Source organism: Rutidosis leptorrhynchoides, chromosome 4 (assembly GCF_046630445.1).
Source record: "Rutidosis leptorrhynchoides isolate AG116_Rl617_1_P2 chromosome 4, CSIRO_AGI_Rlap_v1, whole genome shotgun sequence".
Taxonomy (NCBI): domain Eukaryota; kingdom Viridiplantae; phylum Streptophyta; class Magnoliopsida; order Asterales; family Asteraceae; genus Rutidosis; species Rutidosis leptorrhynchoides.
This window is the reverse complement of record NC_092336.1, coordinates 525336215-525408303: the sequence shown is the minus strand read 5'-3', so window position 1 is coordinate 525408303 and position 72089 is coordinate 525336215. Positions and strand designations below refer to the sequence as shown.

Here is a 72089-nt window from a genome sequence, read left to right as displayed (position 1 = left end):
GAAGAACTCTCGGCTGTTACTATGAATGCTAATTGTTCAGCAGTGCTACTGAATAAGATACCAGAAAAATTATCTGATCCAGGAAGTTTCACAATTCCATGTTTTCTGGGTAGTCTTAGTTCAATAGAAGCATTGGCAGACTTAGGTGCTAGTATAAATCTAATGCCGTATTCACTATACGCTAAACTAGACCTTGGAGAATTAAAAACAACAAGAATAAGCATACAACTAGCCGATAGATCAATAAAATATCCTAGAGGGATAATGGAGAACATGCTAGTTAAAGTTGGTACTTTAGTATTTCCAGTAGATTTTGTTGTTCTTGACATGGAAGAAGATTCTCAAGTTCCTCTCATATTAGGAAGACCATTCTTAAACACGGCTAAAGCAATGATAGACGTGTTCGGTAAGAAACTGACCCTAAGTATAGAGGATGAGAGTGTTACCTTTTCAGTTGATAGAGCAATGCAACAACCACAATCTGCAGATGATACATGTTATTATATTCAAACTATAGATGCACATGCAGAATTATTAGAAGAATTTCCAGAATTACAAGGAACGGGAGAATGTTCTTTAGGAGAAGGTAATGAACCAATTGATGAAGCTGAAATGTTAGCTACACTTATAGCTAATGGATATGAACCAACAACAGAAGAAATTCAAATGCTAAAAGAAGAAGACAGATATCGATATAAATCATCGATAGAAGAACCTCCGAAATTAGAATTAAAGCCACTTCCAAACCATTTGGAATACGCTTATTTACATGGTGAATCTGAATTACCTGTAATAATATCGTCTTCTCTTACTAAAAATGAGAAATCACAACTCATTTCTGTATTGAAAGCTCATAAACCAGCCATTGCATGGAAGATTCATGATATTAAAGGAATAAGTCCTTCGTATTGCACACATAAAATCCTTATGGAAGAAGGTCATAAAACGTATGTGCAACGCCAACGAAGACTAAATCCTAATATGCAAGATGTAGTTAAAAAAGAGATTATTAAGCTGCTAGATGCAGGTTTGATATATCCAATTTCTGATAGTCCATGGGTAAGCCCAGTTCAATGCGTACCTAAGAAGGGTGGTATGACTGTCATTATAAATGAGAAAAATGAGCTTATTCCTACTAGGACTGTAACAGGATGGCGTGTATGTATTGATTATAGAAAATTAAATGACGCCACCAGAAAAGATCACTTTCCCTTACCTTTCATAGATCAAATGTTGGAAAGATTAGCCGGAAATAGTTACTATTGTTTTCTAGATGGATTTTCCGGATATTTTCAAATTCCAATAGCACCCGAAGATCAAGAGAAAACCACATTCACGTGCCCTTATGGTACTTTTGCTTACAAACGCATGCCATTTGGACTTTGTAACGCCCCTGCAACCTTTCAAAGGTGTATGATGGCGATTTTTCACGACATGATAGAAGAATGCATGGAAGTTTTCATGGATGACTTTTCAGTCTTCGGTGATACATTTAAATCATGTCTAGTTAATCTGGAACGAATGCTAATTAGATGCGAAAAATCAAATCTAGTACTTAATTGGGAGAAATGCCATTTCATGGTTAAAGAAGGCATCGTTCTTGGACATAAAATTTCAAAAGAAGGAATTGAAGTGGATAGAGCTAAAGTAGATGTAATTGCTAAACTTCCACATCCCACCAATGTTAGAGGAGTTAGGAGTTTTCTAGGGCATGCCGGTTTTTACCGACGTTTCATAAAAGATTTTTCTAAAATTGCCACTCCTATGAATAAACTCCTAGAAAAGGATGCGCCATTTATCTTTTCAGATGAATGTATCAAATCTTTTAATATTCTTAAAGAGAAACTCACTAATGCACCGATCATGATAACACCAAATTGGAATCTACCATTTGAACTAATGTGCGATGCAAGTGATTTTGCAATGGGAGCCGTTTTAGGACAAAGGATTGAAAAACGATTTCAACCTATATATTATGCTAGTAAGACATTACAAGGAGCACAAACGAACTATACAACTACTGAAAAAGAACTCCTTGCTATTGTCTTTGCTTTTGACAAATTTCGATCATATCTCGTTCTAGCAAAAACGGTGGTCTATACCGACCATTCTGCTCTTAGATACCTATTTTCAAAACAAGATGCTAAACCAAGATTAATCCGTTGGATCTTACTCTTACAAGAGTTTGATATTGAAATCCGAGATAAAAGAGGAGCAGAAAATCTCGCCGCTGATCATCTTTCTCGTCTTGAAAATCCCGAATTAGAAGTTCTAAATGAATCGGCCATACAAGACAACTTTCCTGATGAATATCTATTGAAGATAGATTATAAAGAAATCCCATGGTTTGCAGACTATGCAAACTACTTAGTTTGTGGATTCCTTGAAAAAGGATTATCGTACCAAAGACGAAAGAAATTCTTCAGTGATATAAAACACTATTTCTGGGAAGATCCACATCTGTTTAAAAGTTGTCCCGATGGAATAATACGCCGATGTGTATTTGGAGATGAAGCTAGTAAAATTTTAAACCATTGTCACACAGGACCAACAGGAGGGCATTATGGGCCTCAACTAACAGCAAGAAAAGTTTATGAAGCTGGATTCTATTGGCCTACAATTTACAAAGACGCACACCTTCTTTGCAAATCCTGTGATGCATGTCAAAGGGCCGGAAAAATAAGTCAACGTGATGAAATGCCACAAAATGTCATCCAAGTATGTGAAGTATTTGACATTTGGGGTATTGACTTTATGGGTCCATTTCCAAAATCTCATAATAATCTATATATACTCGTAGCCATTGATTATGTATCTAAATGGGCGGAAGCACAAGCTCTCCCAACTAACGATGCACGAGTTGTAGTCAACTTTTTAAAACGTCTTTTTGCAAGGTTTGGAACACCGAAAGCTTTAATAAGTGATCGGGGTACTCATTTCTGTAATAATCAACTTGAGAAAGTTCTTAAAAGATATGGAGTAACTCATAAAATCTCCACCGCATATCATCCACAAACAAGTGGACAAGTTGAAAATACCAACCGAGCTTTAAAACGTATTCTAGAGAAAACCGTAGGATCAAATTCGAAGGAATGGTCCATTAAATTGGAGGATGCACTCTGGGCTTTTAGAACAGCCTACAAAACTCCAATTGGAACCACACCTTTTAGACTTGTTTATGGAAAAGCATGTCATCTTCCAGTAGAAATTGAACACAAAGCATTTTGGGCTTTGAAGACATGTAATCTTGATTTACATGAAGCCGGACGTCTACGATTAAGTCAACTAAATGAATTAGAAGAATTAAGACATGAAGCATACGAAAATTCGTTAATCTATAAAGAAAGAACGAAGAAATGGCATGATAAAAGAATCAGAAGTTCAAAAGAATTTAAAGAAGGAGACAGAGTTCTTCTTTTCAATTCACGATTCAAGCTATTTCCTGGAAAATTGAAATCAAGATGGTCTGGACCATTCATAGTCAAAAGAGTTTTCCCATACGGAACGATAGAATTAATAAATTCAAATGGGATAGAATTTAAAGTTAATGGTCACAGAGTTAAACATTACATACATGGTCCGATGGAAGTCGACAACGAAGTTAATCACAATTTCGACACCACAGCTAACTAAGTGTGGGGAGAATCAAGTCTTTAAAGGATAATATATATTTCTGTTAGAATTAGATTGTCTGTTTTCGTGTAGTTCTCGAAAATGGAACACGTATGGTCTTTCCCTAGCAGACCCTAAAGAACTAGTCTTCTCCCCCCATTCTGAATTTTTATTTTTTTAGGTTTTTACAAAATGAAGACTGCCTGTGAACTAAACCATGGTCTAATGCTACACGCTTTGATCACTAAACGTAATAATGACATACTACCGAGTGAATTAGTATCAGTAATCAGAGAAAGAATGGATGGAGTTAGAAAAGAATCCAGATGCGAAGATAATAAGTTACAATTTGGTAAAGAAAAATCAAAATCCGCAGCGAAAAGAAGAGCACGACACCTAGAAAGATGTCACAAATGCGGAAAATGGTCACATGGAGGTAAATGTTCAAATAATCAAACCTATTCAAATACCGAATTTGTTACTTTATGCAGAGACGGACCGTTCATATGTTTAGAAGAAAAGACACTGAATGCTCGAGGTTACGCCTATGTAGCCATGGAAAATCAATTAAACCGACTATCTTATGAATGGAATAGATCATATAACTAAGAAATCTATTTCACAGGTATGTCTGTACAGTTTTTATTTTTATTTTTAACCTTTTGATAATAAACGCTAATTTGTTCGCTAAAAAGTATTAAATTGGTATTGAATAAAATTAGGTTTGGCGACCGAAATTATTGATATCATTCAAAAATTTATTACATCACTGCGAAATTTAACGTTTATTCTTAAGGTATAAATATCTTTAATCAATCAACCCAAAATATTTCAAAAATTCGTCATGAGTTAAATTAGGTCTTGGAACCGAAATTACTTTACCGAAAAGAGGGGCGCATATTTTTGATAATATTTGATTGATTAAAGTGGGATAAAAAGACAAAAAGATTTTTAATTTTATTTTTACCATGTTTTTAAAATTAATATTTAAATCTTAAATTAATATTGTAAACTTTGTAAAAACAATATATTTAAAATTTTAAATATTTGAAAAATTAATATAAGTTTGGTATGAATTTATAATATGAATTTTAAAATTAAGTTTGGTGTGAATTTTTAATTTTTAAAATATGAAATTTTAATTTTATGCATTTCAAATTTTAAGTTTGGTGTGAATTTTTAATTATTAATTTTTAATTTTGAATTTTATATTTAAGTTGTGTGAATTTAAAAACAAAAATTTACTTTATCTCATTAAGTTAAGAATATGATTTTTAAAATTCGTCGTAAGTTGAAGACTAGGTCTTTGAACCGAAATTGCTTTACCCGAGGGAGGGACGAGAACTTTTATTATCATTATTTTTAATCTTATTGATTTAAAGTATGCCAAAAACATTGAAAAAACCCAAAAATCTTAGCTTTTAAAACAATCGCTACAAAAAGACAAATTTTAAAATTTTGTCGAAGGACGGACTAGGACATCGATCCGAAACGACCTCGTCCTAAATAACAAGGGAAACAAAATTTTAAAATTAATTACTAAATTGTTTTAATAAGTTAAAGATTATATAAAATAAAAAAAAAAAAAAAAAAATACCAAACTCCGCGAGTCGCGGAGTTTGGAGGGTAAATCCCCGCGACTCGCGGAGGGACCAAAACCCAGAAAAAAAAATAAAAGAGCTGCACGAACTGATCAGCTCCCACACACAAAAACAACTCGAAAACACTGCGAAAAACCCACGAAAAACCACCCAAAAATCCCAATTTTTAACCGTTAATCACCAAATTTTTTGCAAAAATCATGTTGAGAAGGATGCTATCTAAGAATTACTCAAGAAAAACGGTAAATTTCTACACCTAAACACCATTAATTCGAAATTAGGTGTTCTTGAGCTATTTTTTCCCCAATTTGATTTTGATGCTTTTTAGTGTAATTAGACTTAAATTGTTTATGTATTATGCTTGTATAACCTAGATTGATGCTGTTTAACATGATTAGAAGCCTTAAACTTCAAATTTTGAATAATCTAGGGTTTGTGTTCTTGAGCAAATTTGGGGCTTTTTGATATAAACAGGTTATGGCCGATTTTTGTCATGAATTGTTGCTAAATTAAGTAGTGTAACATGTCTAGGTAGTTAAATGATCCAAACTTTGAGCCTAAACATGATTTTGAGAATTAAAGTGGACTTTTTCAAGTCTAAAAATTCATGAACTTGATTTTTGAAAGATAATGCCATTTGAGACTTGTTTGATTGCTAGTAATGATTATTTTGACATGTTAATTGAGTTGAATGCTTATGAACTTGGCGAAAATTTTCGTATATGCTTATTTGAAAAAGTGTAGATTTGATAAAAATGTGAAAATAAGCTTAAGTTTGATATAAATTGATAATGTCATTGTAATTATTTTGATTGATGATTTTGCTGACACTAATGCATATTTGGATGCACAAAATTTGTGTTTGATGTGTTTTGCAGAATGAAAGGGGTGAATCTTCATCCCAAGCCCGTAATGCTCCTGCTGAGAATTTGGAACAACAGGAGGTAGATAACTACTACAAGCAGGATGTACCTCATCCAGTCATGACCTTTTCCGATATGCATTTGGAAGAGTTGCACCCGAACCTGAGATTTGACAGACTTTGGATAGATTATCCAAAATATCAACGGGGTTTGCATACTCTTCATTCCAAGGTTGTTGAGATACCGAGGGTCATAGAATGGGGACCCTTAGAAGCTGTAGAATTGGCCGGGCCAATTAGGGAATTACTTGTACAGAGGTATGGTAATTCTTCTTTTAATGACTGGATATGTTTATTCACCATACGCAGACCTGTATATAAAGTATGGTGTGAAGAGTTGTTATGTAGTATAGAGTTGAATGATCGGGTAGCTAGTTTAACCGATCGTTCTTTTATTAGATTTTTGTTAGGCGGTTCGATGCGCCACATGTCTTTACTGGACATGGCTCAGGCTTTACGTATATATACGCCTGAGGAGTTAGCGTCTGCCGATTGTAGAGGATTGATACTAAACGGTAGAAAGATAGATGAGAATTTTGATACACACGGTGTGTGGAGTCAAATGACAAGCCATCACCGTTTCAAAGGGGGAAACTACTCTTATTTGGATATAGATAGAGCCGAATTAAGAGTAATACATAGGTTTTTAGCTAATTCGATTACACAAAGGGGTAAAAACAAATAAAAGGTAAATGAACAAGATTTGTTTTACCATATGTGTATTCGAGACCCACAGAGCGCTGTAAGTATACCATATTGTGTGGGTTATTATTTATCAGCTATGGTTCGGGGGATGCGCCAACATAGCATAATAGGAGGTGGTATTTTTATTACTTTGATTGGTGAATATCTCGGTGTGGATATAAGTCGGGGGGGATTATTACTAGAAGAGCCGGAACCCCGCGACACTATAGGTTTAAATGTATACCATGGTGCGAAAGTTTTGAAGCGGCGAAATAACGCCGCAGTACGATACCATGGTAGACATCCACAGGTGGAGAGAAACCAGGAACAAGGTAATGTAGGAGGGGGGAATGAGATGCAAGAAATGCATAGGTTTATAGCTTCTCAGGAATACGAAAATGCTAGACAGAGAGCATTTGAAGATTGGCAAGTTCATCAGAACCAGATCATAGCGCATTGCCAACATATAGGTAGAAACTATATTCCTACACCGAAACCCGTCTTCCCTCCTTGGTCGATAGAGATGCAGCCACCATATCCTACGTATGACCCTGCCGAAGCATTCTATAGCACTTATGGTTATGCCTGGAACCCCTATTGGTACCAATATCATCCTTAGTTTACTTATTATTTTTTTTATTATTTTGTAATTTGTAATTATTGATACATTTAATATTTTTGTTAATGTTGTAATCATTTTTATAATTATCTAACTTTTATTCTTAGATTTTAATAATTTTTGAATGTGGGGTAATAAACCAAACTTCAAAAATATGTATATATGTTTGCAGTTTATCTTATGTACACAACAGGGTAAAACAACGCATTTTCAAAGACTGGCATTAAGTTCAGCAAAAGCAACTAATTTTGACGACAAGATGCAAAATATATGTGAAATAACAACAAGACGGAATGAACAAATGATGTGCACCATTTATCATTCAGCAAACAAACGCCAATATATTTGGAAACTTTGGTAAAAATTTAATCATTTTCACACAAATCACCCTCAATAATTTAAATTGTTACTGATTTCTTGCAAATGAGGGCATTGCAAGATCTTAAGTGTGGGAAAGGGTTAAATTCTTTCGGATTTTAAAATTTTTATATTAAACACTTGGTTACCATTAAAAATACTAGTAAAGCAGTAGTTGTATTAGAATCTAGTGCTCTCTGATAAAAAAGAACAGCCCTAGTCTTATATACTGACTACCCAATTCTAGTAAAATTTTTCAATTAAATGAATTTAAAATCATGTTTATACATATTTATGAACGATAAAACTAGGTTTTAACACCGAAATTATTGTTACCTCGGAAAGGACATAAATTGAGAAACAAACTAAAATGTTAAAATTCATTTAAAATGGAATAGAGGACGATAAAAAGAAAAATAAAAAGCCAAGTGTGGGAAAATTTACCAAATTATTTTAAACATATGTCACATATATCTATAACAAATAACTGAAAATACTTTTGCTTTGGACTAAACTAAACTGTTTTACCCGATGAAAGAAAAGAAGAGATGGATCTACACGATGAATCAATTCCATCATTAAAAGGAAGTAAAGTCTTCCGAAAAAGAAACGCGTTTCTTGATTTAGGTCATGAAGTTGTCGTTCAGACCAGCTGTAGGTTGACGAAAAATCTAGAAAAGTCATCTCTAAAATCAGCAGGAAATCCACGGACCTCAGCATTAAACAGGGTCGCCAAGTGGTCAGATTTATCCTAACCATGAGAAGGATTTATCTCGTACAATGGGGGGGCACCATGCAAATTAGCTGGATAAGACTAATGAATCAGATCCCCAGAAAGGATAATCTCCTTAAAGATTAAAAATCAGCTTTTAAGACTGATATTATTCAATCCTAGAGATTGACCTTAAAGATTGAGAATTCAAACTCATGGAATTCAATGATATCTAAACTCGAGCTTAAACGAGAAAATATTTTGATCAAAATTATAAACCGATTTGTTTTCTGAAAACCCTATTTTCAATGCGTTCATTACCATTGAATGTAAAATCCTAGGAATTCACCTGGAATTCATTAGGTCACCTGAACTAAATCGGGTGTCAACTGTAAGAACGGTGGTTGCATAGTGGTCAAAGACAGGACCTTGTGCCAGACCGAAAAAAATTATAAGGGTGAGCTTTACTATTGCTCCTACCAAGGATAGTAATTGCGTCCGACACGTTATAGACCATAATCAAAAGCATGTCACGGGACATTGCCTTAAACAGTTGCTTGTTCAACGCTTTCCTTTACAACCGGACGGTAGTTTGCCGAAAGGTAATATACGAGACAAGTAAACTGGACGTGTTGCTTTCCAAATACAAGGTTAGCAAGTGGGTGACACAAAACCGCAAGTTTGAACTAAAATTTTCAAATCTGAAACCCACCAAACCCACAAAAATACTTTGCAAACACCGGTAAAGGGTTATCCCAGAAAACTTATCTAGGAAAAAAACTAGATTTCAAAAGATCAAATGTTTTCATAAAGATCCAATTTCCTTAATGGATCTAAATTTTTATAGTCATGTGGGACTGTAAACCATATCGTTACTACCATTGTTTATACCGCCGTATAGAAATCACTGATGTACAAAGTGTGAAGAATAAAGAAGTGATTCTAGTATTTCAAGACAATATTGCTTGAGGACAAGCAACGCTCAAGTGTGGGAATATTTGATAATGCTAAAAACGAACATATATTTCATAGCATTATTCCTCAAGAAAGACAAGCTTTTAGTTGCAATTGTTCTATTTACAAGAGATATTCGTTTAAATAATAAAAGGTGAAGACAAAAGACAGATTCGACGAATTGAAGACGCAAACGACCAAAAAGCTCAAAAGAACAAAAGACAATCAAAAAGGTTCCAATTATTGATAAGAAACGTCTCGAAATTACAAGAGTACAAGATTCAAAACGCAAAGTACAAAATATAAAATTGTACGCGAGGACGTTCGAAAATCCGGAACCGGGACCAGAGTCAACTCTTAACGCTCGACGCAACGGACTAAAAATTACAAGTTAACTATGTATATAAATATAATATAATATATAATTAATTATATTAATTATATATATATTATATATATATATATTAAAAACCGTCGGCAGAGAAAACTCCAAGGACTGAGCTGTAATTTCTATCTCCGCGACTCGCGGAGTTTGGAGAGGCTTTTGCCGCGAGTCGCGGAGCCCCAAATTTCACTTCTGGCTATAAAGCAAACCGAATTCTGATCAAATTTCATAATCTTTTTCAATCTCTCTCTCAATATATACGTAATATATATATATAATTTATATTTTAATTTTAATTTTAATTTTAAATCCTAATAATAAGGGTATGTTAGCGAATGTTGTAAGGGTGTAAGTCGAAATTCTGTCCGTGTAACGCTACGCTATTTTTAATCATTGTAAGTTATGTTCAACCTTTTTACATTAATGTCTCGTAGCTAAGTTATTATTATGCTTATTTAAAACGAAGTAATCATGATGTTGGGCTAATTACTTAAATTGGGTAATTGGGCTTTGTACCATAATTGGGGTTTGGACAAAAGAACGACACTTGTGGAAATTAGACTATGGGCTATTAATGGGCTTTATATTTGTTTAATTAAATGAAAGTTTGTTAATGTTAATATAAAGATTTACAATTGAGCGTCCCTATAAATTACCGTATACACTCGATCGGACACGATGGGCGGGGTATTTATATGTACGAATAATCGTTCATTTAACCGGACACAGGAATGAATTAATAGCCACTAGAATAATTAAAACAGGGGTGAAATTACATTCAAGGGTAATTGGTGTAATTGTTAACAAAGTAGTAAAACCTTGGTTTACACGCAGTCGATAACCTGGTGTATTCATTAAACAAAGTATTAAAACCTTGTTACAATTCGAATCCCCAATTAGTTGGAATATTTAACTTCGGGTATAAGGATAATTTGACGAGGACACTCGCACTTTATATTTATGACTGATGGACTGTTATGGACAAAAACCAGACGGACATATTAAATAATCCAGGACAAAGGACAATTAACCCATGGGCATAAAACTAAAATCAACACGTCAAACATCATGATTACGGAAGTTTAAATAAGCATAATTCTTTTATTTCATATTTAATTTCCTTTATTTTATATTTAATTGCACTTCTAATTATCGCACTTTTATTTATTGTTATTTAATCGCACTTTTAATTATCGTACTTTTTAATTATCGCAATTTTATTTTATCGCATTTTATTGGCAATTTCATTATCGTTATTTACTTTACGCTTTAATTTAAGTCTTGTATTTATTTAATATTTTACATTAGGTTTTAACTGCGACTAAAGTTTTAAAATCGACAAACCGGTCATTAAACGGTAAAAACCCCCCTTTATAATAATAATATTACTTATATATATATTTGTATTTTTATAAAAGTAAACTAATATAGCGTTGAGCTTTGTTTAAAGATTTCCCTGTGGAACGAACCGGACTTACTAAAAACTACACTACTGTACGATTAGGTACACTGCCTATAAGTGTTGTAGCAAGGTTTAAGTATATCCATTCTATAAATAAATAAATATCTTGTGTAAAATTGTATCGTATTTAATAGTATTTTCTGCTAAAATTTAATAGTATTTTATACCCCTTAGCTTTAACATCAAATTTCCCGATGTATTTCCGAAAGAATTACCGGGATTACCCCCACATCGATCCGTTGAATTTCAAATAGATCTTGTACCAAGAGCTGCACCAATAGCTCGTGCTCCTTACAGACTCGCACCCAGCGAGATGAAAGAACTGCAAAGCCAATTACAAGAACTTTTAGAGCGTGGTTTCATTCGACCAAGCACATCACCGTGGGGAGCTCCTGTTTTGTTTGTCAAGAAGAAAGATGGTACATTCAGGTTGTGTATCGACTACCGAGAGTTGAACAAACTTACCATCAAGAACCGCTACCCACTACCGAGAATCGACGACTTATTTGATCAACTACAAGGCTCGTCTGTTTATTCAAAGATTGACTTACGTTCCGGGTATCATCAAATGCGGGTGAAAGAAGATGATATTCCAAAGACTGCTTTCAGAACACGTTACGGTCATTACGAGTTTATGGTCATGCCGTTTGGTTTAACTAATGCACCAGCTGTGTTCATGGACCTTATGAACCGAGTGTGTGGACCATACCTTGACAAGTTTGTCATTGTTTTCATTGATGACATACTTATTTACTCAAAGAATGACCAAGAACACGGTGAACATTTGAGAAAGGTGTTAGAAGTATTGAGAAAGGAAAAACTGTACGCTAAGTTTTCAAAGTGTGCATTTTGGTTAGAAGAAGTTCAATTCCTCGGTCACATAGTGAACAAAGAAGGTATTAAGGTGGATCCGGCAAAGATAGAAACTGTTGAAAAGTGGGAAATCCCGAAAACTCCGAAACACATACGCCAGTTTTTAGGACTAGCTGGTTACTACAGAAGGTTCATCCAAGACTTTTCCAGAATAGCAAAACCCTTGACTGCATTAACGCATAAAGGGAAGAAATTTGAATGGAATGATGAACAAGAGAAAGCGTTTCAGTTATTGAAGAAAAAGCTAACTACGGCACCTATATTGTCATTGCCTGAAGGGAATGATGATTTTGTGATTTATTGTGACGCATCAAAGCAAGGTCTCGGTTGTGTATTAATGCAACGAACGAAGGTGATTGCTTATGCGTCTAGACAATTGAAGATTCACGAACAAAATTATACGACGCATGATTTGGAATTAGGCGCGGTTGTGTTTGCATTAAAGACTTGGAGGCACTACTTATATGGGGTCAAAAGTATTATATATACCGACCACAAAAGTCTTCAACACATATTTAATCAGAAACAACTGAATATGAGGCAGCGTAGGTGGATTGAATTATTGAATGATTACGACTTTGAGATTCGTTACCACCCGGGGAAGGCAAATGTGGTAGCCGATGCCTTGAGCAGGAAGGACAGAGAACCCATTCGAGTAAAATCTATGAATATAATGATTCATAATAACCTTACTACTCAAATAAAGGAGGCGCAACAAGGAGTTTTAAAAGAGGGAAATTTAAAGGATGAAATACCTAAAGGATCGGAGAAGCATCTTAATATTCGGGAAGACGGAACCCGGTATAGGGCTGAAAGGATTTGGGTACCAAAATTTGGAGATATGAGAGAAATGGTACTTAGAGAAGCTCATAAAACCAGATACTCAATACATCCTGGAACGAGGAAGATGTACAAGGATCTCAAGAAACATTTTTGGTGGCCGGGTATGAAAGCCGATGTTTCTAAATACGTAGGAGAATGTTTGACGTGTTCTAAGGTCAAAGCTGAGCATCAGAAACCATCAGGTCTACTTCAACAACCCAAAATCCCGGAATGGAAATGGAAAAACATTACCATGGATTTCATCACTAAATTGCCAAGGACTGCAAGTGGTTTTGATACTATTTGGGTAATAGTTGATCGTCTCACCAAGTCAGCACACTTCCTGCCAATAAGAGAAGATGACAAGATGGAGAAGTTAGCACGACTGTATTTGAAGGAAGTCGTCTCCAGACATGGAATACCAATCTCTATTATCTCTGATAGGGATGGCAGATTTATTTCAAGATTCTGGCAGACATTACAGCAAGCATTAGGAACTCGTCTAGACATGAGTACTGCCTATCATCCACAAACTGATGGGCAGAGCGAAAGGACGATACAAACGCTTGAAGACATGCTACGAGCATGTGTTATTGATTTCGGAAACAGTTGGGATCGACATCTACCGTTAGCAGAATTTTCCTACAACAACAGCTACCATTCAAGCATTGAGATGGCGCCGTTTAAAGCACTTTATGGTAGAAAGTGCAGGTCTCCGATTTGTTGGAGTGAAGTGGGGGATAGACAGATTACGGGTCCGGAGATTATACAAGAAGCTACCGAGAAGATCATCCAAATTCAACAACGGTTGAAAACCGCCCAAAGTCGACAAAAGAGCTACGCTGACATTAAAAGAAAAGATATAGAATTTGAAATTGGAGAGATGGTCATGCTTAAAGTTGCACCTTGGAAAGGCGTTGTTCGATTTAGTAAACGAGGGAAATTAAATCCAAGGTGTATTGGACCATTCAAGATTATTGATCGTGTCGGACCAGTAGCTTACCGACTTGAGTTACCTCAACAACTCGCGGCTGTACATAACACTTTCCACGTCTCGAATTTGAAGAAATGTTTTGCTAAAGAAGATCTCACTATTCCGTTAGATGAAATCCAAATCAACGAAAAACTCCAATTCATCGAAGAACCCGTCGAAATAATGGATCGTGAGGTTAAAAGACTTAAGCAAAACAAGATACCAATTGTTAAGGTTCGATGGAATGCTCGTAGAGGACCCGAGTTCACCTGGGAGCGTGAAGATCAGATGAAGAAGAAATACCCGCATCTATTTCCAGAAGATTCGTCAACACCTTCAACAGCTTAAAATTTCGGGACGAAATTTATTTAACGGGTAGGTACTGTAGTGACCCGAACTTTTCCATGTTTATATATATTAATTGAGATTAATATTTACATGATTAAATGTTTCCAACATGTTAAGCAATTAAACTTGTTAAGACTTGATTAATTGAAATATGTTTCATATAGACAATTGACCACCCAAGTTGACCGGCGATTCACGAACGTTAAAACTTGTAAAAACGACATGACGATATATATATGGATATACATATGGTTAACATGAGATTATGATAAGTAAGTATCTCCATAAGTATATTAACAATGAGTTACATACATATAAATAAGACTACTAACTTAAGGATTTCGAAACGAGACATATATTTAACGATTATCATTGTAACGACATTTAAATGAATATATATCATATTAAGATATATTAATATATCATAATATCATGATAATATAATAATTTAAAATCTCATTTGATATTATAAACATTGGGTTAACAACATTTAACAAGATCGTTAACCTAAAGGTTTCAAAACAACACTTACATGTAACGACTAACGATGACTTAACGACTCAGTTAAAATGTATATACATGTAGTGTTTTAATATGTATTTATACACTTTTGAAAGACTTCAATACACTTATTAAAATACTTCTAATTAACAAAAATGCTTACAATTACATCCTCGTTCAGTTTCATCAACAATTCTACTCGTATGCACCCGTATTCGTACTCGTACAATACACAGCTTTTAGATGTATGTACTATTGGTATATACACTCCAATGATCAGATCTTAGTAGCCCATGTGAGTCACCTAACACATGTGGGAACCATCATTTGGTAACTAGCATGAAATATCTCATAAAATTACAAAAATATGAGTAATCATTCATGACTTATTTACATGAAAACAAAATTACATATCCTTTATATCTAATCCATACACCAACGACCAAAAACACCTACAAACACTTTCATTCTTCAATTTTCTTCATCTAATTAATCTCTCTCAAGTTCTATCTTCAAGTTCTAAGTGTTCTTCATATATTCTACAAGTTCTAGTTACATAAAATCAAGAATACTTTCAAGTTTGCTAGCTCACTTCCAATCTTGTAAGGTGATCATCCAACCTCAAGAAATCTTTATTTCTTATAGTAGGTTATCATTCTAATACAAGGTAATAATCATATTCAAACTTTGGTTCAATTTCTATAACTATAACAATCTTATTTCAAGTGATGATCTTACTTGAACTTGTTTTCGTGTCATGATTCTGCTTCAAGAACTTCGAGCCATCCAAGGATCCGTTGAAGCTAGATCCATTTTTATATTTTCCAATAGGTTTATCCAAGGAACTTAAGGTAGTAATGATGTTCATAACATCATTCGATTCATATATATAAAGCTATCTTATTCGAAGGTTTAAACTTGTAATCACTAGAACATAGTTTAGTTAATTCTAAACTTGTTCGCAAACAAAGGTTAATCCTTCTAACTTGACTTTTAAAATCAACTAAACACATGTTCTATATCTATATGATATGCTAACTTAATGATTTAAAACCTGGAAACACGAAAAACACCGTAAAACCGGATTTACGCCGTCGTAGTAACATCGCGGGCTGTTTTGGGTTAGTTAATTAAAAACTATGATAAACTTTGATTTAAAAGTTGTTATTCTGAGAAAATGATTTTTATTATGAACATGAAACTATATCCAAAAATTATGGTTAAACTCAAAGTGGAAGTATGTTTTCTAAAATGGTCATCTAGACGTCGTTCTTTCGACTGAAATGACTACCTTTACAAAAACGACTTGTAACTTATTTTTCCGACTATAAACCTATACATTTTCTGTTTAGATTCATAAAATAGAGTTCAATATGAAACCATATCAATTTGATTCACTCAAAACGGATTTAAAATGAAGAAGTTATGGGTAAAACAAGATTGGATAATTTTTCTCATTTTAGCTACGTGAAAATTGGTAACAAATCTATTCCAACCATAACTTAATCAACTTGTATTGTATATTATGTAATCTTGAGATACCATAGACACGTATACAATGTTTGGACCTATCATGTCGACACATCTATATATATTTCGGAACAACCATAGACACTCTATATGTGAATGTTGGAGTTAGCTATACAGGGTTGAGGTTGATTCCAAAATATATATAGTTTGAGTTGTGATCAATACTGAGATACGTATACACTGGGTCGTGGATTGATTCAAGATAATATTTATCGATTTATTTCTGTACATCTAACTGTGGACAACTAGTTGTAGGTTATTAACGAGGACAGCTGACTTAATAAACTTAAAACATCAAAATATATTAAAAGTGTTGTAAATATATTTTGAACATACTTTGATATATATATGTATATATTGTTATAGGTTCGTGAATCAACCAGTGGCCAAGTCTTACTTCCCGACGAAGTAAAAATCTGTGAAAGTGAGTTATAGTCCCACTTTTAAAATCTAATATTTTTGGGATGAGAATACATGCAGGTTTTATAAATGATTTACAAAATAGACACAAGTACGTGAAACTGCATTCTATGGTTGAATTATCGAAATCGAATATGCCCCTTTTTATTAAGTCTGGTAATCTAAGAATTAGGGAACAGACACCCTAATTGACGCGAATCCTAAAGATAGATCTATTGGGCCTAACAAACCCCATCCAAAGTACTGGATGCTTTAGTACTTCGAAATTTATATCATATCCGAAGGGTGTCCCGGAATGATGGGGATATTCTTATATATGCATCTTGTTAATGTCGGTTACCAGGTGTTCACCATATGAATGATTTTTATCTCTATGTATGGGATGTGTATTGAAATATGAAATCTTGTGGTCTATTGTTACGATTTGATATATATAGGTTAAACCTATAACTCACCAACATTTTTGTTGACGTTTAAAGCATGTTTATTCTCAGGTGAATATTAAGAGCTTCCGCTATTGCATACTAAAATAAGGACAAGATTTGGAGTCCATGTTTGTATGATATTGTGTAAAAACTGCATTCAAGAAACTGATTTCGATGTAACATATTTGTATTGTAAACCATTATGTAATGGTCGTGTGTAAACAGGATATTTTAGATTATCATTATTTGATAATCTACGTAAAGCTTTTTAAACCTTTATTTATGAAATAAAGGTTATGGTTTGTTTTAAAAATGAATGCAGTCTTTGAAAAACGTCTCATATAGAGGTCAAAACCTCGCAACGAAATCAATTAATATGGAACGTTTTTAATCAATAAGAACGGGACATTTCACTGGACATCTACGATTAAGTCAATTAAACGAATTAGAAGAATTAAGACATGAGGAATATGAAAATTCGTTAATCTATAAGGAAAGAACGAAGAAATGGCATGATAAAAGAATATGAAGTTCAAAAGAAATCAAGGAAGGAGACAGAGTTCTTCTTTTCAATTCACGATTCAAGCTATTTCTTGGAAAATTGAAATCAAGATGGTCTGGACCATTCATAGTCAAAAGAGTTTTCCCGTACGGAACGGTAGAGTTAATAAATTCAAATGGGATTGAATTTAAGGTTAATGATCACAGAGTTAAACATTACATAGATAATCCAATGGAAGTTGAAGATGAAGTTAATCACAATTTCGACACCACAGCTAACAAAGTGTGGGAAGATTCGAATCTTTTAAGGGTAATATGAATTTCTGTTAGAGTTAGATGTTCTGTTTTCGTGTAGTTCTCGATTATGGAATCCGATTGGTCTTTCCCTAGCAGACCCTAAAGAACTAGTCTTCTCCCTCCATTCTAAATTTTTGTGTTTTTAGGTTTTACGAGATGAAGAATTCCTTTGATCTGAACCATGGTCTACTACTACACGCTATGATTACTAAACGTAATAATAACATCTTCCCGAGTTAACTGGAATCATTCATAAGAGGCAAAATGGACGAAGTGAGGAAAGAACTCAGGAAAGATCATCATAAGACACATTTTGGTAAAGGAAAATCAAAATCTGCAACAAAAAAGAAGAGCACGACACCTTGAAACATGTCATAAATGCGGAAAATGGTCACACGAAGGGAAATGTTCAAAAAATCAAACACATCCCAATACTGAGTTCGTTACTTTATGCAGAGAATGACCGTTCATATGTTTAGAAGAAAAGTTATTGAAGAATCGAGGTTACGCTTATGCAGTAATGGAGAACCAAATCGAACAACTCTCCTATGAGTCGGCTAAAGCAGGTCTCTGAGAATTCTATCTCACAGGTAAGTATGTACAGTTTTTATTTATTGCTTTTAACCTTTTGATAATAAACATTGAATCGTTCGCTATAAAGTATTAAATTAATATTCAATAAAATTAGGTATGCGAAACCGAAATTATTGATATCATACAAAAATTTAATGCATCACTGCGAAATTTACCGTTTATTCAAAAGGTATAAATATCTTTAATCAATCAATCCAAAATATTTCAGAAATTCGTCAGGAGTAAAACTAGGTAAATAGCCGAAATTACTTTACCCAAAAGAGGGACGTATATTTTTGTTAATATTTGATTGATTAAAGTGGGATAAAAGACCAAAAAGATTTTTATTTTATTTTTGTTTCCTTGATTTTAAAAATTAATATAAAACTATATTATTTTAAATGTAAAATTGTAAAAGTAATGTATATATTAATAATATTTATGAAATTTTATGAAATTTAAACTTAAGTTTAGTGTAAATTTAAAAACAAAAATTTACTTTATTTCATTAAGTTAAAAAAAATTGATTTCTAAAATTCATCGTGAGTTGAAAACTAGGTCGTTGAACCGAAATTACTTTACCCGAGGGCGGGACGAGAAATTTTGTTATCATTATTTTTAATCTTATTGATTTAAAGTATGCCAAAACATTGAAAAAACTCAAAAATCTTTGCTTTTAAAACAATCGCTTTAAAATGACAAATTTTAAAATTTTATCGAGGGACGAACTAGGTAAACATACCGAAACGCCCTCAATCTAAGGAAACAAAATTTTAAAAATTAATTAATTAATTGTTTTAATAGTTAAAAGATTTAATAAAAAAAATTTTACTTATACACTTGGTTTAATAGCCACCGTTAAACTTGACTAGTAACGCAGTAGTTGTATTAGATTCTGGTGCTCTCTGATAATAAAGAACAGATTTAGTCTTATATACTGACTACCCACTTCTAGTAAAAAAAAATTAAAAAAAAAAATTCAACTAAATGAACTCAAAATCATGTTTATATATATTTATGAACGATAAAACTAGGTGTTAACACCGAAATTATTGTTACCTCGGAAAGGACATAAATTGAGAAACAACCCAAAACGCTTGAATTCATTTAAAATGGAATAGAAGAGAATAAAAAGGCAAAGAAAGAAAAATAAAATCCAAGTGTGGGAAAAATTTACTAAGTTATTTAAAACATATATCACATATTTTTATACAAATAATTGAAGATACTTTTGTTTTGGACGATATTAATCAGTTTTACCCAGCTTATTGTAATATAAATGGAATTTTAAAGGAAGTAAAGTCTTCCGAGAAAAAGACACGCGCTTCTTGATTTAGATCAGGAAGTTGTCGTCCAGACCAGTTGTAGAGTCTACGAAAAACCTTGAAAAGTTTTCTCGAAAATCAGCTGGAAATCCACAGACCTCAGCATCAAACAGGGTCGCCATGTGGTCAGACTTATCATATTCATGAGAGGATCTGTCTCGTACAATGGAGGGCACCGTGCAAATTAGCTTATAAGACTAATGAATCAGATTCCCAGAAAGGATAATCTCCTTAAAGATCAAAAATCAGCTTTTAAGCCTGATATTACTCAATCCTTAAGATTGACCTTAAAGATTGAGAATTACAAACTCATGGAATTCAATGATATCTAAACTCGAGCTTGAATGAGAAAATATTTTGAACAAATTACAAACCGATTTGTTTTCTGAAAATCCATTTTTAATGCGTTCATTACCATTGAACGTAAAATCCTAGGAATTCACCTGGAATTCATTAGGTCACATGAACCAAATCAGGTGTCAACCGTAAGAACGGTGGTTGCATAGCATGGTCGAAGACAGGACCTTGTGCCAGACCGAAAAATTATAGGGTGATCTTTACTATTGCTCCTATAAAGGATAGTAATTGCATCCGACATGTTGTGGACCATAATCAAAAGCATGTCATTAGACATTGCCTTAACAGTTGCTTGTTCAACGCTTTCCTTTACAACCGGACGATAGTTTACCTAAAGGTAATATACGGAGCAAGTATACTGGATGTGTTGCTTTCCTAATACAAGGTTAGTAAGTGGTGATGGAATTTAACAAGTTTCTTAACAACATGTTCATGTAGTTTACATAATCATAAAACCAATTTTAAGATAGTTAATCCAAGCGGAAGCATTATTAGAACAAGTATATTTGTAAGGCCAATTCGTCAAATTCCATATACATATCAAGTCATGAATCATGCTTACATATAAAATAAGTGAAGAAGGAAGAAAATAATACCTCCTCAACTTAATTGAGGGTGAGTTTGAAGAGGAAGAAGATGATGAAACAATAGAGCTTCAAATGGATGAAACCTCAAGTGATTATACCCCAAACTTGTCACCAACACTTTGCACTTTGGTTAGGATTTGATTACACTTGAAAATGAGCTTTCAAACAAACTCGAAACACTCTCTTGACCTTCAAAGAATTCGGCCAGAATTGAAAGGAGGAAGAAAGAGAGCTTATTTTCTTATTACTTGATGTTTTTAAATGCATGTATGTCTTTCTTTTGGTCAAGCAACAAATACATAAGGTGTTGTGCATTTTTGGAACTCACAAAACAAGCATGGGAGGACTTCTTGAAGCTAACAAAACCGTCCCCCATGGGGATTTTTTATATAAAATGGAGCCTTTTAATTTTATTAAACTTGTTCCATTTTAATTTCCATGTATTTGTTACTTGTTCCATTTTAATTATCATTTTATAAAACCTTTTATAAAATGCATCACAAGACAACTATTTAATCTTATAAATAATTAATTCCATGTCATATAAATTATCCAAATAATTTATCTCAAGTAATAATATTTTAGAAAACCGATTTTCTAAAGTCCAAGTGTCGCGTATTTATTTAACGACCCAATCGTTAAGATTAAATACATATAAGGTGTTGGTAAGTTTGTTATTGGGTATGACCCGACTTGGATCATAACATAGTGGCCACGTTAATTTAATATGTCTCTCGGGCATACGAAATACCTTCAATCTCCCACTTGCACGAGAAACATAAGGAATTAATGCAAGTGATGGATACCACCTAACGACCGTCCATCACCCCCAATATGTTATGACTTTGTGCCATTCAATAACATCATCCCTTTCGAGTTCCCATCTCGAATATGAATAGGTGAATCTTTTCATTATATCCTTTCGTCCTAGATGTCATGTTAAATCCAAGAGATATAGAGTGATCACTCTCTTTCTAGACTTAACTTTATCAGGCCTTAGACATCTGACTCTCAACGAATAAGAGGGACAAATTCCATCTTGACTACATACGTCCTAAATATGTACCTTGTATTGTACCTGAGCTCTTCCTTGTGAACTACCATATTTTAGAATAGCGAAGGAAAAAATCAAGGCACAATACTTGGTAAATATCTGAACCCAATATGTATCTCAGGTCAGAGGATACAATGATATTCGCCTTTACTCAAGATTACATGTGATCAACCACAAAGGCTCCATTTAGCAAATCTTGAGGGCGGGTCTTCCAATATTTGCATCCCACAAATATCTATGAACCTTGGTAGCAACCTTGCCCCACATTCAGTCCGTGAATGTATACCAATCCAAGTTCATAATAGTCTAAACCTCACACTTGTTCCCACGAATGTGATCGACTACAGAATTTAGAATAATTACTTATTCATGGATAAAATATGCAAAATAGGAACATGACTCTAAATAAATTAATACCATAATTATATTAATGAGTTTGAATAATTTCGTTCCGTTACAATACTTAAAACAGATCATGACCAATCACTAGAATATCGAAGTCCTAATGCACTAACATGCCCTTGATGTTTTGCACCATGTAAGAGCTTCGTGAGTGGATCCGCTATATTTAGATCTGTGTGAACTTTGCGAATACATATCTTTCCTTTTTCAACTTCATCCCTTATGTAGTTGAATCTCCGCTCAATGTGACGGGTCTTTTGGTGAGCACGAGGTTCCTTGATTTGAGCAATCGCACCTTCGTTGTCACAAAAGATCTCAAGAGGGTCTTGAATGGTAGGGACCACTCCTAAGTCATCGATGAATTTCTTCATCCATGCAGCTTCCTGAGCTGCCAATGAGGCGGCAATGTACTCTGACTCTGTAGTGGATAATGCAACAACATCCTGTTTTGAACTCTTCCAAGAGACCGCACCTCCATTTAATGTGAAGACATAACCGGATTGTGATCGAGAATCATCTCGATCAGTCTGGAAACTCGCGTCTACGTAACCCTTTACAGCGAGTTCCTCCTCACCAGACCCATATATCAGAAACATATCCTTAGTCCTCCTAAGGTATTTCAATATACTTTTAACAGCAATCCAATGACTGTTTCCTGGGTTATTCTGGTATCTACTTGTCAGGCTAAGAGTGCATGACACATCCGGTCTAGTGCATATCATTGCATACATGATTGACCCAATGGCAGAAGCATATGGGACTTTCTTCATTCTCTCCTGTTCATCTTTTGTGGTGGGGCACTGAGATGAACTGAGAAGTGTTCCCTTTTGAATAGGTACCAAACCTTTCTTAGAGTTCTCCATCTTGAACCTTTTCAAGATCTTTTCAATGTATACACTTTGATTTAAACCTATTAGTTTCTTGGATCTATCCCTGTAGATCCCAATCCCCAAAACGTATTGTGCTTCTCCAAGATCCTTAATGGAGAAGCATTTGCTTAACCAAGTTTTAACACCTTGCATTGCCGGAATATCATTTCCAAATAACAAAATATCATCCACATATAGTACAAGGAACATGATAGTGCTCCCACTAGTTTTCTTGTATACACAAGCTTCATCACCATTTTTAATGAAGCCAAATTTCTTGGCCTCCTCATTAAAACGATGATTCCACATTCTAGATGCTTGTTTCAATCCGTAGATTGACTTCTTTAACTTGCATACCTTTTTAGGATATTTCGGATCAACAAAACCCTCAGGCTGAACCATATAGACATCTTCCTCAAGATGTCCGTTTAGGAAAGCGGTCTTGACATCCATCTGCCATATTTCATAATCATAATGAGCAGCAATGGCAAGTAATACCCTAATAGACTTTAGCATCGCCACAGGCGAAAAAGTTTCATCATAGTCAACCCCTTGAGTTTGAGTGAAACCTTTTGCTACAAGTCTAGCTTTATATGTATCCAAGTTTCCATGTATGTCGGTTTTCATTTTGAACAGCCATTTACAATCAACTAGCCTAGAGCCAGGAGGTTGCGCAACAAGTTCCCAAACTTGGTTGTCATACATGGATTGCATCTCAGCGTTCATGGCTTCCTGCCATTTATCTTTATCAATCCTTGATAAAGCATCTTGGTAGTTTATTGGTTCATCCAAATCAACCACATAGCAACCATCCATGAGAAACCCATATCTCTCAGGAGGATTACTAATCCTACCAGATCTGCGAACGTCTTGTGTATTTTGATCATCCATCTGATCACTCTCAACATTTTCATGTTGAGTGCTAGTGTCAGCCAATTGTGTATCATCTACTTGATCTTGAGCCTCTTCAAGATCTATCTTCCTTTCACTTTTGCCTTCCATTAGGAACTTAGTTTCAAGGAATTCAGCCTTCCGAGCAACAAATACATTCTGCTCGGAAGGATCATAGAAATAGTATCCCATATCATCCTTGGGATATCCTATGAAGATACACTTCGTGGATCGAGCATTCAACTTATTAGGGACGTAACGCTTAGGGCAAGCTTCACATCCCCATACCTTTAAGTATGATAGAGATGGAGGTTTTCCAAACCACATCTCATGAGGTGTTCGTTCCACTTTCTTGGTTGGGGCCATATTTAAAATACGAGCCGCTGAGCATAGACAATAACCCCAGAATGATAGAGGTAACGAGCTTCTAGCCATCATAGATCGAACCATATCCATTAGGGTTCGGTTCCTCCTTTCGGACACACCATTAAGCTGTGGTATCCCGGGTGGAGTAAGTTGCGAGATAATCCCACAACTTCTAAGATGATCTTGGAAGGCATCGCTTAGGTATTCACCTCCTCTATCGGTTCGAAGTACCTTAATTGTCTTATTGAGTTGATTTTGTACTTCGTTTTGATACTCTTTGAATGCTTCAAAAGTTTCGTCTTTATGTCTTAACAAGTAGACATATCCGAAACAACTGAAGTCATCAATGAAAGTAACGAAGTATCTTTCACCATTCCTAGCTATGGGCTTAAAGGGTCCACATACATCCGAATGTATTAATCCCAATAAGTCCTTAGCCCTTTCGTAGGTCCCTTTGAAAGGTGCTTTAGTCATTTTGCCTTGTAAACAAGATTCACATACATCAAACGAGTCTAGTTCATTTGATTTCAAAAGGCCATTCTTTTGGAGTGTATGCATTCGATTCTTGTTTATGTGACCAAGGCGACAATGCCATAAGTAGGAATCACTCAAATCCCTTTTGAGTTTCTTGGTGCTAGTATGGTATATTGAGCTACTAGATGATGTGTCATCATGAACCAATTCATAAATTCCATTTGAAGGCGAAGCCTTAAAATAAAATACATTATCTAAATAAACGTGGATATCATCATTAACAAAATTAAGATAAAAACCACATTGTTTTAAACGGGAAACTGAAATAATGTTTCGACATAAATCCGGTGCATACAAAACATTGTTCAAAATAAGTTCCAAACCACTTGGAAGTTTTAATACACAGTCTCCTTGAGCCTTCACTTGCACTTTGGCTCCATTACCCATAAAGAGACTTGATGTTCCCGTTTGCTTGCTACTTCTTTTGAACCCCTGCAAAGAATTGCAAATGTGAGTTCCACATCCAGTGTCTAATACCCATGTATTAGAAGAAGTAATACTAAGCTCTATATATACCATATATATGTTACCTGAGGATTGCCCCGCATCCCTCTTTTCCTTCAACTCCTTAAGGTAGACCGGGCAATTGCGTTTCCAGTGACCCATTTCACCGCAACCGAAGCACGGGTCTTCCTTGGGGTTTGCTTGTTCGGCAACCTTTTGCTTCTTGTTCTTGTTTTTGGTTGGGGTAACCATCCTCCCCTTTCCCTTGCCTTGATGGGCGGGTCCTTTCCTTTTAGCCGCCTTTGGCTTAGAGGTGCTGTTACCTTTGGACCCACCATCATTGATCATTAGCACGGGTGAAGCCCTCTTACCCATGCTAGTTTCCGCCGTCCTTAACATGCCATGAAGTTCACCAATGGTCTTATCCATCCCATTCATATTGTAATTAATTACAAATTGGTCAAACCTCTTTGACAGGGAGTATAGGATAAGATCAGTGGCTAGCTCATTAGATATGTTGAGATTAAGACGGTTTGCGCGATCAATAAGGCTTTTCATTTTGAGGACATAAGAGGATACGGATTGGGTGTCATCCATACGACATGCATGTAACGCTCGAACCGTTTCGAAGCGCTCGACACGTTCTTGTTGAAGGAACATCTCCTTCAATTGCGTAATCATGTCATATGCACTATGATGTTCGAAATCCTTTTGGAGTTCGGGTATCATAGTCCCAAGCATTAGGCAAGCGACTTGCACCGAATCGGCACAATACTTATCCCAATAAGCCATGCCTTCCGTATTATCCTCATCGGGTTGATCGGGAATGGGGTCTTCCAACACATACGCCTTATCCTCAAGTTTGAGGACAATTCTAAGATTACGGAACCAATCCATAAAGTTCGTATGGTTGAGTTTGTCTTTCTCGAGGAGAGACCTTAATGATAGGTTGTTTAGGTTAAGTGGTGCATTTTGCATGTTGTTGTTATTTGCGGCCATCTACAAAATTAACAAAGTTCATTTAAGTATCGATTTTAAATTTAATAAATAATACCCTTTTATATATAATTGTTTTATTAAATATTAGAATCCAACGGTAAATCAAATTTCGGTTAGGTGACCTTTATCCCGTTATTTGATTTAGCTAGGTAGTCATTTATATGACAATTGCAATCCTTTTGCAACTTCTATATTATGGGATCATGCAATCCTTTTGCATGGCATATTTATCCCATCAACGCCTATTTGTTCCTCATGCTTCGGTGACCCTAAGTTCATGATTCCCAAATCAAGTCGTCCTACTTGTGTAAACATGTAAAATTAACATACAAGTGGTTAGGTGACCTTTATCCCACAAGCATGCGAATTTTACCTTAACCATATTAGTTAGCTCATAACGGTTAGGTGACCTTTATCCCATTATGAGTTCCCTACTATGTTTAAGTGTCCCACAAAAGGATGGCGTTAAACTTGTTTACCTTGTCGATTAAGGGTTTTTAAGTTTTCGTTAATTCTAGTTTAAGAAAACATTTATGCCATACACCAACATGCATTTAGTGTATGGTTCATTTGAAATCCATTTTCAAGTCTTGTAATTTGCCAATTACTTGATATAAACCATTTATATATATGTGATCCTTTTCTTGTTCTTAATAACCATTTATTCAGGTCTTTAGTTGCTTTTAATTTAACCAATTAAATTGTCGTCTTGCATGTTATTAATACGTCTAATTTAACCAATTAAATTGTCGTTTTGCTTGTTGTTATCTTGTGATTAATTGTATCAACCAAACATACAATACAATAAACAAACAAACAACCACACATGCAAAACAAGTATGTTCACAATCTAGCCATTTTGGTGGACATTTGTTTAGCCGAAAACAAATGTCACCGGGTTAAGGGGTAATAATACAAAGTAGGAGATTTCAAATCTCCCACTTAACCTTGCATCCATATGTTCCTTGTGTTCTTCAAGTCTTCATCATCTTGTATCTTCATTTTACAAAATATGTATCCTAATACATTTTTATCTAGAAAATGAAAATACAACCTATTCTATTTTACATACCAAATATAAAATAAATTACATAACCAAATGAATTATTACATGCCAAATGAATAATTATTATTACAAACCAATTGAATAAATATTAATCAACCATGCATGCAACCAAACACAAGGTCAAGGCCTAGATTGTGAACATTTACATTCAACCAAAATTAGACCAAATGGAAGAACCCAAAAACCCATTTTGGGTCTCCTTAAAATCGGCCTAAATTCCAAACCCACCCAAACCCGACAATTTTTGCATTCCATTCTCATGCATGTACTTGAAATGCAAATATAGTGGGTTTAAAGACCATATAAGAAGCATAATCCATAGACCTCGGCTCTAGATACCATTGATGGAATTTAACAAGTTTCTTAACAACATGTTCATGTAGTTTACATAATCATAAAACCAATTTTAAGATAGTTAATCCAAGCGGAAGCATTATTAGAACAAGTATATTTGTAAGGCCAATTCGTCAAATTCCATATACATATCAAGTCATGAATCATGCTTACATATAAAATAAGTGAAGAAGGAAGAAAATAATACCTCCTCAACTTAATTGAGGGTGAGTTTGAAGAGGAAGAAGATGATGAAACAATAGAGCTTCAAATGGATGAAACCTCAAGTGATTATACCCCAAACTTGTCACCAACACTTTGCACTTTGGTTAGGATTTGATTACACTTGAAAATGAGCTTTCAAACAAACTCGAAACACTCTCTTGACCTTCAAAGAATTCGGCCAGAATTGAAAGGAGGAAGAAAGAGAGCTTATTTTCTTATTACTTGATGTTTTTAAATGCATGTATGTCTTTCTTTTGGTCAAGCAACAAATACATAAGGTGTTGTGCATTTTTGGAACTCACAAAACAAGCATGGGAGGACTTCTTGAAGCTAACAAAACCGTCCCCCATGGGGCTTTTTTATATAAAATGGAGCCTTTTAATTTTATTAAACTTGTTCCATTTTAATTTCCATGTATTTGTTACTTGTTCCATTTTAATTATCATTTTATAAAACCTTTTATAAAATGCATCACAAGACAACTATTTAATCTTATAAATAATTAATTCCATGTCATATAAATTATCCAAATAATTTATCTCAAGTAATAATATTTTAGAAAACCGATTTTCTAAAGTCCAAGTGTCGCGCATTTATTTAACGACCCAATCGTTAAGATTAAATACATATAAGGTGTTGGTAAGTTTGTTATTGGGTATGACCCGACTTGGATCATAACATAGTGGCCACGTTAATTTAATATGTCTCTCGGGCATACGAAATACCTTCAAGTGGGTGACACAAAACCGCAAGTTTTGAGCTAAAATTTTCAAATCTGAAACCCACAAAACCCACAAAAACAATTTGCGAACACCGGTGAAGGGTTATTCTGGAAAACTTATCTAGGATAAAAGCTAGATTGAATTTTCAAAAGATCAAATATTTTCATAAAGATCCAATTTCCGTAAAGGATCTAAATTTTTATAGTCATGTGGGACTGTAAACCAAAACGTTACTACCATTGTTCATACCCTCGCATCAAAATCACTGATGTACAAAGTGTGAAGAATAAAGAAGTGATTCTAGTAAACTTTATTTCAAGTTCTATATTGCTTGAGGACAAGCAACGCTCAAGTGTGGGAATATTTGATAATGCTAAATACGAACATATATTTCATAGCATTATCCTTCCAGAAAGACAAGCTTTTAGTTGCAATTGTTCTATTTCCAAGTAATATTCGTTTAAATAATAAAACGTGAAGACAAAAGACAGATTCGACGATTTGAAGACGCAAACGACCAAAAAGCTAAAAAGTACAAAGTACAATCCAAGTGGTTCAATTTATTGATGAGAAACGTCTCAAAATTACAAAAGTACAAGCCGCAAAAAAGCAAAGTACAAGATATTAAATTGTACGAAAAGGCGTTCGAAAATCCGGAACCGAGACATGAACCAACTATCAACGTGCGACTCAACGGAGCTGAAATTACAAGTCAACTATGCACAAGAATATAATATAATATATAATTAATTGTATATATTATTATATATTATATTTATCAGCAGCCCACGTTTAATTCACTATGGTGAGCTGGAATCCAAAGCTCCGCGACTGCGGAGTTGTGAGGAACAAATGTACCGCGATCGTGGAGCTACACAGTGCAAAATGGGCCTATAAAAGCCAACGCATTCGGACGATCCCCTCATCCCTTTTTCTTTCTTTCTATCTACGTAATATATATATATATATATATATATATATATATATATATATATATATATATATATATATATATATATATATAATTTTAATTTTAATTTTAATTTAAGTTTAATAATAATAAGGTTATTGTAGCGAATGTTTTAAGGTTTTGTAAGTCGAAACTCTGTCCGTGTAACACTACGCGATTAATACTCATTGTAAGTTATGTTCAACCTTTTTAAATTAATGTCTCGTAGCTAAATTATTATTATGTTTATTTAAGCCGAAGTAATCATGATGTTGGACTAAATATTAAGACTGGGTTATTGGGCTTTGGACCATAATTGGGGTTTGGACAAAAGACCGACACTTGTGGAAATTAGACTATGGGCTATTAATGGGCTTTATATTTGTTTAACGGAATGATAGTTCGTTAATTTAATATAGAGATTTACAATTTGAGGTAATTATAAATAACCACATACACTCGATCGGACACGATGGGCGAGATATTTATAAATATTAATAATCGTTCATTTAACCTGACACGGGAATGGATTAATAGTCAACGGACTCATTAAAACAGGGGTGGATTACATACAAGGACACTTGGTATAATTGTTAACAATGTATTAAAATCTTGGGTTACACGCAGTCGATAATCTGGTGTAATCATTAACAAAGTATTAAGACCTTGTTACAGTTTAAGTCCCCAATTAGTTGGAATATTTGACTTCGGGTATAAGGGTATTTTGACGAGGACACTCGCACTTTATATTTATGACCGATGGACTATTATGGCCAAAAACCAGATGGACATATCGAATAATCCAGGACAAAGGACAATTAACCCATGGTAATAAATTATAATCAACACGTCAAACATCATGATTACGGAAGTTTAAATAAGCATAATTCTCTTAATTTATATTTCATCGTACTTTTATTTACCGTCATTTATTTATCGTACTTTAAATTACTGCAATTTTATTTATCGCACTTTTATTTATCGTCATTTACTTTACGCTTTAAATTAAGTTATATTTATATTTAATATTTTACATTAGGTTTTAATTGTGACTTAAGACATAAAATCGATAAACCGATCACTAAACGGTAAAACCCCCCTTTTATAATAATAATAATACTACTTATATATATATATATATATATATATATATATATATATACAAATATAGTGTTTAAAAATATAGCATTAAACTCAGCTGTATCCCAGTGGAACGAACCGGACTTACTAAAAACTACACTACTCTACGATTAGGTACACTGCCTATAAGTGTTGTAGCAAGGTTTAGGTATATCCCATTCAATAAATAAATAAATAACTTGTGTAAAATTGTATCGTATTTAATAGTATTTAGTAGTAAAATATAATCTATTTCGTACTACAGCTCGCACACATCAACATTTCCAGGCTAACTATCCCTAGTTGGACATTTTTCCCAATTCACCAACCCGCCCAAGTATATGAAAAAACACATAGGTAAAACCCATGAGCAAAAGAAAATACTCGTAGGTAAAACTCGCCCAAGTAGTTTCAAAAAAACATATACTCAATACTATTGATAAGGTTGTTAACTCATTCTCCACGAGAGTCAGGTTTCACATGGTTTACGCTTAGATCTTAGCCATGTGAACTGTGAACTGTGATAGCATACAAAGTGTATGACATTTGATGCAGGATTTGGTAGTCTGGGTTTGTTTTAGTAATACCCCTAATGTCATAACTATACCTTACTACCTCAACAAAGAGGCAAACCAAAAGCACCTGATACAGTAACATTACGAAAAATATATATATCTAACAAAGTCACAAATATTCAGGACAAAAAGAAGCGAAAAAGCAATAGCAAGTGTTAAACCTAATACCGAACACCAATTACGAACACAAAGCTTCAAAGCAAGAGCAAAGTCACGGCGTTGCAAATCTGTAGTTGCAAAGCATAAACAAACTTCCGATAATATAACAAACTAATCAATAATCAAAATAAAGTAAACAATGTACAGTTACATTAAACACAATAATCAAACAGACAAAGTCAAAAAAGTGAAAGCAAAAATCCAATCGCAACTTACCATACCGGAGAAGACAATCCGCACGCGCAAATAAGCGATTAATATTTGTTATATATATTCTAATATCAATCGGCTAACAACTGAAAAAATTAAAACCTAATTAAAATAGTAAAACACGACTAAAATCTAATCAATAAGAAACTATAAACCTGACTGTAGCGATAACGATATTGTTGGTTTGTTCATGGGTGATTTAGACCGCACCAATGTCAATTTTGCTTCCATTGAGATCAAAGATAATGAATTGTAATACCACAATTAAATAACAGGGTCTCCTTCCACAACCATATGAATCAATCTCCTAGCAATCGATTGTTCAACCATATGAATCAATCTCCTTGCAATCGATTGTTTAATCTGCTTGAATTTTGGAAGGAACGTCTTTGTTAGTCAGCGTACCAAGCTAAGGGTTTCACTAAATTTTGAATAATATCATTAGTGAAGCGTCCTTAATTTATGATGCGACGATTGTTGGAAGGAAGAATCATCAGTAAAATGATCTGTGCCCTTACTTATGATGTGACGATTTTCGGGAATAATTTAGGGCTCGGGTGTGTTTGGACTAAAGTAGCTGGAGTTTATAGATGGAACTGGAGCTTATGAGCAGGAGCTGGAGCTGGAGCTTATTTATGAAGCTGGTAGCTGGAGCTTATTATTTTTTATAAATATTTGGTAAACTAGCTGGAGCTTATTTTTCAGTACATAAGCTCTACTTTTTTTCATAAGCTACTACAAGTAGCTTATTTTTTCAGAGCATATGATTTTCATAAGCTCTACTTTTTTTGTCTACCAAACGAAACTTATGACTTGGAGCTTATTAAAATCATAAGCTCAAGCTCCCATAAGCTTCCATAAGCTCCAATAAACTACGTGCCAAACATACCCTTCATTGGATTCGAATGAATGGAGTAACTGAAAGTGTTTACAGTTACCCCTAATTTGTGATTTTCAGCCCGTATATATAAGGGTAATTTGGGTATTGTAATGGCTCAATGTGACTTATTGCTCAATAATTGAAATGGATGGCGAGATGATGGGGGTAATGGGTGTCTTTTTAGTGATCCAATGGTCATAATTCAAGGAAAATATTGTTGATATCTCAATTAAGCTTTTCTTATAGTGTAGAGTATAGAAGTATAGATATAGATGTAGATGTAGATGTAGATGTAGATGTAGATGTAGATGTAGATGTAGATGTAGATGTAGATGTAGATAGATAGACGTAGAAGTAGATGTAGATGTAGATGTAGATGTAGATGTAGATGTAAATTAAAAGAATAATACGAAATCTTTTATAAAAGGAACTACCAATCTTTCCTAAATTGTAATTTAATTTTCCAACAAAATTTAAAAAGCATTTATTATTACTAATTATTATTATTATTATTATTATTATTATTATTATTAATATAAATACTCAACTTTGAGCGAACTTTATTATTATTATTTACTTTTAATATAATAATTATAATTATAATTATATTATATTATTAATATTCAAATATGAATTCTTTTTACGAAATCAATTACGTTGCATATGTATGTGAAAATACATGTCTCTATATATTTGTAAAAATAACGACAAGTTTCTTAGTCCAACGGGTCATTAAAAATAAATGACTTTAGCATTTACATTCACTTAATACATAAAACATGTCTTTAAATTATTTTGTTTAAACAAACCCGTAATTTCATAGGTCATTTCACTAGTGTGTGTATATATATATATATAACCCTATAATATATGTAGATTAATTAACGTAAAAATTAAAGAAAATGGTTTTTTTTTATCCGCATGTACCATATAATGTGCAACAGTATACAATGTACTAGGAATTCTAACTAACAATACGGAAACAATTTTAACAATGCAGCTAATACGTTCAGCAATAACTAAAGACAATACGTTAGGTATTCGATAGTTCAGCGTAAACTCCTTTAACCGATCTCCACGCACAAGATTGTTAGCGGGGAGGTGGAGAAGTTTCAGAAGACTTTGGACCATTTGTTTGGTGGGTCTAACTCTGCAACAACCAAGCGTCATAAAATCAGGAACATCCGGAACCGAATCGATCCTTGCAACCGTAAGACACCCCTACCCCAAAACTCTCAGCCAACCGATCATACGCCCAGCTGGTCCACGTAAAACAAGAAACCCCCGCCAGGCAACCCAAGAACACCCTCCACCCACTAAACCGCAACCTGAAATCGAACATAGCACCTGATAGCCTAAAATGTATGAACACCCGACTAAGAGAAAACGGATCACCTAGAAGCATCAGCTGGACGAATATCAACCTACGGATGGTTGAGAAACTACTGAGCGACATTCCCAACAAACATAGCTTTATTAGCTATGTCGCTAACAATGTAAATTGTTGATTGTAAATTTTGTTTAATGATCGTTAGTGTATTAGTCGTTTCTATTAGTTGTTCAATAGGTCTAGTTTATTAATAGTTTCAAAAAGTATTTACGTACTTATTTAAATGCCGAATCATTGTATACCTTCAGGTTTATTTTTAAATTCCCGTTCTTTTAGAAAAAAAAATACTAGCTTATATGTTTATAAAAAAATCAGACAAAAATACGGGAATGTACTGGCGAATCTATGATCAAAAATCATTGGGGTTCCATACAATTTGGGTTGTATTTTGTAAATTTTCATTCTAAAATATAACTGTTTACCTCAAAAACCATTGATTTCAAAAACATATGGGGTCATATCATTAAATTTAGCGGCGCCGTATAAAATTTTATTAGTAATTATAAAAAAAATTAAATTTTAGTGGGGTGAAAGGATCCCATATTCAACACTCTCCATCGGCAAAAAGAAACTTTGACTTACATTGTATTCTTAAGTTTTTTTTTGCGAAAATTAATGGAAATAGATGGATAAGCCACTGATCAATGATTCTTGAGTTTTTTTATGAAAGAAATGAGCGGAAAGTAAAGGGTTTGAAGGAAAATCAGTTGGGCTTTTTATTTAGATTACTATCTACTCAATTTTGAGATGATTGAACTGAAAAACAAATCAACCATGACCATCTCATATATCTTTAGTTGCACGTGTAAGAATTGTTAGCACTAAAAATTGCCGATTCACATATGTTCATGCTGTATGTTTAATATCTTTTTTTTTCATGTGGAAAACTCCAAAGCTCTGTTCCCGAGTTATTTTATAAAAGAAATGAAATGGGATGAAGAGAAATGAATGGAGGAAAGTGAGATCTTTCTAAAATGGAAGGAAAGTTACGAGAGAAAATTAGACCAAATTTTTCATTCTCTTCATTTTCTTTCTTCCGAAATAAAAGCTTGAGAACACTATTTCATTTAAGTTTCTCTTCGATTACTTTCTTTTCTTCCCAAAATATAACTCAGGAACAAAGCACAAAAATAACTAATGTATTAGTAGGATCGTTGAATAAATATGCCATGGATTGAATCCTGAAACAATATATACAAACGAAACACTAGTAATATATAAATACTAGTTATATGAGCCCGTGCGTTGCACATCATTTGTATAAATTAATAGTCGACAACTTTTGTTAATATTGATACTTATCGAATGTATAATACAATTTCAATAAAAAAAATCTTTTATTACTGATAACCTTTGTATCGAAAACATTAGTATTGAATACTAACGAATAGATTATGAGTCCGTCCGTTGGAATCATTTTAACTTCAATTGACAAATAATCTACAAAACACATAATGAGCTCATAAAAAGTTGTTTTAACACCGATCGTTATGAAATATTTATGTACGTCTCTAATTATATATGTTTTTAGTACAAACTAATTCAATTATATCACAATTACAAATGAAGCAAAACAGATATACATCTAAATATATATATACATAAGAATTATCAAATAATCATTTTAACTTCAATGACAATATTGTGACAACCCGGAAATTTCCGAACAAATTTAAACTTGATCTTTATATGTTTCCGACACGATAAGCAAAGTCTGTAATGTTAAATCTCAAGAAATTTAAACTGTGTTCATACATTCATTTAACCTCGACCAAATTTCGACGATTCACGAACCATTATATAAATGATTATGATTATATATGTATATGTATATATATTATAACTTGAAAACGTTAACAAAGTATTAGATGAATAATACTTTACATGAACGTATTTGTTTCAATATATTTATCGACGAAATTAGAAGATAATTGTGATGACCCGGAAATTTCTGACCAAATTTAAACTTAATCTTTGTATGATTAACATTTCCGACACGATAAGCAAAGTCTATGAAGTTGAATCTCAAAATTTTAAACTATTCAAATACTCTTCGATTGTTCTCAACGATTCGCAAACCATTATATGTAAATAGATACATATATATACTATAACTTGAAAACGTAACAAAGTTTTAATTGCATGATACCGTACATTAAACTTATTGGTTTATATATCTATTTGAATATATATGATTTCAAGTTATTTAGTAAACGATAGTAACATTCGTTTATTGATTCGATTGATATTTAGATAAGTTAACTAAAGCGTTTAAGATGAACCAGTAAAACACTAATTTGCTACAGTGTTTTCAATTTGCCACATTACTCAAAATGCTACAGTGTTTTCGAAAATCACTATTTGCTACAGTGAAATTGACTTTGCTACAGTAACTTTGCTACAGTAAGACACTATTTTAAAATGTATTTTAACAAATAGTGAGACGATGATTTATAAAAGCAAATGACCACGATACTTAAATGTATAAGTTATATTTCATAGAATATAATTTAGTGAAGAATAAGCCTAATTATTGACAAAGGTATAGGCGGTAAAACGTAAAATGCTAGTTTTCTCAGTGTACGAAACCACGTTCGAAAAACCGAAACCGGGACATAAGTCGAGTGACGACATACGACTTATTGGAACAAAAATTACAAGTTAACTATGCACGTGAATTTAATATAATATATAATTAATTATATAAATTAAATATATTATATTATTATATATAATATAAAATTATGTCGACAAACAAGAAGTTAAAAATTTGTGAGCTGTCCCAGGGTGCCATGCGATCGCATGGCCTTGAAGCACAAATCCCATGCGATCGCATGGGGTGCTTTTTCAGAAAAAGTTCTATAAATTGATCGAGTTTCTGGCTATATTTTCACTCACACATATACAAATATAGATATACTCTGTAATATTATTTATTATTATTATTATTATTATTATTATTATTATTATTAATAAGATTATTATTAATCTTATTATTTTTATTATTAGTGTTATTATTTTTGCGATACAAAAATAATAATGTACATAAAATATTACGACGGAGTGCTGTCCAAATAATTTTCAAAACAAGTTTTTGAGCAAGCTAGAGCTAAGGAAATTATGGGTTATTGCCAAGAAGGTTATGGGTAATTTTTGGGGGTATTTTTGGGAATCAAACCTCGTGTTTATCATCTCCGATGCGTCTACATGCTTTCCTGCAATATTGTATATCAATATTAAACAGTTAGTTTCATTGATCCCTTTTTAATTGCTTTTGCAATCTATATTTTTGGGCTGAGAATACACGCACTTTATTTTAAACGCAATGGATACAAGTACATACTAAATTCTACACTGAGTTTGAACCGAAAATCCCTTAACTTTGGTAACTAGTAACTGCCGGTTATAAGAACTGGTGGGCGCGAGTAGTTATATATGGATCCATAGGGTTTGACATCCCCGTCTGTTCCAGGTATAGAAAGAAACTCTAGCCTGAACTATAAAACAGACGTATGCTATTTGAAGTTAGTACACGTTGGATTGCGTGTATTGTACATGTTGGTTGCATGTTAAACGAGGGGTACTTATTATAAATGTTAAGGCTTGGTTACCAGGGTGCTCAACTTTGTAGAACCGATTGATAAACGTTTCGGATGAAACAACTGAAATCTTGTGATCCACCTTTTATTTAAAACATATTGATAAACATTTTGGATGAAACAACTGGAACCTTGTGGTTTACTTTTATATACAGATGATGTGAAACATTAACTTACAAACCTGATAAACGTTTTGGATAAAACAACTGAGATCTTGTGATCAACCTTTATATACAGATGATTTGAAATGTTAAAACATATTGATAAACGTTTTGAATGAAACAACTGAACTTTTGTAATCCACATTGATATACGGATTATGTTTAATATTAAAACTATGAACTCACCAACCTTTGTGTTGACACTTGAAGCATGTTTATTCTCAGGTTTCTAGAAGTCTTCCGCTGTTTGCTTATACGTGATACAAGATATGTGCTGGGAGTCATACATGCTATATACAAGAAACTTGCATTCACCAAACCATTACCATGTACCTTATTTTGACTGTATTGTCAATAGATGTATTATTGTAAACCATTTAAATAGTGATTGTCTATACGTAGGAATCATCAGATGTTAAAAACCTAGAATTTATATATTCATTTATGAAATACCTTTTTAAACGAATACGATGTTACAAAACGTATCACATAGAGGTTAAATACCTCGCAATGAAATCAATGAATGACGTATTGTCCATATGGATTTGGAGCGATAGTCACAATAATCTCAAATGATTGAGTTATCCGTTACATTATGATATTATTATAAGTCTTTGGGGTAAGGTCCACGTTGATTTGAGAAATCGTTCATTTTTAACGATATTCGGAATAAATGGTAAAGTCATTTACAAGTAAGAACAAATGTGTCAATTGACGTGGGTTAGACAAAAGTTAGTGGAGAACTGGTTTTCATAATGTTCGACTGTTCTATTTTCAAATGTATGAAAATGATTTCAAAAACTGAGTTATTGTAATCTATTATTTATAAAAGTAAATTAATTATATAGAAAGCAGAATTTAAGCTTTATATTATAAAGGTATATATATAGTGTTCCTTAAACGAAAACATTTTTCGATATAATAGACTTTTATTATTAAGAACGTATTATGACATAACAACTTCTACTATTATAACCTTTGTAATAAAATGATTTTGAATATAAAATAATTTGATTATTAAAATGTCTTTGTAAACGTTTGTATATAAATGAAGTATATCAATTTTAAACTTTAAAAATATAAATATTACGAAATAATATTTCTTATTATTTAAACGATTTCAAAATATATAAGTTTTGAATATCATTAGTTTTGAAAAACTATATATTATATATTGTTAAATAAATATTCCAAATTTATATTTCGAAATGAAAATATAAATATAAATATATTTTAACTTAGTCATAAAACGTTTCGATAATATGTATGTACAACGAGACGAGGATTTATAGAAGCAAATGACCAAATCACTCAAATGATCAAGTTACATTTAAAATGATATAGTTTATTGACAATGTAAGTCTAATTATTTATAAAGTACACGTCGCATATCGTTTAGTACAAGTTTTCTCCGCGTACGAGTTAGCGTTCGAGAAACTGAAACTGGAATATAAGTTGAGAGACAACGTACGTGTCATCGGAACAAAAATTTCAAATTAACTATAAACATAAATATAATATATTATATAAATAATTATATAAATTAAATATATATTATTATTATATATTATATGCAAGTGTCGGCAAGACTTTTGAGGCTTTGTGAGCTGGAAGAGGCAGCCATGCGATCGCATGGCCATTGCCTCACTGAACCATGCGATCGCATGGTGAAGAGGGTGAGGCCAACTCCTTATATTTTGGTAGAATTCATTTTCCTGAGTCATTCATTTCTCTCAACTCTCGATATTTTTCTCTCTACATATATATATATATATATATATTTATTTATATTATTATTATTATTATTATTATTATTATTATTATTATTAATATTAAGATTATCAATATTAATATTATTAGTATTAGTATTAATATTATTGGATAATATTATTATTATTATTATACATAAAATACTACGACGAGGTTATGCTCGCATATAATTTCAAAACAGGTTTTCGAGTAGGATAGGGCTAAGGAAATTATGGGTTATAGCTATGGAGGTGTTGGGTAATGTTCAGGGGTATGCTCGTGAGGCCAACTTAGTGTTTATCATCTCCGTCGCGTCTATGTACCTTCCTACAATATTGAATCTCCAATATTGATACGTGAGCACTCATAACTTAACTTTTATATATTATTAGTGTATCCCTGACTAGTGCTCGAGTAGATAGGATTATGCATGCTTGTATGATTAATTTTGTCGTTAAATAGGTTATGTTGAATCCTGAGTTAGATACATATGCTACTAAGATAAGGTACATGATATGCATGTCGTTGGAAAGCTAGCGAAAAATTAAGAACTTTTCATTTAGAACTCGTGTGATTTCGATGAACGGATTAGAAGTTATAGTCAACTGAATCTTAGTATTATTGTTAAAATGATTATTATTGCTATCGTCGTTATTATCGTCGTTATTATCAAGTAATTATTATTATTATTATTATTATTATTATTATTATTATTATTATTATTATTATTATTATTATTATTATTATCATTATTAATATAAGTATTATTATTAAAAATTATTATTGTTATTACTATTATTATTGTTATTAACATTAGAAATTATTATTAATATTATCATTTTTTTTATAAATCATTAATATTATTATAATACTTATTAATATCATCATCATTAAAACTAATATTAGTATCATCTAATTATTATGATTGTTATTATTATCATTATTATGAATGTGATATAAAAGAGTACTAAAAGCTATTAAATAAATCGATTAGAAAATAATTAGTATAAGTATCATGATGAAATAAAAATATTGTAAGTTATTGATTTAAATAAAAAATATCATTTTCATTATTTTATCACTATTATTATTATTGAAAAGTATTATTAATATTAAAACTATCATTTTTACTAAAATTATTATATCAGTGTTATTATAAAATATTATTATCATTTTAATATTATTATTAATAAAAATTATCATTTTATCATAATTAATATCATTTTTAGTAAATATAAATATTGACATTTTTATTAGTAGAATAATAATAATTATTATTACAAAATAATATAACTTTTAATTATTATTGTTATTATCAATATTATTTTATAAATATGTGATATAAAGATATTTTACTACATGTAATATAATTACATTAATAATACCTATCATTATATTTTTATGATAATAAATGAACTTTATAAATTTTATTATTTAAGATATATAAAAGTATATTTTTTTTATCATATATATATTTTAGTATAAAATTTTATTAATAAATGACTTTTCTTATTTACTCTAATAAAATCTACTAAAAATATTTAAATATATAAAACGACTATATTAAATTATATAATAATCATGTATAGATTTTGGAAATTATTTTGGTCAAAATGACTTTTGTTGACTTTTGCATAGTCTCGAGCATTAGGATTGCGATACACTACGACCTCACCTAAATTGTTAGACAGTTATTGACCAGCATATAAATATATATAATTAATATAGGTTCGTGAATCCGAGGCCAACCTTGCACTTGTTCAATGCCATCATATGCTTATTTACTACGAAATACAATATTGTGAGTTTCATTACTCCATTTTTAAATGCTTTTGCAATATATATTTTTGGGACCGAGAATACATGCGCTGCTTTATAAATATTTTACGAAATAGACACAAGTAATCGAAACTACATTCTATGGTTGGATTATTAAACCGAATATCACCCCTTTTAACTTGGTAACCTAAGAATTAGGCAGACGAGAGGTTCTGTTCCTAATTGACGCGAATCCTAAAGATAAATCTATTGGGCCTAACAACCCCCATTCAGGTTATGCATGGCTTTAGTACTTCAAGGTTTATATTATACAGACGAGAAGTTCTGTTTGGGGATATTCTATGCATTAAAGTTAATGTCGGTTATCAGGTGTTCAATTCATATGAATGATTTTATCTTTATGCATACGAGAGGTTCTGTTTATAATTATGAAAATCTTGTGGTCTATTAAAAATTATGGAAATGATCGATTATGATAAACTAATGAACTCACCAACCTTTTGGTTGACACTTTAAAGCATGTTTATTCTCAGGATTGAAAGAAATCTTCCGTTGTGCATTTGCTCAATTTAAAGATATTACTTGGAGTCATTCATGGCATATTTCAAAAGATGTTGCATTCGAGTCGTTGAGTTCAGTAAAGATTATGATTAAGTAAATGACAGATTAGATCATTTATAGTTAGATATTAGGAAATGGTATGCATGCTTGTCAACTTTCGATGTAATGAAAGTTTGTCTTTTAAAACGAATGCAATGTTTGTAAAATGTATCATATAGAGGTCAAATACCTAGCAATGTAGTCATATGTTATTGTATTCGTTCTTATGGATTAGGACGTGCCTTTACAAATATGAGCCCGTGCATTTATATAAATATTCTACAAATATTATATTAACGTAATTTGTTAAATTTATGCACAAACTGCAAATTAATTTTATGTTATATAAAATATCATTAATAAATAATAGTATAATGTTAATAAAGAAATATCTATTTTATAATTTTTATTACAATAAAAAACATTGTAAATGGTTTTCAATATATGACCATTTTTTTGAACGAAGATCTTTTGGCATCAGTAGATCATTTTTTCAACGACTCTCATCATTTGTACGTAACACACACGTTCAGGCAGAAACTCGAACACGATCGACGGTACCCGAGAACACATCCATTCGGGCAGTGTACCGGGTAGAAGTCCGTGAACGAATCCGGTAAAACCTCCATATAAGGTCAATATATACCACCATTATTGATGTTCAATTAGTTTAAAGAAAATCATGTCAGCTAATGAAGTTAAAAGACCCATCCGCGGTTCAAGCGACTAATATGATACGTCCGGTCTCAGCTAATGAAGTTAAAAGAGCCATCTTTGATGTTGATAATCATAAATCTCCGGGTCCGGATGGGTTTACTTCAGAGTTCTTTAAATCTTCACGGGAGATTGTTGGTGATGAGATTACGCTAGCTATGCAAGACTTCTTTAAAAATGGTCAGCTTCTCACGACGTTAAATCATATTGTCATGGCTTTAATTCCTAAGGTGGATGTTCCGAGTAAGGTAACAGATTATCGGCCGATTGCGTGTTGTAATGTGCTTTATAAGTGCATTAGTAAAATAATTGCTAATCGGATAAAAGACTCTCTTGGTGATATTGTGAACATAAATCAATCGGCCTTCATTCCTGGGAGGAGAATTTCAGACAATATTCTATTGACACAAGAGTTGATGCGAAATTACCATCTAAATAAGGGCACCCCCATGTGCGCTTTCAAAGTGGATATTCAAAAGGCATACGATACGGTAAGCTGGGATTTTTTAAAAGCCATTCTGTTGCAATTCGGTTTTCACAGTGTTATGGTGAAGTGGATCATGAAGTTTGTTTCCACGGTCTCGTTTTCGATTAACATTAATGGTGAACTTCATGGTTTTTTCAAAGGCAAAAGAGGGCTACGACAAGGTGATCCCCTATCTCCTTATTTATTTACGCTTGTTATGGAGGTTTTAACCCTTTTATTAGCAAAAAATGCGCGTGAGATTGATATGTTTAAGTTTCACCCGAAATGTGAGTAGCAAGTTGGAAGAATAAGTTTCTATCATTTGCGGGGAGACTTCAACTTATCACATCGGTGCTTTCTTCTATGCAAGTGTATTGGCAATCGGTTTTTGTTTTACCAGCTGCCTCTATAAAGGAGATTGAAACTTTGTTGAAGGGCTTTTTGTGGTGTCAAGGTACCCTTAAAAAGGGTAAGGCAAAGGTAAAGTGGAAAGATGTGTGTCTCCCGAAGTCGGAAGGGGGATTGGGTATTAAAAACTTAAGAGAGTGGAATACCGCATTGATTTCAACTCACATTTGGCATCTGCTTTCTCATCATGATTCTCTATCTACACTCATAAACTTGCGGGCAGGAACTTTTGGGTTGTCGATGTCCCGTCTAATGCAAGTTGGAGTTGGCGAAAAATCTTAGGAGTGCGTAATGATCTCCGAGGTCGGTTCTTCAATATTGTGCGTAATGGGAATTGGACTAATGTGTGGTATGATGTGTGGACTGAGCTAGGCCCGCTAGCTGAGTTGATTACTCCTCGCATGGTCCACCAATCGGGGCTTAATTTAACTCTTTCTGTTCGAGATTTTGTGGAACAAAATGGGCTCAATTGGCCCACTGAGTGGCTGGATCGGTATCCACAATTAGGCAGTATTGTGCAGCCTAATTTATCCCTGGATAATGATGGTATTAAATGGCGAGATATGGAAAATCACCTTCATGAGTTTTCGGTTCATCAGGTTTGGGAGTTTGTTCAAAGTCGTGCTGCGAAAATGCCATGGGTGTCGTTAATTTGGTTTTCAAATAATATCCCGAAGCATGCTTTCATTATGTGGTTATTAATGTAGGAAAAATTAAAGACTCGAGATAAACTTAAGAGTTGGGAAGTGACGGCCAATAATGGTATGGTTTGTTCTTTATGTGATCAAACGCCTGACTCGCATGACCATTTGTTTTTTCAGTTCCAATTTTCTAAAGAAGTGTGGCATCGAGTTAAATCGCATATGGAGTTTCCCATATTTAGTGATAATTGGAAGGATTTTTCGCTTCTGGTTAGTCCTTTTGCGAAGCGAAACATTGCGAGAATCATCGTCATAAAATTGTTATTCGCGGCTTGTGTTTATACGTTATGGCAGGAGCGGAACAATAGGTTGTTTAAGAAGAAGAAAAGGACGGTGGATCAGGTGTACAAGGCTATTTACGCAACTGTTATATTGAAGCTAATGTCCATCAAATGGAAGACTTCTCCCCGGACGATCCGTCTAAAGTCAGATTGGAAGATTTCTTGATTTTTTTCTGTGTTTTTGTAAGTGAACATGGCTCATGAGGCTATTCTATGTTTTGTTTAGCTTGGTTGTTTTGAGAGACTTTAGGACACTCCTATTGCCATTGGGCTACTCTTTGTAACTATTTCTTTATTCTTTTTTAATAAAGATTCGCCGGGTAAATCTCATTAAAAAAAAAAAATCTCTTAACTCTTTAAAATAATATAAATGTAAAATTATTCATCTGAATTCTATAATTTGTGTGCAACTCAAAAATATAAACAAGTTTGTTTTTTCCTTTACTTTCATCTTGAACTACATGTAACCAATTTTACAATACTTACCTTTCCATCATTATTTTTTGTTTCCAACTCGATCCTCTTAAAAAAACTCGATAACACAGCAGGGAAAATTAAGAGAAATAAAAATCGAATAATAAGTAAATAAATAAATAAATATAAACTCTTGTTTGTGTTTGAACTTTGGAGCTGCAGAATAAAACCCTAATAACATCTGAAACAAACTGCCGCTCCCTCGCCTTCTCACTCCCGTTCCCTAACAACAATCCCATTTACATCCTTATCGCCGGAACCAGTTGTTTCAGTCGACGGCCCAATACCTAATCATAATCAGGTACTTTCTCGTATATTCCTTTTGTTATTCTTGTTATTTTTGATTCAAATCCATTCTGTTAATATGCAATGGTTTGTTTGATGTTTATGCATCATACGGGTTCATATATGTTTATAATGTTCGCCTAATTCAGTTTCAATCAACTGAATTCGATTTTGGTGGACGAAATTGTTCAACAATTTCTTAATTACAGGTGTCTAATAAGCTTGAATTTGAATTCGGGTCGGTTCAAATAGTTGGTTGCAAACCTAATAATCAACTACCTAACCCTTGAGCACCTGAACTATAGAAATATAGCCATGCTAATTGTTATCTCTTACTTGTTTTGATCCCTAAAAACCTGCTAGCGCAGCTTAAACGGATATCAGTTTAAAAGATTACTTTATTTATTTGTTTTTTATTTTATTTGTTTCAGAAATTCGACTGCATTACTGTAAGGTGATTTAGGTGCGTGCACACCGTAAAACAGGATGTTATACAACGAAGAAGAGTGTTCTGGAAATGATTCCGATACAGGGTTTGAAGAGGACATGGAAGCCTTAAGAAGGGCCTGCTCTCTCACAGGCATCAATGAGCCTGTTGATGATCTTCCAACATCATCAACAGTTGATGGAGATTATGAAGTCACTGATGAGTCTGAGGATGAGGATTTAGAGTTGTTGCGTAGTATACAACAACGGTTTTCTGTTCCCACCGATGACATTGTCACTGAACAAAAACCTATAACTATGAAACCTTTAAACACTATCCTAGCTTCAGGTTTATCAGATGATTCTGGGGATGATTACGAAACTCTCTGTGCCATTCAACGGAGGTTCTCGCAGTACAATGGTATAGTTTCTGTTTAGTTTTGCGTCTTTTGATGACTGTTTGCTTTCTATTTCTTGTGCATATCCTTTGTGAGCAATGAAAAATACTTGTCCCTTCGATTGATTGTTGTTTGTTTCAGAAGTTGCACGCTTCTTCTACTAGTCCATTAAAAGCTTGATTAATAATTTAATCATGTGGTAGAGGTGTTGGTATGTGTGCAATATTTTGTTTTCCGAGGTTAGTTATATGCCAATGACAACCCTAAAGTCTCCGAATTACATTTTTTCGTTGATGTAACATTCTAAATTGCTATTATTTTGTTTTATTTTTTTTAAATTTTTTTGGTAGTTAACATTTGCTACTTTACCATGTAGATAGGTTAAGCTCATATATGATGGTTTGGAGGCAACTTGTATTACAAATGCTGTTTTTGGCATATTTCTAAATTTGGAAATACTTTAGTGCCATTTAGTGAGTGACTGTAAATTCTGTACGTTTGCATAGAAAATAAAGAAAATTGGTATCTGCAGTCATGAGGTCAAAGGTTAGAATATCATCTTTATCAATTTGTACAACCTATTTGTTCCCTAGCAATTAATGCAAATAACATAGATGCCTGTTGTAATGGCTTTCTGCATGCTTCATTATTTCCATATTCTGAAAAACTTGCTTAATCCTTTGCATATCGTTTTGTCTTATAACTAACACAATCTTTATGATATTAAAAATTTGAACCAGATGACTTTGACAACTGCACGGAGAGTTCAATACAGAGATCCGAGCAGGTTGGTGCAACTCATAACATAGATTTGGGAAAGGAATCTTCCCCTAATATTTTTGTAAAGAGAGTTAATAATGGACAAGGATTTCTAGATTCTGTAGATGGAAGAGGCAGCAATCAGAATTCGGATAACGTTACTCCAAATGCGAATGCGGGTCATGAACCTGGTTCTGAACTTGTTTCTACAACAGATGGTGGTTTTCCAAGATCCGCGCAGGCATTTGTTGAAGCTATCAACAAGAACAGAACATGTCAGAAGTTTATACGTAACAAGTTGATTCAGATTGAAGCCAAGCTTGAAGAAAATAGGAAGTTGAAGGAACGTGTAAAAATTTTAAAGGATTTCCAGGTGGCTTGTAGAAAAAGAACAGGGCGAGCATTGTCTCAGAAGAAGGATGCACGTATCCAACTAATATCTGTGCCAAAGCAGAGAGCTAATGCTTCAAAGGTTAGCCTTTTCACTATTGTCTATGTAAATGAAAGTTTTAGTTACTACAGAAATATCAAAAAAATAATATTGAAGTTTTGCACTTTTGAAAAATCAGCTCAAGGATAAAAGTAGTCTTCCGATGTTACAAGGTCCTGCTGAAAATTCCCAAGTTGCAAACTATAGAGATGCAATGTCAAGATATCCGTTTTCTTTGAATCGGGATCCTTGGTCTAAAGAGGAGAAGAAGAACCTCATGAAAGGAATTAAACAGCAATTTCAAGAAGTATTGATGCAAAACCTTTTCAGGTAAATCACAAGCAAAATCAGCAGTAGTACAGTTTTTTCCACCTTAGAATATGAGTTTGTTAAACTTCTTCATTGCAGGTGGTTTCAGTATTATCATAAAATGAAAAGTATTTTGATTAGACAAAAAGGAGATGTTTTTATGTCTCACTTTCATCACAAAATAATTGAAATGAAATGCTATGAAATTTCACTTTCTTTACAACATAATTGAACAATGGGAAGACATGCACCTCCTGCTTCACGTAGAAACTACATATATTCTTTCTTTAAACTATCATCATACACTTGTTTCATTCATGCTCGTACTAATTATTACCTTTTTCTTAATGGGTTTTTCCTCTTGAATTGCTTTGGTCTCTTAATTTTGTTTCTAATACACTTAACAGTGCTGGAGATGCAGATTCTAGTTATCTTGATCGCATGATGAAGCAAATCAGAGATCATATATTGACTCCTGAGGAAATCAAATTGTTCCTTCCTGAGGTTAATTGGGAACATTTGGCTTCCATGTATGTCACAGGCCGCTCTGGCCCTGAATGTCAATCAAGGTAATTGTTTCGTTTGGCTTTCGATTTGATTAGGGCAAATTGCATAAAAAGGTAGCCACCTTGGGATATATGACCAATTGGTCAAAGTTAAGGTAAGATAAATCGGATGCCACGTTTCTAGAATAAGTCAAATTGGTCAAAAGTTACTGACTTCTTGCTGCCACACCGTCTTACATTCATTTGGTGGATACCGGCTTATGTTACTTAAATTGAAACTTTTTTGGAAGTTGTTTATGTTGAATTATTATTTGTATACTAGTATTCAATGGAAAAAAAACACGTCTACTATTATATGCAATTCGCCTCTAATGTTTTTTATTTAAGTCATACCTTCCATGTATTTTTTCTTATGTAATTAACTATGTAAACTGGTACAGGTGGATTAACTGTGAGGATCCTTCGATTAATCAGCAGCCATGGAATATACAAGAGGATAAGAAACTTCAGTGTATGGTTCAGAAGCAGGGGCTTAGTAACTGGATAAAAGTTGCCAAGGAACTGAATACAAACAGAACGCCTTTTCAATGTTTGGCTCGCTTTCAAAGGAGTCTTAACGTGTCTATAATCAAAAATGAATGGACTCGATCTGAAGATGAAGAACTTCGTTGTGCAGTAGCCGAGTATGGTGACACTAATTGGCAGCTGGTTGCGTCTACACTTGAAGGAAGGACTGGTACGCAATGCTCAAATAGGTCAGTTAGCTGCCAATGGTGATAGATTGCACTTTAAAGTGATTATCTTTGTTGCCCCTTTAAAGGTCTAAAGCAAATTTATAAAAAAAAAAACAGTTGGGATTTGCTTCTTTTAGATGTGGAAGCTGTTTTAAAAGTTTAGCTTGCTAAATTTTTGACTTTGTGTTCATCACGGTGTATAATGGTCATGGTTAAACAGTCTTTGATGAAATAGTGTGGAGAACTAAGCCAACCTCAAAGTGTCTTTGGTTTAGCACTTTAAGAAAGAGGAAAACTTGCATTTTTTTCTTTTCTTTTGCATTTTTAAAAAGAGCAAAATTTGCTACTTGTTGTATGCTGATTCTGTTGCTACATTTTTTGTTATGTATTCAGATGGAAAAAGACTTTGAACCCACTAAGGAAGAGAGTTGGGAAATGGGATAAAGATGAGGACAAACGTCTCAAAATAGCCGTTAGGCTTTTTGGAGCAAAAAACTGGAACAAAATAGCTAATTTTGTGCCTGGCAGGACGCAAGTGCAATGCAGAGAAAGGTATCACTAGGCATACACTCATACACATTAGAGGTGGTAAAATGGGCGGTTTGGTGATGGATCCATTTGGCCTTTTACTTATTAATTATCATGTCAAATATGAATCTAAGATATCTTATTTCACCAAAAATTTAATTAGCATGTCGGTTAATCCGTTTTAAGCAATAAAAATTCCCCATTAATCTAAGAGTACTTTTTAAGAACAGGCCGATCCGATTTATCAAAATCCGCTCAATTAATCGATCAACATCGGTTAATAGGCCAAAATCAAATTTGTTGGTCAATGTCGGATTTAGTCGGTCAAAATTGGTCAAAGACAAAATTTGTCAACATTTTAATATGAATTCAAATTCAAACTTGAGTTTTAGAATTCTTGAACAAATTATGTTTAGTTTGTGTTTATGTTGTTGGTTTTCTTTTATATTCACACATAATTTAGAAATCTTCTATTTAAAAGTATAAAAAGTTCAACGCAATTAAGCCCCGTGTTATTGATTACTCCACCCAAAGTCACGATCGAGTACTCCTAAGTAGCGAGTTTTTCAACCTCGGTCTTGGGTATTTTAAATGCACATTAGTTGGGTTTTCAACCTGTTTGACCTTTTTGGCCTTTCTTTATATCTATATTCATGTTTCACCTATGTGACCCATTGGAGAGAAATTAATTAGCATTTATTCCTACCTGAGTAAATGGGGGGCGAAACTGCCACCTCTAATGTACAATTTTACGCGTTTCATTACATTACATATTATTATATTAAAGAACGGTCTATACTGTGACAGATGGGTTAACTGCTTAGACCCTTCACTTAATATGAATGAGTGGACCGAAGAGGAGGATTTGAAATTGAAACAAGCAATTGAGGATCACGGTTATAGCTGGTCACGCGTTGCTGCATGTATTCCTCCTCGTACTGACAGTCAATGTTACAGGTAATTGGTTTTACTTATATATTACGGATGCGGTTATTCCAACCCACTACATTGAAGTTGATCCATTTTGTAAACTGACAGCTGGTCAAATAGGTTACAATGGGGTAGGTCGAAATTTTGACATGTAGTATTCAAAAGTATAAATGTTCAAAATAACCTGTGTGTTTTGCTTCTTCTGTAAGAAACTTTCCAAAACGGAAAAACGTTCTTCATTATACCTTTGGCCGATACGTGATATAAGCTGTTTTTGACCCATTACTCAGAATGTGAAAAAGGCTCAGGTCTGATAGCATGTTTTTTCCGACTTCTAAGATGGTTAACTTTTTTTTGTTTTTTGTTTTTTTTTTGTATGAACAGGAGGTGGAGGGTGCTATTTCCACATGAAGTTCCTATGTTACAAGCAGCTAGACAGTTGAAAAAGGCCATGACTCTATCCAACTTTGTAGATCGAGAGAGCGAGCGCCCTGATATCACCGTCAACGATTTTATCACATCTCCTCTGCTAATAGAGTCAAGCACTAAAGTCAACGAAGATAATAAAATCTCCAAGAATAAAAAGTCAAGGTCTGTGGGACCTACATTTGACTTCTGTAGCTGTATTCTTGCTTCTTAACCTTTCATTTTTATATCCATCACCTTTGCGTTATCAATAATTTTTTTATTCATTTTGCAGAGGCGGTGCTAAAAAAAGATCTAGGGGTGCTAAAAAGGTGGCTCATACAGACAAAGTGTTCAGATTAAGAGATGAAGATGATGTGGATGACAATAATGGTCATGCTGATGTCACAGCTCATGGCGAAGGACCCACAGGATCCGATGAAGTTACTTGTATTAATAAGGAAAAACCCACTAGGGAGCGAAGGTATGGTTTCAAATACATTTCATGATGTTTTTATTCCAATGATGGAAAATAAATTATTCTACAAAATTTTGACTACTAGCTTTATAAATTATACTGTCTAGTATAATCCGTGCTTGCAAATAGTTATGCCTGTACGAATTATTCGTTTTGAATATTTGGATCAACAATATTCTGCTTCTAAACTGATGATGATAGTGCATAAGTATTTGGTAGATTACCTAATAGTCACACATATAGTCGCTGATTGAATTTAATCGCTGCAAAGTAACATTTTATATTGTCGTTTTGGGTTTAATTGTTGATTATAAATTTATTTGTCAATTTTTCAGAAGTGTTGTTAAAATTAGATCAAGGAGGGCTAGACAGGTTACTCGTACTCAAAAGGCATTGGGATTAATTGAAGATGAAAACGAACTTGGGGGCAATGATGATCGTGCTGAAATTACAAGCCATGATAGAAGTAGAGCGGTTGATGGGTGCAATTCTGAGGTTATAGAGAAAGCAACCAGAAAACGGAAACGAAGGTATGATTTCACTTTTTTGGTTAAAGCTTGTAATTTTTTGACGTTGATGACCTAATGTTCGAAGAAGTTGTGTCGTTGGTCCCTGAATGTGACAAGCGTTAGCTCCCCAACGTTAGTCTGCATCACGTGAGGTGCACGTGAGGGATGTTTTGTCTATAATATGGGACTTGATTCTGTTATTTGATTTATAGGATTCACCAGTTTTAAGATACGATAGACTCCAATATATAAGTTGACAAAACAGTGTGCACCTCATGTGATGCTTACTAATGTTGGGGAACTACTGTATGTAACCTTCAAGCGGCCAACAACGCAACCTTTTTAAACATTAGGGCCATCCATGAAACTTTGGGCAAACATTAGGGACCAATGGCGTAATTCTGTCCTATAATTTTGTGAAATTGCAGTAGTAGGAGAACATGATCGAGAGTTTGAGGAAAAAAAAGTTTCTTCTAATCCATTATTTCTTCTTTTCAATTTACAGAAGCAAGAAAGGAGGTGATAAAAAGGATGAAGCTTTGGAAACTGATGCCATTTTAACGAATAAAACTACGATTGATGAGTTCAGTGCCGCCCAAGATGACGCAGAACCTGCACTTCACGTGATTAACGCGCTCATTGTCTACAATGAAGACGGGCCCATCTCCACAAACGAAAGAAGCACGGTTGATCCAATAAATGAATGTTGTTCCTCTATGGCGAAAATTGACAGCACAGTTGAGGATGAAGCACATAAAAAAGTCATGTTGACATATAAACGACGAATTAAAAAGCGTAAAGAAAGTGTCGAACTCGAGAAAAGTCGTATTGAATTTAGTGACCAAGAAATGAGTGGTTATTGTGAGATAATCCAAGAAGAAGATGAATATGACGAGACCCTTGCTTCGTTCTTGAGTAAGGTAAAGAGGAGGAGGCTTGAACATCGGTAAATCTTGTATATGGTGGTGGTTCCTTTCTGATGTTTGATAATGTAGTAAATTTTGATCGGAAGAGTTTAAACACAGAAGAGTAGGTTTACTGTTTTGTTTACATTTTGGCGGGCTCTCGGATACCTCTGCTGCTATAAAAGTTTTGTTGATTGTCATATAACTTTATTATTTTATACGGAGTATAAAACTTTTATAGCAGAGTATCATCTATCATCTATATATTAATATTAATATATTAATATATTATTAATGTATGTGATGTGATTAGAGTTGTAAATGAGCCGAGCTACTCGCGAGCTACTCGAGCTCGACTAGCTAAAAACTCGATTCGAGTCGAGCTTAAACGAGTTCGAGCCCTAGCTCGAGCTTATTTTAAGGATCGATTACTAAACGAGCTCGAACAAGTTCACAAGCCTAAACGAGCTTATTATTTATATAAATTAATTAAAAAAAATTCCAATAATATGATAAATTATAATTACATGATAGTTATTATCTTTTATAAAGTATTCAATATTATTGGGTAAATCGTATTATATATGATTAAAAAGTATGTAATAAATAAGATAAATATCAAAATTAAATAAAATAATAACTAAAATCATATTATTAAATAAACAAATCAAGCTCGAGCCGAGCTCGAGCTTACTTAAATTCAGACGAGCCGAGCTCGAGCTTTATAAGCTAGACTCGAATCGAGCCGAGCTTAAGCTCGAGTTCACAAATTCTAAATGAGCCGAGCTCGAGCACAATCGAGCTCGAGCTCGGCTCAGCTCGTTTACACCCCTAGATGTGATAGAAGATAATGTTTTATTTCAATTTGTATTTGGCTGGCTGTTTATTTATTTATTTATTTATTTATTTATTTTAAATTTGTCTCCGTTTCTATATGTCTTTTAATTAATGGGAACGAGTGTTTGATTTTATGTCTTCTAAAACATATCTATTTTCAGATTAAGTGGCAAATTAAATGATATAGAAATACTATATCAATTTTTATTTACTGAATTAGGAGCTATACATAGAAAGGCCGTTACCTTAAAACTAAATAGTAACTTTACTCTGAAATCACATTAGATTAGTCAACTGTGTTACTGTGTAGTGTTGGACTGTCCATCTTGTACTGCTTAAGCTCTATAATCCTTTATTGATCGTCTTAAGTTTGAACAATAGTTTCAAGATGGGTTAAGATTACCAAATAGTTTTGTACTTTTATTTTTGTTCCAATGTAGACTATATACTCAGAAAATATCACTAGTCACGTATTTTCAAAAAGTATTCTAATGTAGGCTATTGGTGACCGGTTACATGCGTGTGCAGTTCCTGGGGCTAATGATAAGAAAGCTAACACGCGGGTGAGGTTGAAAGGGGTCGGTAGCTACTTAGTCTCATCCGAGAGTCGAATTGATTAGAGTTTCAGGTTCCTGATTACTTCTTTAAGCTTTGTGTTGCGTCAGATCATGTTAAATTTCAACTCTGAATAACAAATCGAGAAGTCAAAGTTTATGAGATTTTAATTAAACGTTTTAAAATTAAAGATGTCAATCATGAAAATGAAATATTCCATCAAAATGTATTTTAATTTCAATGTCCAAAGGGCCTGAATGAACCAAGACCCAAACATCCTTTCTTTATGGGCCTTATACCCTAAAAATCCAAGTATAAATACACCATTTTCAACCATTAGGGTTTCTCACTGCCTCTCACTTTCGTATCTCACATCTTCTACCTCGAGCTTCAACCTTAGCTAACCCTAACCCTAACGATGGCCGATTCACTCGTCCTACGTGGCACCATGCGAGCCCACACCGATTGGGTCACCGCAATCGCCTGCCCAATCGACAACTCCGACATGATTGTCACCTCTTCCCGTGACAAATCAATCATCGTTTGGCGTTTAACGAAAGAAGACAAAACCTACGGAGTCGCACAACGCCGGTTAACCGGTCACTCTCATTTCGTTCAAGACGTTGTTCTTTCATCCGACGGCCAATTCGCCCTCTCCGGTTCATGGGACGGCGAGCTTCGTCTCTGGGACCTGAACGCCGGAACCACCGCTCGCCGTTTCGTCGGTCACACGAAAGACGTTCTCTCCGTCGCGTTCTCAATTGACAACCGTCAGATTGTCTCTGCGTCACGTGACCGTTCGATTAAACTATGGAACACTTTAGGTGAGTGCAAGTACACTATTCAAGATAGTGATGCGCATACTGATTGGGTAAGTTGTGTTCGATTTAGCCCTAATAATTTACAGCCAACAATTGTGTCTTCTTCATGGGATAAAACTGTTAAGATTTGGAATTTGACTAATTGTAAGTTGAGGTCAACTTTGGCTGGCCATGGGGGTTATGTGAACACGGTGGCTGTTTCACCTGATGGTTCATTGTGTGCTAGTGGTGGTAAAGATGGTATGATTTTGTTGTGGGATTTGGCTGAGGGTAAGAGATTGTATTCATTGGAATCAGCTTCAATAATTCATGCTTTGTGCTTTAGTCCAAATAGGTATTGGTTGTGTGCTGCTACTGAGAGCAGTATTAAGATTTGGGATCTTGAGAGCAAGAGTATTGTGGTGGATTTGAAGGTTGATTTGAAGCAAGAATCTGAAATGGCTGCTGAAGGAACTGCTACTCAGACCAATGCTGGCAAAACTAAGGTTTTTATTGCATTCTTTTATAATTACCTTTTTGTTCATCTTTATTCAGTTGTTTTTGTTAGTTTGATTAACTGTTTGATACGGTATTTTGTGCTGAATGTGTATAATGAGTTGCTAATTTTGAAAGTAGTATGCTTGCTTTATGTAAATTGCTAGTTAAAATTTTGTAGCTTGTAACATTCACAAGCTTTATTGGTGTATTAATGTCTTATTTTGTTAATTTTTCTGTAAGTGTAGGGCATTGAGTTTAGTCAAACAGTGTGTTACTTTAATACTCCGTATTTGGCTAACTAATTAATGCGTCTTACTTTGATAATTCACTGCCATTCAACGGCTTGATGAGACCATATATAATGGGTGGTTGTTTCCCCCAATAACGCCTATAGTGGGGCGTTTGTGCGTTTTTCAATTAAACACGGGAGGAAATTGAGGCATATGTCAATGAAACATGCTCAAACGCCTCACTCCACATCAGCTTCACTGTTATCTATAGTTTTAGGGACTGCTCTAAAGATACCTCGTATTGTAGTTATCCGTTAGGATGTTTTTCAATTTGAGTTTTACGAGGCACATGTAATAATAAAGAACAGAATTGTTTTTCCTAACACCATTTCATTCTATTTCTACTTCTAATATCCTAGATGATGACACATATCATCAATTAGTTATCTATTAACCATTAATTTTGATACTTCTACGTGTCACTATGTTATTGATTAGGATTATTCTATAAAGAAAGAGTTGGTTTATGATTTAGCAATGCACATGTGTTTTTTTGTGATACAGTGTGTTGCACTAGGTTTATTGTCATATTCCATCTTATGTTTACAAAGTAGGTTGTACAATGATGTGTTTTAGTATGTTAATATTTGTTATGTGCTAGAGATGGTTTATCGAGCTATCTGAAATTGAAAAGCATGTGTTTTGCAGCTAATAAAACGCTGTTTGATGCTTGTACATATTTGAACAATGTCTTTTTTATTGGCGTTTAACAATGCAGGTTATCTACTGCACAAGTTTGAGCTGGAGTGCAGATGGGAGCACCCTATTCAGTGGTTACACGGATGGAGTTGTTAGAGTTTGGGGTATTGGACGCTACTAGAACTTTAAGATTAATCGTCTTTTTTAAATTCCAGCAGCAGCAGAGCCAGCTTATAGCTGCGTAGGTTTCAGTTTGAACATTGGATGTTTTTGTTTCTATGTTTTAAGATATTATTTACTTTTTGATGATGAGAGTTTTGGTGACAATTATATTGTAGTAGTTACCTTTCAATGTTTGTTGCTTGTTTTAAGAAAATTGTGGGTATTGCGTTATCTAGCAGTCTTGACTTGTTATAATCTTTGGTGATCATATGCTTGTTACTTATTGTGCCTTGAACTGCTATATGTACGCCTGTTTTATGTTTTTATTACTAATAATACATGTTGCGTGTGGGTGCGTAAGACCACTTGTAATGTGTGTGTGCTTGAGCTTTTGTGACTCAACACGCTATAGCACATCATAGCATGATGTGATGTGGCCATCTATAGTGGTGTGCTGAGCTTAGGCACGGGAAAGGAAGACTGCGTGGCTTTATAGATAGATAAATGGCAGTTATTTTCAATAACCACTCTCCAGTAACTGTCTCTAGAATCTCTGATCATTCCTACAACCTACTCTACGTCCTCCAGCCTCATATCTCGGACTTTGAGCCAGTTCAGCTATAACAAGTCAACTCCCAGGTACGTCGCGCTACCTGTGACGTGGCATTGACTTGACAATGCTTTTATTTAGCTCAACCGATGTTCTTATTAGTGGTTAGCAAAGCGCCAAGTCGTGGCGTGACATACGTCATTAATAGCCAACTAAAATCCGCTAGCACTACAATGGTCTAAATGAATGCTTGCGATATACTCGTCTTTTTCTCTTTCCAAGAAAAAGTTTGTTTATAAAGTTTTCGTTTTTAGCCAAAAAAAAAAAAAAAAAAATTGTAAAAAGAAAAGAAAAAATTAGATGCAATACTTGCTATTAAAATGTTTTTCAAAGATCAACACTAGTGTTTGGTCTAAACTACAAGTAATTGGAGTTATAAACTATATCTAGTCTTGTTTAAATTTCGTATGTTTTTTTTCGATTGCAACAAGGTAAGTATTACTTTTATGCTATAATCAAAAGCAATCAAATCAAATAATACATCATTTACTTTTTGACATACACCACTAAAATTTAATTTTGGACCATTTTACCCTTTCTCATAATAAATTTAGGGAAAAGGGCCTTGAGTTAGAAAGGGTAAAATAGTCAAAAATTGTAGTTTGGTAGTGTATGGCAAAAAACAAGTGGTGTACGGATCAACTCCCAACCTAAAAACTTAGGAAGATGAATATAACCATTCAATATTTATTTATTTTGGATACATGTTAGCTTCCAAAAATGTTTACCAAAACATTAGATCACTTGCAATGCATCATTTCATTCTTAATTTGATATCATTCTGTGAGCTGTCACCACGACCTTTTACACACAATGTTTTTTTTTTTTTTTTCTTTCCAAAAACTACGAGGTAAATTAAATAGATCAATAAATCTAATTGTGTTAAAAATAAGTCAAACTTGCGACTAATTGAAAGATCCAACAATCTTTGTTAACAACCATTAAACCTAGACCCTAAGGCTAACCGAAACCATTGAACAATTTCACTAATACAATCCAAACCAACCCAAGAAAATCAATAAAACACGAAGACAAAGGATGTAAACCTAATGAAACATACTAACTAATAAAAACACATTTGAAAAAGACTTACTCAAGAATCCAATCTTTTAAATCGCCATCGGACGTCCCAACGAACGACAAACGTCCACAAACTAAAAGATGAGTGATACCAGCGAATAATAGATCTATCGCAGACCACAAAAAAATTTCACACTGATGTAAACTGTAAAAAAACGTTGTTAGTGGGTCGTTTAACAAGGGACATTAAGTGACATCTTTGACGTAAGCACAAAGACGAGAAGGAGCTTTAAGGCTGTTTGTAACGTGTAGAAAGACACCCCGTTTCTTACCTATATGGCATCAAGAGACGCCGAAATTGGTTGTATTGGGCCGTTACTTTACGGCTCGTCTTTGGCGTCGGGACGAAAGTAACACAACAAGCAACGGTTGTTTCTTCTTCTTTTTATTTTTTTTTATTAATTTAAAAATAATATTTTTATCCCTTTTAATACTTAACCCAATTATATTTTAACACATCATCACAATACTCAAAAGTAACACCAAAAAGTAACACCACCACTAACTCCACCCAAACAAGTAACACGTCCTAGTCATCAAAAAAGTGCAAAAAGGCAAGTGCCACCAAAAAAAGCCACTCACCGTTACGAATGGTCTAAGAGGATCCATAGATATTATTAAAAGGAGGGTTTCATGGTTTTTTTCATACAAGACCAAATAAATTTCTAAGGTTGAAAAGTAGTGTTTTGATACCCTCTATGGAAGAGCTAATGTGCTCGTTCATATAAAAGTTCTCGCTAGTAAAAAAAGTAGTGTTTGATATGACAATTAAAGAAAAATATACAATAAATTTATTTTATCATATCAGTTTAACTTAATATTTTAATTTTTTTAACAACGATATTGACATCGAATCCTTTCATTTGTCACTCACACAAACGTTAGGAGGAAAATCAATTCGCGACGATTTGGCAGTACGATCGAAGGTTGGGAAAAAAAACTCAAAGACATTCCCAAATCGCATTAATGTTGGTAGTACCATCAAATGTTGGAAACTCAGTGCTTGTCGTGAGAATCGAACCTGAATTGACAGTACCCCAAGTTGGATATCACCCTCTTAACACTCAAGCCAAGCTTCTGTCGTAACTTAATATCTTAATATTGAAATTATAATTAAAATATTGTAATCAAATAAATATATAAAATTAATATTAATATTTTGACATAAAATTCAAACTAATTAAAAAGAGAAACACACTGTTAGTAAGATTATATCTTTAATCAATTGAAAATGCAATAGGATAAGGCTCATGCCAATGTGACTTGGATAAGTTGTCAAGTCTTGGTTTTACTCCATTCTTCTCATCTTAAGTATCCACTGTTAACTTTTTAAAATATTTTTTTGTCAACTTTAACCGTAAATATATTTATTTGTGCTATATAATATTTGATGAAACTTATATGAATAAATTGAGTTTTCAATGTGTTTTCATTCCATATAATTTTCATCAAGTATTATATAATACAAATAAAAATATTTACGGTCAAAGTTTACAAAGAAAGACTTTGAAGTGGACACTTAAAATGTGACGACCCGAAAATTTTCGACCAAAGTTAAACTTTAATCTTTATATATTTCCGACACGATAAGCAAAGTTTGTAAGTTGAATCTCAAGAATTTTAAACTGTGTTCATACACTCATTTAACCTCGACCAAATTCCAATGATTCACGAACCATTATATGAACGAATATGATTATATATGTATATATGTATATATTATAACTTGAAACATAAATAAAATATTAGATTTAATACTTTACATGATTGTATCTGTTTCAAAATGTTTATCGATGGAATTAGAAGATAATATCAAATGATTGATTTATCAGATACATTGCATTATGATTACAAGTCTCTGTTAAGAGGTCCACTATGATTTGAGAAAATCTATTCCTTTTAACCATATTCGGAAAATGGTAAAGTGATTTACAAGTAAGAACAAAAGTGTCATTAACAAAGATTAGACAAAAGATAGTGGAAGACTAAAGTTAATAAAAATGATTTAGTTACAAGTGTACGAAAACGTTTTCGATATAATTAAATTTGATTAGTAAAATATCCCTGTTTAAATAAAGTGAATTTGAATATTTGCGATTGAATATATAAATAACTTGCAATGTGTTTTTAGACCGTGTTCATTAAAAATATATTGTTTTCAAAATTAGTTAAGTACGCAGTAGTAACACTCGCCTAGTAATGCGATTAATATTTAAAACAATTAAGTACATAAATGAATTATATCTATTTAAGTTTTAAAAATGAAAACGTTACGTGTTATATTATTTTTCTAAACGATTTTCAAACAAACTTTAAAATATAATTAGTTTTAAAAACTAAATATTATATTATTAAATAAATATTTCAACTACTTACAATACGTACAAATTTGTATTTTTAATAAATACATAAATATATATAGAAACATATATGTATTTTACAAAGTAATAGATATTATATTATCTTAGTCATAAAACGTCTAAATTAAAAATATACATTTTAACAAACAACGAAACATTGATTTATAGAAGCAAATGACCAAAACACTCAAATGAATAAAGTTACATTTTGAGTGAGATTGTTTTCATTGTTTAAATCTATTGTTTTATTAAGGGTACGAGTCATTAAACGTAAAAGGCTAGTTTTCTTAGTGTACGAAACGACGTTTGAAAAACAGAAACCAGGACATGAGTCGAGTGACAACGTCCATGTCATTTGTGTAAAAATTACATTTTTACCATGAGCGTAAATATAATATAATATATAAGTAATTATATAAATTAAATAAATATATATTAAATAAATATATAAAACCGTCGGCAGAGTTCAAACAAAAGAATATGGGCTGTAAAGTGACCCCATGCGATCGCATGAGAATCACACTATCCCACCATGCAATCGAATGGAAGAGGGATTCAGCACTTGTCCATAAAACTCGAACGTATCTGTTTTTCTGCTTCATTTTTTCACTTCCTCTCTCAATCTCTCTATATTTATATATTTATAATTACTATTATTATTATTATTATTATTAATATTAAGATTATTGATATAAATCTTATTATTATTAGTATTAGTATTATTAGAAGCGATATTATTAGTATTATACATAAAATACTACGACGAGGTTCTGCTCGCATGATTTCAAAATGAGTTTCCGAGTAGGATAGGGCTAAGGAAATATTGGTTATAGCTATGGAGGTGATGGGTATGGTTCATGGGTATGCTCGTGAGGTCAATCTAGTGTTTATCATCTCCGTTGTGTTTACGTACCTTTCCTGCAATATTGAATCTCAATATTGATACGTGAGCACTCATAACTTAACTTTTATATATTATTAGTGTATCCCTGACTAGTGCTCGAGTAATTAGGATTATGCATGCTTGTAGTTTTGATATTGCCATTAGATAGGTTATGTTGAATCTTGAATTAGTTACATATGCCATTAGATAGGTTATTTTGATATTGCCATTAGATAGGTTATGTTGAGATAAGGTATAAGATATGCATGTCGTTGGAAAGCTGGCGAAAAACTATAAACTTTTCATTTAGATATCGTATGGTTTTGATGAACGGATTAAAAGATATCATCAATTGAACTATCTATAATTTTAAAGTATTATTGTAAAAATGATTATCGTTATCGTTAACGTCATCGTTATCGTTATCGTTATCGTTATCGTTATCGTTATTGTTATCGTCGTTATTATCGTTATTATTATTATTATTATTTAATAATCAATATTATTATTATTATTATTATTATTATTATGATTATTATTATTATTATTAATATTATTAAAATAATTAATATTTTTATCAAAACTATCAATTTATTATTTTTATCGTTATTACTATTAAAAGCATCGTTAATATTAAAACTATCATTTTTATTATTAAAATTATCATTTTGATAGAAATATCGTTGTTATTATAAAATATCATTATTATTATCATTTTAGTATTATTATTAAAAATTATGATTTTTATTATAATTAATATCATCATTAGTAAATAAATATTGTTATTGTTGTTATTATTATTAGAATAATAATAATAATAATAATAATAATAATAATAATAATAATAATAATTATTATTATTATTATTATTATTATTATTACAAAATAATACAACTTTTACTTATTGTTATTATTATCAATATTATTTTATCAAATAAATATGTGATATAAAGATATTTTTATCACACGTAATATAATTACATTAATAGTACATACCACTATATTATGATATTAAGTGAATTTAATAAATTTTATTACTTAAGTTATATAAAATTATATTTTTATCATATATAAATTTTAATATAAATTTTTATTTATAAATGACTTGTATTATTTACTCTAACAAAATCTGATAAATATATCTAAATATATAAAGCGACTATATTTAAGTTACATATTAAACATGTATAGATTCTAAAAATAATTTTTGAATTATATGACTTTTACTAAAGTTTACATGATAATCTCGAGCATTAGGATTGTGGTACACTATGACTTGACCTAAATTATTTGATAGATATTGACCAACATATATATATATATATATATATATATATATATATATATATATATATATATATATATATATATATATATATATATATATATATACTTAATTTAGGTTCGTGAATCTGAGGCCAACCTTGCACTTGTTCAATGACGTTATATGTATTTTTACTACGGAATACAGTATGGTGAGTTTCATTTGCCTTTTTACCCTTTATAATTTTGGGCTGAGAATACATGCGAAATTTTTATAAATTTTTTACGAAATAGACACAAGTAATCGAAACTACATTATATGGTTGAATGATCGAAGCCGAATATGCCCCTTTTGCTTGGTAGCCTAAGAATTAGTAAACCAGTCTACTAATTGACGCGAATCCTAAAGATAGATCTATTGGGCCTAACAAATCCCATCCGTTGTAGCGGATGCTTTAGTACTTCGATGTTGTTTTATCATGTCCGATGGATGTCCCGGAATGATGGGGATATTCTTATATGTATCTTGTTAATGTCGGTTACCAGGTGTTCAATCCATATGAATGATTTTTGTCTCTATGCATGGGACGTATATTTATGAGAACTGGAAATGAAATTCTTGTGGTCTATTAAAATGATGAAAATGATTGATTACAGTAAACTAATAAACTCACCAACCTTTTGGTTGACACTTTAAAGCATGTTTATTCTCAGGTATTAAAGAAATCTTCCGCTGTGCATTAGCTCATTTTAAAGATATTACTTGGAATCATTCATGACATATTTCAAAAGACGTTGCATTCAAGTCGTTGAGTTCAGTAAAGATTATGATTAAGTAAATGACAGATTAGATCATTTATAGATAGATATTATGAAATGGTATGCATGCCTGTCATTTTCCGATGTAATGAAAGTTTGTCTTTTAAAACGAATGTAATGTTTGTAAAACGTATCATATAGAGGTCAAATACCTCGCGATGTAATCATATGTTATTGTATTCGTTCTTATGGATTAGGACGGGTCTTTACATGTGGTATCAGAGCTGGTTTAACACCGTTGGTGTGGGTTAGTCGTAAAGGAGGTTCTCACAGTGTTACCTGTGACGAAGCATTGACTCTTACTCCTTGCGATCCCTTACGAGGGTTGGCAGTAGCCGAGAGGCAGCCCTAAAATCAGTATCTGAGGTACACTCAGTGGTCACCAGGCGGTTAGCTGGGAAGGCACTGGGTGGGACGGTGGTTGTCCCCACTATATTTATATGTGGTATCAGAGCGGTGGTCTTAGCGAACCAGGTCTGCATTAGTGTGTCTAAATGATAAGTCGTTAGGATGCATTAGTGAGTCTGGACTTCGACCGTATCTGCATGTCAAAAGTTTTGCTTATCATTTTGTGTCGAAAATCATCTACTTATCATCCGTAGAAAATTACCTGCTTATCATTCTTAAGTCTAGACACGTCTTGCTGCATTGACTGCATGAATAGTATACATAAAAAATTCATATCTTAGCGTATCTGCTAAATCATATCTTATCGTATCTATTATTGTAAACTTTGCCTGACATATTCCGTAACTTCCTCCGTAATCTACAAAATCTTTTGTTCTATATATATGGATATTCTATGTAATTAGAATACCACCCGATAAGCCGGAAAATCATTTTTATATCGAAAAATCCTTTATTCAATCGTACGAAATGGAATTCATCATTAATTCAAGTTCCTCGGATTCCGAAATGGAATCCCACTCCAGCTCCGAAAGCAGTGTGACCGGAATGAATCAACCGACCAGCCATCATCTATTCTAGATGAATTGGGGATGGGTTCATAGCCTCCTCAATCATTGGAGACAAGAAGAAGGTGATCTCTTCCATTCACCACATTGCCCTCTTGACGAAGAACCTGAAGCACTTACCGACGAACCAATTCGAAACACCATTTTCTCTCTCATTTCCAGAGTATCTCGTCACGATTATATACTACATCAAATTCTAGATTTTATTTATCCGCTCGTCCGAACCAACAATCACCCCGGTGTAATAGAAGAAGTCGACGATCTTCGCGCTCAGGTAGTGGCTTTGGAGAATATGGTGCAAATGTTACAAACACCAGCAGCAGCACCAGCAGCATAACCAGTACCACCATCATCAACGCCAACAGTACCATTACCACCTCCAACCACAACCACGTCATAAACCTCAACTTTACAATCTGTCCCACGAGCATCAACGTCATACGCCCTATAGATAACAAGGAAGACCAACAAAAACAAACGATGAAGTATTAATTCATAACTTCATCGGAGAAATATTCTATGGTGATTATGTAATCTCTAAAATTTTAGAGATTACTTATTCTAGACCTAACCATAAATCAGATGAGTAGACCGAAATGATAAAAGAAACCCTGACCAGAATGGTGCACGATTTACAAGCTAGACTTGTTTTACCAACAGCATCATCAGTACCGTCAGCGTCACCAGCATCGTCAGTGCAGCCAGCATCAGAATCAACAACACCTATAATATCACAAACTCCGTCAGTTCAAGAATCACTGTAGACATCATTACGAATCAATAACGTGTATATTGTATCAACGAGTTATGAAGAATTAACTCATTCTCTCTGAAGAAATTATATGTATATTTTATATATATATATATATTTTGAAATAAAAATAAATCTTTCCGTGCTAAGCTATTGTGTGTGAATCTTAACTACTCGGTTAATTCATATTACAAATATGCAATAATGTACGTCCTTCGGCCGCAACTTAACCATCGTTAACTACAATCTCTGTCTCAATTCAATAAATTCCAATTCATAATAAATCAAGTATATATTTGATTTTACACTTTCATCATCGATGTACCCGAAACTTTTCAGATAACATCATTCGTACCTTGCGAAGTCACAAGAATTTAACGAAAACCAACATCACGCCTCAACAAATAACGAAGTATTGATTCATAATTTCAATATTATTGAAGAAATACTTATGTAATCTCTAAAGCCTTCAAGGGATTATCCAATTCTAGTTCCAACTGTAAATCGAATGAGTTTAATTTAGTATTAACTCATTAAAATCTATGTTACATCTGAAGAAAATATATACATATATATTTTCATAAAGACTGTAATAAAATTCTTTTGTACAAAATATTAATTGTGAAATATTTTTTTTTAACGGGTAGGTAATACCCGAGATATATATATATATATATATATATATATATATATATATATATATATATATATATATATATATATATATATATATATATATATATTCACAATTAATATGTTACATTCTTCGAATCTGATTAAGCAAATTATCAACTATACTTCCTACTTTCACAATAATATACATTCTTTCATAAAAAAAATCAAAACAACCATACTCACTCAAACTCAATTACATATTCCGATTTTGAAACCTCAGAATTCAATTCGAGATATAACTGGTACCATCACTTTTAGATTCCTACATCTTTCAAAGCTATACTTTGACTTCAAAACTGTGTTGGAACATCAAATGTATATTAATGATTACAATCTGTGTTCAAACCCTTCGAAAATTTCTGAAGACACTTCAAATAATGAGCAATCGAGATGATGATCCAACCACATATTATCCACAGTTATGTACTTAAAAAGCTCTCGAAACCAAAGTCAAAATTCAACACAGATCTGTGTCAGATCCTTTGACATTTATTAGCAAAAATAACTTTGCAATTCCTTTTCAAAGTAGAAAATTCTATCACAGCTCCAGCAAGACAACTTCGATTTTTCATTCGGAGTAGCCTTATCATAATCTTGATATATATGATTACCCTTTTGTTACCGGAGAACCTTTTATGTTTCACCACATTAGCAATAAACTTAATCACAACTTCACTGATCTTTGACCTTCCGAAGAATCATTATATTTATCAAAACCCCATCATTTACTCATTCGCATCTTGTAACAAGAATTGACATACGAATCATCGGGAATTAGCAATCAGTATTTTGAAATCTCGTAGCATGTCTACGCCAACAGTTATATGTGTATGTACAATGTCTATCTCCTGGACTTACATACTTTGAATGTGAAGTTTCTGAAAAACACCTTGAACTGCGAACTAGTTCTTGAAATGCTGACGAAGCAGCAACAACTGTAAACGATCTTAACAGTAAAAAGTTTGATAATAAAGAATAGTGTATTGGCAAAGCTCAGAAAAAGAGAAGTTTTGGAACTGGAAACCGGATTGAGAAAAGTATGAAAGAGGTTGTGGACAAATCACAAAGACTGAACCTGACTTTAAAGAATCCAAATGATTCCGTGTCTGCTGAAGCCATTATCGAATACCTTGCTCCTGACTCTAAACTCTTGCGGACAATATTTTTCATCAACCTCTGATATTAGAAATTATAAGATATCATCGTATCTTTCATTTTAAATATCCTCCATATTTCTGAAGATATTTTCATAGCTATTCTTATCTGAAATCATTTATCTCTTCGCGTTATCTGTGTTACATCATAAAAGAAACTATTTTAGTTTCTAAATTCTGAAACATTCGTGTTTAAAATAGGAATATTTTGAAGTAGTGTTGGGAACTGAAGCATGAGTTAGTATAATATAATGACACTTGATCAACGTGATTATATTTCAGTAATTCATGCTGAGTTTCTGAATGAAACGTGATGATTCACAGATCATAACGTCATCATGTGCCATGTTACACGACTCTGTTATTATATTTAACCTCTAAAATATCAAGAAAATAATTCTTGATGATTCGGTCTTTTCCGAGGTATTCTAGCAATTTGACAAGTCAAGATCGTGCCATTACAATTTCCTTCTTAGAACATTAACAATGTTCATTCCGAAATTTATATCTGCGAATTATGGACCATTATAAGCGGTACTTACTCACAAGAAGAAGAAACGAAAGGACAAAGCTCCAAAATAGAAATTGGGGTATAAATCGCAGCAAATAAAAGAAAGCATTAACTGGAGATGACAATGATTATGGGAGACAGAAGCAGGGACATCGAAAAATAAGAGAAGATATAAAACCCAACAACCACCCAGAAATTATAAACCGTATATATCAATACATATAGCAATATAAAGACACGGGAGAACTAAAAACACTATAAAACCAAGTGTATAGTAGAAGTAAATAGATTCTTCCGGCGGTAGATGAAAAAGAAGAATGACCGATATGAAGGTTAGGAATATATCAAGAAGCAGAACTGGATGGAGCATATTGGTGAATGCTTTAAAGTATGAGTTAGAAATAATGGAAGGTGTGAGTTAAAAGTAAACGAAGGAGGTGGATTTATAGTAAAATATCCGACATAGAAATCAAAACAGATGATCGCATTTAAAGAAGATCCTAATTCCCTTGATTATCGAAGAATCAAATCCTATTACGAAGATTTTCTCCAAATCTATTGAACTTGGAAATCAATCCTATCTACGTCAAAAGATATGACGAATCTATACCTACTCATTTCACTCTTTTGGTGATAGCTTCACTCGTACTCTTCACAAAATCAAATGGTTTTATCCATATTACTCAATGATGATAAAACCCTAATCTTCAGCTTATATGCGTCATGAAAACATACTTATAGTCACCCATGACCATCCCAATCAAATTTCGGGACGAAATTTCTTTAACAGGTAGGTACTGTGACGACCCGGAAATTTCTGACCAAATTTAAACTTTAATCTTTATATATTCCCGACACGATAAGCAAAGTTTGTAAGTTGAATCTCAAGAATTTTAAACTGTGTTCATACACTCATTTAACCTCGACCAAATTCCAATGATTCACGAACCATTATATGAACGAATATGATTATATATGTATATATGTATATATTATAACTTGAAACATAAATAAAATATTAGATTTAATACTTTACATGATTGTATATGTTTCAAAATGTTTATCGATGGAATTAGAAGATAATATCAAATGATTGATTTATCAGATACATTGCATTATGATTACAAGTCTCTGTTAAGAGGTCCACTATAATTTGAGAAAATCTATTCCTTTTAACCATATTCGGAAAATGGTAAAGTGATTTACAAGTAAGAACAAAAGCGTCATTAACAAGGATTAGACAAAAGATAGTGGAAGACTAAAGTTAATAAAAATGATTTAGTTACAAGTGTACGAAAATGTTTTCGATATAATTAAATTTGATTAGTAAAATATCCATGTTTAAATAAAGTGAATTTGAATATTTTCGATTGAATATATAAATAACTTGCAATGTGTTTTTAGACCGTGTTCATTAAAAATATATTGTTTTCAAAATTAGTTAAGTACGCAGTAGTAACACTCGCCTAGTAATGCGATTAATATTTAAAACAATTAAGTACATAAATGAATTATATCTATTTAAGTTTTAAAAATGAAAACGTTACGTGTTATATTATTTTTCTAAACGATTTTCAAACAAACTTTAAAATAGAATTAGTTTTAAAAACTAAATATTATATTATTAAATAAATATTTCAACTACTTACAATACGTACAAATTTGTATTTTTAATAAATACATAAATATATATAGAAACATATATGTATTTTACAAAGTAATAGATATTATATTATCTTAGTCATAAAACGTCTAAATTAAAAATATACATTTTGACAAACAACGAAACATTGATTTATAGAAGCAAATGACCAAAACACTCAAATGAATAAAGTTACACTTTGAGTGAGATTGTTTTCATTGTTTAAATCTATTATTTTATTAAGGGTACGAGTCATTAAACGTAAAAGGCTAGTTTTCTTAGTGTACGAAACGACGTTTGAAAAACGGAAACCAGGACATGAGTCGAGTGACAACGTCCATGTCATTTGTGTAAAAATTACATTTTTACCATGAGCGTAAATATAATATAATATATAAGTAATTATATAAATTAAATAAATATATATTAAATAAATATATAAAACCGTCGGCAGAGTTCAAACAAAAGAATATGGGCTGTAAAGTGACCCCATGCGATCGCATGGGAATCACACTATCCCACCATGAGATCGCATGGAAGAGGGATTCAGCACTTGTCCAAAAAACTCGAACGTATCTGTTTTTCTGCTTCATTTTTTCACTTCCTCTCTCAATCTCTCTATATTTATATATTTATAATTACTATTATTATTATTATTATTATTATTATTATTATTATTATTATTATTATTATTATTATTATTATTATTATTATTATTATTATTATTATTATTAATATTAAGATTATTGATATAAATCTTATTATTATTAGTATTAGTATTATTAGAAGCGATATTATTAGTATTATACATAAAATACTACGACGAGGTTCTGCTCGCATGATTTCAAAATGAGTTTCCGAGTAGGATAGGGCTAAGGAAATATTGGGTTATAGCTATGGAGGTGATGGGTATGGTTCATGGGCATGCTCGTGAGGTCAATCTAGTGTTTATCATCTCCGTTGTGTTTACGTACCTTTCCTGCAATATTGAATCTCAATATTGATACGTGAGCACTCATAACTTAACTTTTATATATTATTAGTATATCCCTGACTAGTGCTCGAGTAATTAGTATTATGCATGCTTGTAGTTTTGATATTGCCATTAGATAGGTTATGTTGAATCTTGAATTAGTTACATATGCGGTTGAGATAAGGTATAAGATATGCATGTCGTTGGAAAGCTGACGAAAAACTATAAACCTTTCATTTAGATATCGTATGGTTTTGATGAACGAATTAAAAGATATCATCAATTGAACTATCTATAATTTTAAAGTATTATTGTAAAAATGATTATCGTTATCATTATCGTTATCGTTATCGTTGTCGTCATCGTCATCGTTATCGTTATCGTTATCGTTATCGTTATCGTTATCGTTATCGTTATCGTTATCGTTATTGTTATCGTCGTTATTATCGTCGTTATTATCATTATTTAATAATCAATATTATTATTATTATTATTATTATTATTATTATTATTATTATTATTATTATTATTATTATTGTTATTATTATTATTATTATTATTATTATTATTATTATTATTATTATTATTAAAATAATTAATATTTTTATCAAAACTATCAATTTATTATTTTTATCGCTATTACTATTAAAAGCATCATTAATATTAAAACTATCATTTTTATTATTAAAATTATCATTTTGATAGAAATATAGTTGTTATTATAAAATATCATTATTATTATCATTTTAGTATCATTATTAAAAATTATGATTTTTATTATAATTAATATCATCATTAGTAAATAAATATTCTTATTATTATTATTAGAAGAATAATAATAATAATAATTATTATTATTATTACAAAACAATACAACTTTTACTTATTATTATTATTATCAATATTATTTTATCAAATAAATATATGATACAAAGATATTTTTACCACACGTAATATAATTACATTAATAGTACATACCACTATATTATGATATTAAGTGAATTTAATAAATTTTATTACTTAAGTTATATAAAATTATATTTTTATCATATATAAATTTTAATATAAATTTTTATTTATAAATGACTTGTATTATTTACTCTAACAAAATCTGATAAATATATCTAAATATATAAAGTGACTATATTTAAGTTACATATTAAACATGTATAGATTCTAAAAATCATTTTGGATTATATGACTTTTACTAAAGTTTGCATGATAATCTCGAGCATTAGGATTGTGGTACAATATGACTTGACCTAAATTGTTTGATAGATATTGACCAACATATATATATATATATATATATATATATATATATATATATATATATATATATATATATATATATATATATATATATATATATACTTAATTTAGGTTCGTGAATCTGAGGCCAACCTTGCACTTATTCAATGACGTTATATGTATTTTTACTACTAAATACAGTATGGTGAGTTTCATTTGCCTTTTTACCCTTTATATTTTTGGGCTGAGAATACATGCGAAATTTTTATAAATGTTTTACGAAATAGACACAAGTAATCGAAACTACATTATATGGTTGAATGATCGAAGCCGAATATGTCCCTTTTGCTTGGTAGCCTAAGAATTAGTAAACCAGTCTACTAATTGACGCGAATCCTAAAGATAGATCTATTGGGCCTAACAAACCTCATCCGTTGTAGCGGATGCTTTAGTACTTCGATGTTATTTTATCATGTCCGATGAATGTCCCGGAATGATGGGGATATTCTTATATGCATCTTGTTAATGTCGGTTACCAGGTGTTCAATCCATATGAATGATTTTTGTCTCTATGCATGGGACGTGAGAACTGGAAATGAAATTCTCGTGGTCTATTAAAATGATGGAAATGATTGATTACAGTAAACTAATGAACTCGCCAACCTTTTGGTTGACACTTTAAAGCATGTTTGTTCTCAGGTATTAAAGAAATCTTCCGCTATGCATTAGCTCATTTTAAAGATATTACTTGGAATCATTCATGGCATATTTCAAAAGACGTTGCATTCAAGTCGTTGAGTT

The 72089-nt window shown here is 32.7% G+C and overlaps 3 protein-coding genes across 3 annotated transcripts; all 3 read left to right on the top strand.

The window, feature by feature from the left end:
- Positions 1-42607: 42607 nt before the first annotated feature.
- On the top strand, positions 42608-44769 carry LOC139842535 (uncharacterized). The gene is made up of 6 exons (XM_071832665.1): positions 42608-43382; positions 43496-43673; positions 43727-44102; positions 44211-44414; positions 44499-44629; positions 44712-44769. Exons 1-6 carry the CDS (start codon positions 42608-42610, stop codon positions 44767-44769), a joined length of 1722 nt encoding a protein of 573 aa, XP_071688766.1.
- A 354-nt stretch (positions 44770-45123) lies between these two features.
- On the top strand, positions 45124-52780 carry LOC139844933 (uncharacterized). The gene is made up of 12 exons (XM_071835150.1): positions 45124-45260; positions 45676-46091; positions 46809-47299; positions 47397-47587; positions 47974-48135; positions 48513-48827; positions 49200-49358; positions 50142-50291; positions 50649-50855; positions 50965-51153; positions 51483-51677; positions 52162-52780. The coding sequence occupies exons 2-12, from the start codon at positions 45731-45733 to the stop codon at positions 52604-52606; spliced, it is 2865 nt and encodes a 954-aa protein (XP_071691251.1). The 5' UTR covers positions 45124-45260; positions 45676-45730; the 3' UTR covers positions 52607-52780.
- Positions 52781-54293: 1513 nt separating this feature from the next.
- Positions 54294-56573, top strand: LOC139844932 (small ribosomal subunit protein RACK1-like). Its single transcript, XM_071835149.1, has 2 exons — positions 54294-55259; positions 56260-56573. Exons 1-2 carry the CDS (start codon positions 54372-54374, stop codon positions 56359-56361), a joined length of 990 nt encoding a protein of 329 aa, XP_071691250.1. The 5' UTR covers positions 54294-54371; the 3' UTR covers positions 56362-56573.
- The last annotated feature ends 15516 nt before the right edge of the window (positions 56574-72089 follow it).

Excerpts from the sequence above, each read along its gene's own strand:
- LOC139842535 (XM_071832665.1), top strand. The coding sequence starts at position 42,608 with ATGAAGTTAAAAGACCCATCCGCGGTTCAAGCGACTAATATGATACGT. Across the intron at positions 43,383-43,495 it reads GTTTAAGTTTCACCCGAAAT|CTGCCTCTATAAAGGAGATT; the intron begins GTGAGTAGCAAG and ends TTGTTTTACCAG. Across the intron at positions 44,103-44,210 it reads ATGAGTTTTCGGTTCATCAG|GAAAAATTAAAGACTCGAGA; the intron begins GTTTGGGAGTTT and ends TTATTAATGTAG.
- LOC139844933 (XM_071835150.1), top strand. The coding sequence starts at position 45,731 with ATGTTATACAACGAAGAAGAGTGTTCTGGAAATGATTCCGATACAGGG. Across the intron at positions 50,292-50,648 it reads ACTGACAGTCAATGTTACAG|GAGGTGGAGGGTGCTATTTC; the intron begins GTAATTGGTTTT and ends TTGTATGAACAG. Across the intron at positions 51,678-52,161 it reads ACCAGAAAACGGAAACGAAG|AAGCAAGAAAGGAGGTGATA; the intron begins GTATGATTTCAC and ends TTCAATTTACAG.
- LOC139844932 (XM_071835149.1), top strand. The coding sequence starts at position 54,372 with ATGGCCGATTCACTCGTCCTACGTGGCACCATGCGAGCCCACACCGAT. Across the intron at positions 55,260-56,259 it reads CCAATGCTGGCAAAACTAAG|GTTATCTACTGCACAAGTTT; the intron begins GTTTTTATTGCA and ends TTAACAATGCAG.